The sequence below is a fragment of the Ambystoma mexicanum genome, chromosome 13 (genome assembly GCF_040938575.1).
Source record: "Ambystoma mexicanum isolate Mex_15411 chromosome 13, UKY_AmexF1_1, whole genome shotgun sequence".
In the NCBI taxonomy this organism is placed as follows: domain Eukaryota; kingdom Metazoa; phylum Chordata; class Amphibia; order Caudata; family Ambystomatidae; genus Ambystoma; species Ambystoma mexicanum.
The window spans coordinates 185,458,416-185,530,504 of NC_090938.1; positions in this window are offsets into that span (position 1 = coordinate 185,458,416).

Below are 72,089 nucleotides of genomic sequence, written 5' to 3' on the forward strand. Positions count from 1 at the left end.
TTTAGCCAAAGTGTCCCAGGCAATCCCAGGATCGAAAGCCGAGGGCTAAAACTACCTCGTACAGTCGGTGGCAAGGGAAGCCAGGCGGAACACGGTACCTTAAGCGGAAAGGATCCTCCAGCGGTGGCAGTTGTTCCAGGCAGTGGCAGCAAGGCTCGACGTCGGTCAGGGGAGAAGAAGATCTCGCTGAAGAGCAGAAGACGAAGGTCGTTGCACTGCCCGGGAAGAAACCAGCCGCGGAGTCCTCCGGTTAAAGGGTTGTACCGACTTTCGCGGTTGGGGTAAAAGTGGTGGGGTTCCGGTTGCCGGGGTGCTTGGCACTGGCAAGGCGGCCACGGGATACCTCGAAGAACGGAAAGAAGGTGAAAACTGGTTGTCCCCACCAGTCAAGGGAAGGAGCCACTCCGTTAAGAGTTCTCCTCGTCGTTGGAAAAAGTGGTGAGACGGTTCAGCAGGGCTCCACCGGGTGGTGTCGTCGAAGCAGGTCGGCTCAGCTCTTCCCTCGTCGGATTCTTGGTCCTGTGGCGACTTCTAAAGTTCCAGTCCCCAAAGCCCTGCTTTTATGCAGCAAACCCCCATTCACCCAGCCTAGCTGTCACTCAAACATGCTAAGTGGTGAGCCGGCCGGCTCACCACTTGGGCCAATCAGGACGGAGTGCGACTTGAGTTACCTAGGTAAGAGTTACAGAGGCGAAAGCCAACGCCATTTTAGAATCAAGTTTTGGCAAAAAGTCCCAACCGGAGTTATAATAATAAATATATAAACCGGCGGTATGTTTAAGGCTACCGTAAATAAATAATTAAACGTGTTAGCCTAAAACAATGGGAAATCCCATAGGGAAATATTCGCGGTCGAATATAAAAAGTAGTTTCCACTGCCACCAGCCAAAACTCGATCAGGGGGGACGGAGACGTGCCCCCTCGACGAACAGACCCTGGGGCAATCGAATTGCCCCAGCCAGTACGTCCACAATATGATGGTTTGTACTGGTTCTGTTCAGGATTCAAGACTAGCAAAGTCTTTGGTGACTTTACATGCCCTGGGAGACAGTAGTCAGTCCCAGGGTATGGAGTCTATGTTGGGGAGTCCCTAGGACACCCCTGGGTCACGGCACAGAGGGTGCTGTGTAACCCACATCACAAAAATACATGAGGCCCTATGGAGTAAAAGACCCCATAGCCCATTCAACACAAGGTTTAACCAAGAAAACACACTTCAACATGCCCAAGAGTGAGGATAAAAGGAGTCTCACTCTTGGCAGGAGAAAAAAAGAAACCCCAGAAATCCAGCAAAGCTGCTGGGGGACTCACTAGGTAGGGAAATTCAGCCTAAACAGAGAATTCTCCCTAACAAAGAGGAAGGTTGGGGAAGAGGTTATTGCAGTAGTCAAGTCTAGAGAGAACCAGGGCTCTGGAGACATTGAGATTCTGAGGGAAGGCAAGGAAAGTTAGAATGCCCCTGAGGAGATTAAGCTGAAAACTGGACTTCTTGGCAAGGTCTGTGATGTGTGGAGAGAAGGAGAGAGAGGAGTCAAAGATGATCTCAAGGTTTTTGCCTCATAAGAGGGTGAGGGGAGGGGACCCAAGGAGTCTGACCAGAGAGTGAGGGGGAAACTAGGAACAGGCTTCCCAATGAGAATGATCTCTGTCTTGCTCGCATTGAGGCAGAGATCATTGGCAGAGTACCATGCCTGAATAGCAGTCAGGTAGTCAGGTATAAGCAAGGAAGAGGAGAAGGAGAAGTAGGGGACGGTAGCTGGAAAGGGAGCTGAGTGTTGTCTGTGTAATACTGGAAATGAGTAGGTGGAGATCAGTTGGGCCAGAGGAGACAAATAGATATTGAAAAGCCATGGCAATAAGACAGATCCCTGAGGGACGGCACAAGTAGAGAGTGAGGTGGAGGAGAGAAAAGGACCCATTTGAACGTGAGAGGGACTGTTAGAGAGGAAAGAGGTAAGCCACACCCGTGCCCTGTCCATGATGTCTAGGGTATCACTGAGACAGGGTATGAGGATGGAGTAGTTGACAGTGTCAAAAGCAGAGGAAAGATCGAGGAGGATCAGAACAGAAGGAGTTTTAGAGGCCAGATTAGAGACTAGGTCTTCTCGGGTATTCAGGAGAGCAGTTTACGTGCCTCTTACTTCCCATTCAACCGGACTGGTGGTCATGGAGTTGTCTCAGGCCTGATGTTTTCCCAATCCTCATATTCTCTCGACACGTCTCTTATGGTTAGGGATGGTGGTGACAAATTCATACAGTATCTCGGGTAGAAATAAGATGCAAAAACTTGGAAGGCTTCTTCTAGAAAAAGTTACAAGATAGGAGTAACATACATCAAATGAAGGGTCTATTCTAAAAGGATCTAGTGTTCTGAGTGAAATATACATTCCTTAAATTCAATTAAACAGAAAAAGGTGTTCCATTATTTTGTTGGTAACATTGGCAACACACTTTATATGAAATTGGTCTTTGTGATTATGTAAACTTTAACTTGTATACTAGTAGAGAAGCAGGTACTGGAACACTTATTTAATTACAGCTATGTCCAAATGTGTGTCTGGCACATTTAATAATCATTTAGTGAGTGTTATAACAGCTCCTATCAGACTGGCCACTTATAGTATTACTGGTAACACTAAATGAACAATGTATGTTACCAGTAGAACATGATACATATTTACAAAATGAAAGACTACATGTCCAATCTGTCTATGAAGTAGCTAACATTTAAAACAAATGAACGTTTTAATAATTGATGAAGTTAGCATGCTATCTAATATAATGTCTGCATTTATATTCCTTATTATGCAAGACATTTTAAAATGTAATGATAATAGGACAGGATTGTAAACATATTAGTATATTTGGTGATATGTTACAGTTAACACCAGTTAATGTAGAATCTGTTTTATTTCTAAAAAAAAGAAAAACAAAAAAACTATGTAACTGTCTGTCTATGTCTATGGGCCTCATTACGAGTATGGAGGTAGCCATGGTGCTATTAGCGCCATGGCTGCCTCCATACTGGGCTCCAATAGCGGGGTCTGTGAATGAGGAAGGACCCGGTAATTCCTCATGCACAGAACCATTCCCCATTCCCATTTGAGCCCCCATAGGGCTCAATGGGAATGGGGAGGGATCTAGCAACGGGCCCGTTATTAGCTCCTTGGTCCCCTCGCGGGACCCGGAAAGGACGTCTGGTTTTACCAGATGTCTGTTCCGGGTCCCGCAAGGGAACCCCGTAATAGGGCATCCTGTAATGAAGGGTGCCGGTCCATTACGGGAGCGCCTATGTTATAATGAGGCCCAATGTCTGTCATCCATTTCTGTCATTGGAGGAGGTGATTCCTACAAAAAATCCACACACGACGTGGAGCGTCGCGGAGTGTGGTAGGAGTGTTTTACGTGTTGGAACTGCTGCTGCTGCTACTGTGAGAGTGTGTAATCCATTGCTGTCATTGGAGGAGGTGATTCCTACAAAAAATCCATACACCACGTGGAGCATCGCGGAGTGTGGTAGGAGTGTTTTACGTGTTCTACGTGTTCCGTGTGTGGAGCTGACAGACTCTCTAAATTTCAACACGTCGGCTGTCATGGAACTGCGAACCCAGCCCTTGACACGCTCGCACCTGAGGCGCTGTGAGTCGGCGCCAGCTAGGATTTCAAAAACACTGACGGTTGGAGAGCTGACCCCTGGCGCCTGCAATTTCGCACAAAGTAAGTGAAAGTGAAAGTGAGAATGTGCAAAAGAATTTGCCTTTGTTTAGCCAAGCAGCCTGTATGAGCGAAGGTCGGGACGGTAAAGCAACTTCCCACCTCCCGCTTGAAAATCCTCCCTCAGTATTTGCAATACCCCTCGAGGAAGCTGCTGATCTTGGGAGACCTGGGGAGTCCGACTTGCCATCTCTGGAAAGCCTTGCGGCAACAAAGAGCTATGTCCTGTTGTATGATGATCTCTTAAATGTAGGTTTATTGGGTGCACGATCGGAAAGAATGGGAGGAGGGACCGGGGGTGCCTTCCCAATGAGTGAGAACACTGATGTCGGTGATGTCGAGAGACAAGTTAGTCCGACTTCGCGAGCCGTGGAAGGTTCGGAACTGACATTGACCTCACTTCTGAATTTGAATTGTCGGGGTGATTATCCCGGGGCCGGCAGAGCCGTCCGCGGACCTCCGGGCTGGGAGGCCCCAACTCCTCCCGTGTTCCCCAAAGGAGTATGAGACACACACAAGGAGCAAGGTGGTTCTGCTGTTTATTATAACAACGGCAGGGATGAGTATCAGATCATACGTGTCCGACCAGACCCTCTCACTCTTAGCGGGCTCGCAGGCCCTTTTTATTACAGTATGACACGCTATCTGCGTCACCTACGAAAGTTAGCAAAAAACCTATTGTCACTCAGGATTGGATCCTCGGTTGGTAGGGTTAGTATAGGGTACATATGGAGAAGGATATTAGTGGATAAGGATGGATCAGGTGGTACACTTGGGTTGTCCCTAATAATTGTTACTTACAATTCATTACAAGGGAACTCTTGATGATTGGCTAGTACTAATGGCGTCAGTGATGAGCCTCCCTGTGTTCTGATTGGCTCTCCCACGAGCCCCCAAGCCTGGGACCATCGTTGTTCCCAGCTCGTGGTGTACCTGTCGTTAGCAACAATGTGCAACTATGTGTTTGTGCGGACAATGAACATGTCTGCTCTTGGTTCTGTGAGAGGTTCGTTCCCATCGTCGTAGGTATCTATCTTGCCGCTTTGTTGTTGCAACCTGTGTCCCAGACGTGGGACCCAGGCGACTTGCCGTCTTGTGGATCTGGCACCTTGTCAGATCGGCTTGGTCACGTGTCAAGAGACCGTAGCTGGAGCAGAAATATGAGCATTAAATTTGTATTTTGTCTCTGTGGGCTTAGTGTTCAACAGGTGTAACCTTGGCGCTGGGCTCACGGCATGTCAGTTTGCAACATCGTGGCCTTGGCTGTGAGCTCTTGTTGGGGGCTTGTTCTGCATGTTCAGCACTTGTACTCGTGTTCAGAGAGGTTTTCCATGGCGAGGCTCCTGCCTGGGACTCTTGCTTGCGGCCTACTAGGCCCTAGTTCATAAGTGGCGGTGCATCATCCAGGGTATGGGGGTCTCGTGTTGACAGGGCGTCACAAGCGGTATTAGATCTATATGATGACGTCGTCATACTTATGGGTGGCGGGAGAAGCGTCAGCAAGCATATGCACGAGCTCTTCAGGCATCTTGCATTTCTGCATTACTATAAAAGGAAACCTATGTGAAAAATAACAACGATGCACGTCAGTGAGCGTGTCAGTTATCTACGTCATAGCGCTGAGTATGTTCTTCGTGTAGGTTGGTGTGTGAGTGACCAGTGTGCATGGTGGCACGTGTGTTCTTGTCAGTTAGCTATGTCGTTATGGCACCTCTAATTGTGTGGACACTTGTGGCTGTTTGTCTTAGTCGAGCTCATCCATGCCGCAGGTGTCGGCTTGAGTAGGACAAGCTGGTGGGCATATTCTTATGTTCCTGAACCAGGGTATTTTGTCGTCTGGTAGATGGACGAACTCGCCCCGTGGGGGGTGCCTGGGCCGTGATCCTCTAGGCCATGGTCTTGATGAGATTGGGGGGAGCTTAGTTTCCCATTCTCCCACTTCAGAATGCAAGAGTGAGCGACCAGCAATGGGACAGCAATGATGATGTTGTTCTCGAAGTATCTAATAAGAGTGCCTTGCAGGATGTGAGACCGCAAAGTTCTGCTCTTACATGTAAGAGTCCTACTGAGCTGCCAACTGCATGTATCATGATAGTGGCAGAAGCTGCACTGATTCTTTTTGGCAACGCAACTAATTCAATGAAACTTATAAACATGGAATAAGAAAATGCATCGCCTAATGAAAGGCGGAATTCCATTGCAGTTGCTGATCAGCTAATAAAAGATTTAATAAAAATTAATGCTAAAGTCAATATCATCAATTAAGAGTCTGCAGCCAAAAGGCAGAACAAGGACACGGCAATTGAAAATAGAGGGAGAATCCCTGTAGCATCAACAGTATGCGGACTAGAACAGGGATTTGGCTCTGAAAATCAATATGAAGTCAGTGAAAGAGCCTGCACTATAATGGAAAGAAACCACATGGCGAAAAGAAGAAGAATCGATTCTAGCCCGATACCTACAGTATGCTGCTCACAAAAAAGAAACATCTGGAGAGAGGAAATAAAGAATTAAAAAAGTGAGACCGGCGCAAAAGGAAAAGAAATTGGTCCATTGAAAAATGCTACGGATTCAAACACTGAAAGCACATCCTCGGACGAAATGTCCGCCAGTCCAACCCCTTTTCAGCGAAAGTATACAACATCAAGACGGCCTAATCTCCCGAAACGGACAGCCAGCAGTAAGGAATATGACCAAGGCAAATTTATCCAACAGGTGACGGAATCTATAGTCAATGATCTAAGGCCCAATCTAATGTCTGCAACTACAATTGCAATAGTTTCACTGACTAAAATTTATGAACAATTTAGTGAGAGCTATAGGGATCAGAATACGCTGATCGCACTTGTAAATGCAAAAATGCTGAAAGCTGAGATGGACATACATGAAATGAAGACTCAAATGCAAAAGGACAAGCTTAAAGATGAGGTGACAACAAACATATTAAAAGATGCCCTCTAAAAAAAGCACTGTGGAAGACAAAAGATTATTAGCGGAGGTTGCAAGAGAGGCCTTGGTGATCCTAAAGAGAAAGCTGCCTGGGAGTGAGAGACGCCAATAGTAAACAGAGATCCCGAACTCCAAGAGCCCCAAGACTACTCAAAAATTGGCTGTAATAAGACTAAAGATGGCCTGAGAACTGATTTGGAGGATATATCAGATAAAGTGAACAGAGAGTCCAGGACCGCATTGCAGCTGTTTCAGCCAGAGACAGTACAAGATGGTATATCTAGGAAGGTTGCAAGGGAATCGAAGAAAAGCGACAAGAAAGTTTTCCCCACAACATCGAGAGACGCAGATGGTTGCTTGAATGATCCTTTCAACTCACTGAAGGATACAGTCGCAGATGAGAAATTTAAAAAGGGGTTGGCAGAAATTGGGCCTATGAGAGCAGCTAGCTCTAGAGAGGCTATAGGGCCTGTAATTTCAAATGAAAATGTCATTGTGGAGAAGGAGGATCCAATTATAACAACTAAAGAAAGCTATGCAATTTTTGAGAAAGAGAAAAGATCAAGTGAAACTGAAAAGAATATGGAACTTGGGGGGAAAAAATATCTAAAAGATTTGGCAAAAGTAAAAAATACAAATGCCAAAAATGTGTGCATGTTTCTAAGAAATCTTAAAGCATTAAATGTCACAATCCACAATCCAAACTGCCGATAGCCCGAAAAATAAAAACAAAAACAAAGAAGGAAAAAAGCCAAAAGGAAGAGATCCAAGAATGTGACAATTTCATGGCCATTGAAGAGAAAAGAAAGATTGGTGTATGCAAAATGATGACGAGTGCATCAAGGGGAGAGTTTAAAGTGTTGACGGACAACGCTTTAAAACAGGTAGAAAGAGAGAAGAACCAGAATGAGTCGAGGATGTATGAGCAATCCAATAAAAGAATGAAATCTGATAACTGTAAAAATGACGATTCATGGAAAATTGATAAACGGTTGAGGGATTCAAATGAAGACATTGCCAGGAAGAAATATGCAAGAATGATACAGCATGACTCTTAACCGATATAATGTACTATAGCTACTTAACCACTTGCCGGTCATGGAATCAATTTCTACCACCGATATAAAGACAGTAGAATTAATTTCTGAAATGATAATGGACAGAGTACTGCTGCATTTGCACTCGAGAATCGTCGGCGATCTCATAATGGCTAATGCCCAAGATCTATGGGAACTGGGCTTCAAAGTTATGGTGATTGACGTAAATGGAGTAGCAATAAGCAAGACAGAGAGCCCACTTGAAATAAGAGAACATGTTCAATCAGGCCATAAAATTCTCGATATAAGATCAGAGGAGGTTAAAGAGAACACGGCCAGAAGAACAAATGAAAGAGACGACCAAGAATGAGTTCACAATGAAATAACAGAGATTGCCAAACTTGGAAAGCCATTTAGAATTACAATTCATAGCAAAAACTGCGAAAGAGATATAAATCCTAATAACCCGAAATGTATGGCTAAGAGCAGCAGTGAGGACAAATGGAGCTGGCTAGCCGGAGCCCTAACTGCTAAGAACAATCAGTAACATGCAGAGGTGAAATTGGATGAGTTAAAAGAAATGGGCTCATGGAACACCGGCGGATTTACTCATCTAATACAGAAATCATGTAAACTGCTGAAGCCCTTGGATATCATATGTCTCCATGAAACCTGGCTCGTGAACACCCCATCTGTTGAAGGCTACGAGCTGGTGTTTAACGCTGCGATTATACAATAGGAAGGCGGCCCATGTCAGGCCTAACCACCATGGCGAATCTAAAAAGCGGCTACAGGATCTTGAGTTCATATAACTTGTCTGCCTATATCCAAATGACTATTGTTGAGAAAAGCGATGATGGAAAAGATTCTAACTCCAAAATCCATATATTAAACATATATTGGCAACATCAAGCCACTGGTACATTTGTGATTATTGACCAGTTCTGTGATTTAATAGATGACATAGTGGTCTCAGAAGACAATCCTTGCATAATCCTGTGTAGAGATTTTAATCTGGACATCATACCATTGGGAAAAACTCAACAAAAAAAAGAAAATCTCAAAGATGCAATAAGAAGAACAGTGCTTGAAGAACTGGATGTTAGAAGCATGGAGATTGTGAATGGAAATTTGCTGGGAGGCATTCCTCTGAATGCTACATGGGAGAGAGAGAAACAAAGATCGATTCTGGACTACTTTGTGACCTCAAAAAAGATGACAAGTAAGATCATTGAGGTGAAGGTCATTAAAACTGAACAAAGTGATCACAATCTGTTAACAATTTGCTTCAAACATGGTATAGCAAAATTAGGAGCCACCTGGGATCAAAAGGTGGAAGTAGAGCCTGGTGGGAACTGGCTAAGATTGAATGGTGAGAAAATAAAAAATCTGACAATGTCATTAGATAAACAAGAAGTGACACAATTCAAGAAAAGTACAGAATATGACAAGCTATTGCAAGTATATCAAACTCACAATCAAAGAACAACAGTGGGGGGTCTGGGAAACTCTCTACCAGCACGAACACAGCCCATTGACTTGTTCTTGGGTGGATGGCCCCTGGGAGAGTCTCAACCAAGTCTTTAGCTCACTGTTCTTTTCACAGAGAAGACATTTCCCCACATATCAGTCTTTGTCCTGCCCAGGGACAGTCCAGCACTGAAATACTAGGCAATTCTCCTCTGAACAAGAGTACGACAGCAACCCCATACACGTGTTTCAGCCTAGTTGGGTATCATCAGTGAGGTGAAGCTCTGTCTCTCTAAGAGCAGTGAGTAAGGGGTCCACGTCTGGAGTCCCCTGGTAACAGGTTCAGACCCAAAGTTACTTGGTATGCACAACAGGGGGCGGGGGGGTCTGGGAAACTCTCTACCAGCACGAACACAGCCCATTGACTTGTTCTTGGGTGGATGGCCCCTGGGAGAGTCTCAACCAAGTCTTTAGCTCACTGTTCTTTTCACAGAGAAGACATTTCCCCACATATCAGTCTTTGTCCTGCCCAGGGGCAGTCCAGCACTGAAATGCTACTAGGCAATTCTCCTCTGAACAACAGTACCACAGCAACGCCATACACGTGTTTCAGCCTAGTTGGTCATCATCAGTGAGGTGAAGCTGTGTCTCTCTAAGAGCAGTGAGCAAGGGGTCCACGTCTGGAGTCCCCTGGTAACTTAGGGTGAGACCCAAAGTTACTTGGTATGCACAACGGGGGGGGGGCTGGGAAACTACCAGCACAAACACAGCCCATTGACTTGTTCTTGGGTGGATGGCCCCTGGGAGAGACTCAACCAAGTCTTTAGCTCACTGTTCTTTTCACAGAGAAGACATTTCCCCACATATCAGTTTTTGCCCTGCCCTGGGGGAAGTCCAGCACCGAAATGCTAGGCAATTCTCCTCTGAACAAGAGTACCACAGCAACCCCATACACGTGTTTCAGCCTAGTTGGGCATCATCAGTGAGGTGAAGCTGGGACCCGGAAAGCACACCTGGTTTCCCGCGATGGGAAGCTCGTAATCGGCGCTCCCGGAATGAAGGGGACCGGTCCCGTACCGTCCCCCTTCATTACGGGAGCGTCAGCCTTATAATGAGGCCCATTGTTTCTAAATGCTAACAACTAGCTGCTCAGGCAGAGAAAATACACAAGAAATACTGAAAATACTCTTTAATACACGTTATACGATTTTATCGGAATAAAATCATTCCTGCTCTTACTTATGGAGCAGAGGCCATGTTTGGCGGCGATAATGAACTTTAGTCGCGATGCGAACATGTAATCTGGCGGAGGATCCTTCAACTTCCCAAAGGTTTTCCAACAGCGTGTATGAGGTATGAGATCAGCTGCACCTCAATAAACGCAATTGTGATATGGAAAACCTTAACCTTATATAGGAAGGTGGTCGGAGCTGATGATATACCACAGTTTATGATTTTTAATAACCTGGAAAAAACTAATATGGATGGTTTGTTAAGTATTGGAGTCATTGGGCCTCATTCCGAGTACGGCGCTAACCAATGGCGCTATTAACGCCTTGGTTGACGCCGTACCCGGAACGGCAGCGCCTTGGTGGTTGGCGGAATTACCGCCCCATTCCAAGGTTGGCGGGGCGGTAATTCCCCATTCACCAAGGCTCTTCCCCATTCCCAAATGAGCCCCCATAGGGCTCAATGGGAGTGGGGAAGATGCAAATAACGGTGACCGTTCATTACGGTCACCGTTATTGGCTTGGAGGCACCTTTGCGCCCTCGACTTTAACACCTGCTCAAAGCAGGCGTTAAGGGCGAGGGCGCCGAGGTAACTCGGAGTATGGCGGTAAGGGATTACCGCCACCGGTCTCGTTACCGGTGGCCGCTATCCCTTACCGCCATACTCGGAATGAGGCCCATTGTACTGCAGCTGAATACAGATCGAGAAACTCTAATGCAAAATCCAAATGCAGTAAAGAAAAAAAGTATTTGAACAAGACTGGATCGAAACTTATGATAAAAGAATCCAACACAGAAGAATGAAGAACGCACCGGCTGTAGTAAAAAAGTTAAATGCACTGCCCAAGTATTTGACGATTTTTCCATGCAAGAAGAGAACAACTTTCTTAAAGTTCAGATTGAATATGGGAAAGAAAAGAAACTAGTTATCAAAAGAAGGACACTGACGACAAAGATCAATCATACCGACTTTGTAATGATCCAGAAGAATCTTTAAAGCATTTGGTGTTGTTCTGCCCCAAGATGACAGAAGCAAGAACAAGATACATGGACCACGAGATGGCCAAATACCCCGCACGATCAGCAGAGGAATGGTGGTCAACTATGTATGAGGGAGAAAATAATAAGTTGATATTTGCACTCTCGTTTTTTTTGGATAACCTGCAAAAGACACTCCAGAGTAGCCCGGAAGAGGCTGTGGAGCGATAATAAGGACCGCTAAAAATGTTTGATGGAGATGTGTGAAACAGATCCAAAGACATTATTAGGGAAGTAAACCTAATCGAATACGAAGGTCTAGGGGGGAACAAATGATGATTAGGCATATTATGTGCCAGATGACTTTTATGGTTTTTCCCTTTTTTTATATAAGAAAACAAAAAGGAATGATGAAATGTATAACGATGGAGTTTTGTTTATGTTTTTAAAAGTTTGTAATAAACTAAACAAAAAAAAAAGTAACTGCAAGCAGTATGCAAAGTAGAACATTCTGCTTAACTAAAAGGATGAAAGAAATGCTTGTAAAAAATAAATGACAGGCATACGGTTTCAGGAACAGCTGGCATTGGGAAAGCAAATAATAGAGTTCTTGATATGATTTTTATCACAATATTGGAGGTTGCACCCGTGGCTGTCTGAGGGATGCTACAGAGGGCTGTTGAAGACCATTAATCTCTACAGCTGATGTTTGTTTAGCTTTTCTCTCAGCCTATTCATGTTATATTGCCAAAGATAACAAGACATCTGTTTTTCCCTACTATCGTTTTGGACTGTGAGGTGAGAACCCTTGAGTGAGGAAGGGTGTGACTGCTGGGGGCTCTACAGAGTTACTGGTGGTAGGTGCAAAGCCACCAGGTCAAATAAACATGTTTCTAACCCTGCTTTAGAGGAGAATTCATATCCAGAAGCACAAAGGAAGGGAGGAGAATTTCTACCCAGAATTACTGAGGTAGGGAGATGAAATCCTACCCTGAAGAACACTCATGGCAAGAGAGGTGGCATTATAGGGCTTGCCTCAGTAGCAGTTTCAAAGCTTCAGAATCCCTTGAGAATTCCCAGTGTTAGTATTGTCTGACAGGCCAATCATAGGCGACTTGACAGACAAAGGGAAGCAAAGATCAAGGCAAAAGTGAAGCTAAAGACAAAAATAATATGTGCTTAGGCATTTAAAGCTACCCCATGACTGTAAGCAATATGAAGGACACTGGGCATCTGTAACGCTCACCTGATTCCCGCAGAGGCGCCGGTCTTGACTGGGTGAATGCCGTATCTTCAAAGGTGATGTGTAACACACGGTTGGCTCTTTGGGCTGGACCTCTATGCACTGTATGTCTGACTCGAAGAGTAAGATGTCTGCAGATAGAAAATATGGGATTAATGAACTGGGGTTATTGGGTGCCTCTCTCCTCTTCCCTTTCTCTTCTCCTGTAGAACCCCAAAGGTTAACGCCCTCACCTTAGGTAAGTGAACGCCGAGCTCTCCATCTGCCTCGGGGCAGTGTGCCATAACCAGTTTCTTCACTGGATAAGGGTGCAGGCCTCTTGACCTCAGAGGACTGCTGTCCGTCATTAACTGCACGAACAGTAAGTTCTGGGCACTTCAAATGTCTTAAAAGTCTTTTGTAATGCTATCTCTTGTTTTGCAGGGTTCCGGCGATGGCGGATGGCGGGCTGATGAGAGTTGAGGATCGAACCCGCGTGAGGAATAGAAGCGCCTGGAAGCACGTAAGTAAGCGCTTGTAGCCTGCTTCACGATGCGCACTAACTGTCCCTTTTATCTTGCAGGTACAAGTTCGGAGCTTTAGAGAAGCTGAAGGGTGCTGGAATACCCACTGGATTTGGCGTGGGAAGGAGTAATGGCACGTGAGTAATAAAGTTGCCCAATGTCTTTAAACGCACCTTCTTTTGTCTTTCAGATGCGGGATGCAGCGCCGAAGGCCTCCGGAGCGTGCGAAGAGCTGGTAAGCTTTTGTCTTTCAGATGCCGGAATGCAGTGTGAAGACCTCCGGAGCATGCGAAGAGTAGGTAAGCCTTTGTCTTTCAGATGCCGGAATGCAGCGCGAGGCGTTGGTGACAGCCGATGGACCAGGTAAGAGATGCGCTGCCACTGAAGACCGTAGTGCTAACCTGTTCTTTCTTTGTCTTTACAGGTGCTGCTGAAGACTGGATTCCAGGATGGTAAGCCTTTGTTCCCTTAGGCCCAGGATCAGAAGCAGAAGACACGATGAGCGTTCTGCTGCAGAGATTGCAGAATAACGCAAAGCAAGATTCATCCATCGGGTGTGGTTTAAATAGCCTCCTGTAGTGCTTAGGTGTCTCCTTCCACAGCCACGCCTAGGTAAGAAAAGAGTTCCTGCTTTCCAGAAGAGTTCCAGTGTTCTGAACCTAGGGAGTGGCTCCTGCCCCACCCAACAGGAAAAGTAGTCCCAAACAGAAGAGGATCAGGGGTTCAACTGGCAGGTAAGTAAGCAGCATGGTCTGCTGCAGGTAAGTCCACCCAAGCATTATGAGCCCGGCGCTTCCAGCGCTGGGACTGGGCATCTTTATGAGCCTGGTGCCACTGGTGCCAGGACAGGGTCCAAAAGGTCCCAATTGGGACTGGCTGGCACTCGGAACCGGGGTTATGGATCTGATTCCAAGGGAGTCGGGCAAGTCCTGATCTTTTGGAAGCAGAGATCATGACAGCACCCCCCCTCAAGGCCCCTCCCAAACCGGGCTTCTCCGGGGGTTTGGGCTTGTTAGGAAATGTTCGATGAAATCTTTTGATTAGACGAGGCGCGGGACATATTCTGCAGGTTCCCAGGATCTTTCTTGGGGACCGTAACCTTTCCAGTCAATCAGGTAAAATAGTTTAGATTTGGAGATCTTGGAATCCAGGATGCTTTTGACTTCAAACTCGAGTTCTCCATCAACTAGAATAGGTTTTGGAGATGTAGTTAGTCGGGTTTGAGGTTGCACGGGTTTTAATAGAGAGACATGGAAGACCGGATCTATCTTCATGTGAGGGGGCAAGTCCAACTTGACCGCTACTGGATTTACTATGGTAGTGATGGAATAGGGACCAAGGTATCTTGGGTTGAATGTGCGTGGTCCTTTTAGAGGTAGATATTTGGTGGATAACCAGACTTGATCTCCTACTTGATATTGGGGGGCTTCCTTCCGATGTTGGTCTGCTCCTTTCTTGTATTGTTCTTTAGCCCTTTGAAGGTGAGAAACGGCTTCCTTAAAGGCTTGGGTGATTGTAGAATGCAGGTGGTCTACTGCTGGTGTTCCAAGATCTTGGAGTGGATCCAACTCCGAGGTTCGAGGGTGACTACCGTATAAAAGAAAAAACGGGGTCTTCCCAGTTCCCGAGTGGACAGAGTTATTGTAGGCATATTCGGCTATCCAAAGGATATCTTTCCAAGTTTTTTCAGTTTGTTGTAGCATGCAGCGCAAATACTGTTCCAGAGTTTGATTGGTCCTCTCGGTTTGTCCGTCGGTTTGAGGGTCGTGGCTGGTCGAAAGTCTCACATCAATTTGAGCCGACCGACAGTAACTTCGCCAAAAATGAGAAATAAATTGACTACCTCGATCCGAAATTAGAACTGAAGGAAAACCGTGCAGTCGGACGATGTTTTCGAGAAATTCTCGGGCCAGAGTTGCTGCTGTTGGTAAGCCTTTGAGTGGAATGAAATGCGCCATCTTGGAGAATAGGTCCACGATTACTAGGATCGTATTGTATCCGGAGCATGGAGGTAGATCGGTGATGAAGTCCATAGAAAGCGTATGCCAAGGGCGAGGCGGGATGTCAATAGGGCGTAAGAGGCCGGCTGGTTTTTCCTTTTGACTCTTGTTTTGGGCGCATACTCCACAGGACATTATAAAGTCTCTGATATCTTTTTTCCAAGACGGCCACCAGAAGTAGCGCTTGATCTTTTCCGAGGTCTTGGTCATACCGGGATGTCCTTCCATTAAAGAATCGTGATAACAAGAGATTACCTTTTTCTGTAAATCTGTGCTGGGCAGGTATAACCGTTCTTGGAAATATAATAGGTTGTCCTTCACTGTAAAGTCCTTTCCCTGCAGATGCCAATTCTGTATGCCTGCTGGAGTTACCAGTAGCCTGGCTTTATCCTTAACTTCCTCTATGGATTGTGTGGCGATTACACCTAGAATTCTTTGTTCGGGAATGATAGGTACAGGTTTAGGATTGATCAAATGTTCTTCCACTCCCATCCGAGAAAGGGCATCAGCTTTACCGTTTTTTGTACCAGGTCGATGGGTAATTATGAAGTCAAACTCAGCAAAGAATTTTGCCCAACGGAGTTGCCTAGAGGATTGAGCTTTTGCGGTTTTCAAATATTGCAGGTTTCGGTGATCTGTAATCACAGTAACGGTGTGTCGGGCCCCCAGAAGATAATGCCTCCAAGCCTTAAAGGCGGACTTGATAGCTAGAAGTTCCTTATCAGTAATAGTGTAATTGATTTCAGGAGGCGAGAATTTGCGGGACCAAAATGCCACGGGATGCAACTGATTGGTTACTGGGTCCTTTTGTGATAGAACTGCCCCCATGGCAAGGCTCGAAGCATCAGTTTCAACGATGTAGGGGAGTTCTGGGCGAGGATGTTTTAAGATCGGTGCAGAGATAAATCTAGTCTTCAAATTCTGGAAAGCTTGTTCCACCTCGGTAGACCATTCAAAACGTTTGTTTTTCTTTAACAAGGCGGTGATGGGCTGGACTATTCGAGAGAATTCGGGGATGAACCTGCGGTAAAAGTTAGCGAAGCCTAACATGCTTTGAACACCTTTTACGGAGGATGGCGATGGCCATTTGAGAATTGCATCGACCTTCTTTGAATCCATACGCACTCCGCTAGGTGATAATATGAATCCCAAGAATTCAACTTCAGTCACGTTGAAAACACATTTTTCCAACTTAGCGAAAAGTTTGTGTTGACGCAATCTCTCGAGGAACATTTTCACGTGTTTCCGATGTTCAATTTCCGATGAAGAATAAACGAGGATGTCGTCAATTTAAACAACAACACACACATCTATGAGCTCTCTGAGGACATCGTTCATAAAATATTGAAAGGCGGCCGGGGCATTGCAAAGTCCGAAGGGCATGACCTGATATTCAAATAGCCCATACTTGGTGCGGAAGGCCGTCTTCCATTCATCGCCCTCTTTTACTCGTACCAAGTGGTAGGCTCCTCTAAGATCCAGCTTTGTATATATGCATGCTTTTCTGACTTGGTCCAGGAGTTCAGGGATCAAAGGTAACGGATATCTATTCTTAACAGTGATCTGGTTCAGGGCGCGATAATCTATACAAGTTCTAAGGTCCCCTTCTTTTTTTGGAACGAAGAACAAAGCTGAGGAAGCAGGGGACTTGGAAGGACACGAATAAACCCATTCGCTAGGTATTGATCCAGGTATTGTCGGAGGTGAAGATTCTCAGGCTCGGTGAGGGCATAAATTCTACTACAAGGAGGAGTAGATCCAGGTATCAGGTCTATCTGGCAGTCACAAGACCTATGAGGAGGTAGAGAGTTAGCCTGATCCTTCCGGAAAACATCTTGGAATTCTAGGTATTTAGGAGGTAACTGGGGAGCCTCCGAGGAAATTGCTGCCAGTGCAACACCAGGTCGAGGGTGACAAGTAGAGACACATTCTGGAAACTGAACCGTTCTTGCTCGCCAATCGATCTGAGGATTGTGCTTCTCTAACCAAGGAATTCCTAAAATAATCTGGAACTGAGGGGCCTTGATCACATCGAACACAATCTTCCCATGGTGTCCATCTTGACTTACTAGCGTCACTTCTTGGGTGGTATGCGTTACTGGTCCGGAGGCTATCTCCGTACCATCCACCGTAGTAATGACGTCCTTTACAGCCTTTGGACAAAGAGTCAGATTCATCCTCAAAACCATTTCATGATCCACATAATTGCCGATGCCACCGCTGTCGACGTAAGCTTCAATCGCATGTAATCGATCCGGATGTTCAGGGCTAATGAGGACCATAGGTATCACGAAATGCGAGGTCACGGAACTGGTTTTAACGCTCGGCAAGAGGACCTCTATTCTTGTCGGGCGAGGTCGTTTCCCTGCTCAGAGTTTGTGACCCTGGTAACTGCAGCTCCTACTGCCTTCTTGGCTGGTTTCACCGGACAATCTTGAAGAAAGTGCTCTGAGTTTCCGCAATAGAGGCATAATTGCAGCTGTTTTCTCCTTTCCCGCTCCTTTTGTGTTAGTGGTCCTTTCAGGCCCCCTATTTGCATGGGTTCCCCGGAGTCTACTCCTTTTTAGGAGTTGGTGGTTTGGAAAATACTCGAGCATCAAATTTGGAACGATCGGCATTCCTGTTCTGCAGTCTGTGGTCAATTTAAACGACTAAGTCAATATAGTCCGAACAGTCTTGCGGGGGATTCACTACTTGGGCTAACACATCTTTGAGCTCTCCACGTAGACCTCTATAAAACAGCGTAATCCTTTTGGCCATCGAGTTTCCACTATCAGTCTGTTGAAAGACGCAATATAAGCCAAAAGGTCTTGATTACCCTGTCGCAATGAAAGGAGCTCATTGTCCAAGGCCTGCCCCTGTGAATGTCTTGCAAACAGTTTTTCCATACTGAGCTGAAAAGCTTGAAAATCATGGAGAACCGGATCATCTTGATTAACTAGAGGGATCGACCAGTCTGCCGCATTGCCACTAAGGTACGAAAGCACGAAAGCTACCTTAGCTTGATCAGTTGGAAAGGCTGCTGGCCGGCATAAGAAGTGCAACCGGCACTGATTAATAAATACTGCAAACCTCTTTGGGTCACCAGAAAATCGTTCGGGCGGAGCCAGAGGTACATTCCCAGGTAGGTTGATCTGCACTGGGTTCGTAGAGGATGTTGAAGAAAGATTTGCCCCTGATGCGGGTAACGGAGTTTGTCCGGCTTGTGACTGTAGCAATTGTCTAGCGAGATCGTCTGTTCGCTCCTTGGAAATAATCAGTTCCCTTCTTAGAGCATTAGTTTCCTGACGGGCTGCATGCACTTCTGCTCTTAGTTCCCCAAGTAACTGGGCTAGCTGGTCGGTATCCGAGGTTTCCATAGCGCCTGGGTGGGAGTTTTGCGGTTGGCTTTGCGTTCTGTAACGCTCATCTGATTCCCGCAGAGGCGCCGGTCTTGACTGGGTGAATGCTGTATCTTCAAAGGTGATGTGTAACACACGGTTGGCTCTTTGGGCTGGACCTCTGTGCACTGTATGTCTGACTCGAAGAGTAAGATGTCTGCAGATAGAAAATATGGGATTAATGAACTGGGGTTATTGGGTGCCTCTCTCCTCTTCCCTTTCTCTTCTCCTGTAGAACCCCAAAGGTTAACGCCCTCACCTTAGGTAAGTGAACGCCAAGCTCTCCATCTGCCTCGGGGCAGGGTGCCGTAACCAGTTTCTTCACTGGATAAGGGTGCAGGCCTCTTGACCTCAGAGGACTGCTGTCCGTCTTTATCTGCACGAACGGTAAGTTCTGGGCACTTCAAATGTCTTAAAAGTCTTTTGTAATGCTATCTCTTGTTTTGCAGGGTTCCGGCGATGGCGGATGGCGGGCTGATGAGAGTTGAGGATTGAACCCGCGTGAGGAATAGAAGCGCCTGGAAGCACGTAAGTAAGCGCTTGTAGCCTGCTTCACGATGCGAACTAACTGTCCCTTTTATCTTGCAGGTACAAGTTCGGAGCTTTAGAGAAGCTGAAGGGTGCTGGAATACCCACTGGATTCGGCGTGGGAAGGAGTAATGGCACGTGAGTAATAAAGTTGCCCAATGTCTTTAAACGCACCTTCTTTTGTCTTTCAGATGCGGGATGCAGCGCCGAAGGCCTCCGGAGCGTGCGAAGAGCTGGTAAGCTTTTGTCTTTCAGATGCCGGAATGCAGTGTGAAGACCTCCGGAGCATGCGAAGAGTAGGTAAGCCTTTGTCTTTCTGATGCCGGAATGCAGCGCGAGGCGTTGGTGACAGCCGATGGACCAGGTAAGAGATGCGCTGCCACTGAAGACCGTAGTGCTAACCTGTTCTTTCTTTGTCTTTACAGGTGCTGCTGAAGACTGGATTCCAGGATGGTAAGCCTTTGTTCCCTTAGGCCCAGGATCAGAAGCAGAAGACACGATGAGCGTTCTGCTGCAGAGATTGCAGAATAACGCAAAGCAAGATTCATCCATCGGGTGTGGTTTAAATAGCCTCCTGTAGTGCTTAGGTGTCTCCTTCCACAGCCACGCCTAGGTAAGAAAAGAGTTCCTGCTTTCCAGAAGAGTTCCAGTGTTCTGAACCTAGGGAGTGGCTCCTGCCCCACCCAACAGGAAAAGTAGTCCCAAACAGAAGAGGATCAGGGGTTCAACTGGCAGGTAAGTAAGCAGCATGGTCTGCTGCAGGTAAGTCCACCCAAGCATTATGAGCCCGGCGCTTCCAGCGCTGGGACTGGGCATCTTTATGAGCCTGGTTCCACTGGCGCCACGACAGGGTCCAAAAGGTCCCAATTGGGACTGGCTGGCACTCGGACCCGGGGTTATGGATCTGCTTCCAAGGGAGTCGGGCAAGTCCTGATCTTTTGGAAGCAGAGATCATGACAGCATCATTACTAGTTTGGAGGCAGCCATGCCCTTAATAAGGGCATGGCTGCCTCCAAACTCGGGTCCGGGTCCGACTGATATGTTATGTATATTTATCCACAATGAAAGAGATAGTGAGATAAAGAATCTGGGTAAAATTATCCAAACCGGGACTTATTGGCTGGCAGAGGGACTCCCAGGAACCCCTTGTTTTTGCATAATTAAAGCAACTTTGGGTCTCACCCTAAGTTACTAGAGTAATCCAGATGTGGATCCCTTGCTCAATGCTCTTAGAGAGGCACAGCTCCACCCTACTGATGAGGCCCAACAAGGCCGAAACACATGTCTCGGGTTGCTGTCGGTACGCTTTTTCAGAGGAGAATTGCCTGGCATTTTGTGCTGGACTGACCCAGGGCAGGACAAAGACTAATATGTTGTGGATATTTCTCCTATGTGAAAGAGATAGTGAGCTAAAGAATCTGGGTAAGACTTTAAAAACCGGGACTTATTGGCCAGCAGAGGGACTCCCAGGACCCCCCTCGTTTTGGCATAATGAGTCAGACACAGATAACAGGTTCAGGTTTTCTTAAGAAACTTTAGGTGGGATTCCCCTACCTAAAGAAAATGAAGGATAGTCTGCGACATGAAGTCCAAATCAAAGGTCAGTCTGTGTCCAAAACCTATACTTGCCCTCAGAATAAATGCATACAATGTGTATGGAGGTCAGTATAAAAAATTATAGTTTTCAAAAATAAAGTTCTCTGCTTCTTCCAACTCATGGCTTGTAATCAGCTCCCTTTCCCCAAGTTCAACACAGTTCACAAAGTATCAGGGTTCCTTCCCTTCCCCTGAGTTCAAATATTCCAGCTTTCAAACAAAAGATACAAATCTTCCAGCCCTTCAAAACAACACAATTTCTTGGGACACTTCCCAACTCTCTTGTCATCAATACATTTCACTGGTTTACCAAAATAGTTCTGTCTCTTGACTTAAAAGTCACTTCAGCAACTGTGGCAAAACACAAGCTTCCTTGTTATCCCATTCATTGGCTTCTTCCAAAAGGGCCAGTCGGTCCAGTCGCAGTTGTGGGACCACACAGTCCATCCATTACAGGTCATGCAACCAATACCCTTTTTCATCTGCTTTTCATCAACAAATGTCTACTGATTTCTCTTGACTGTGAAGATTGTTTTTTTTCATCAGGATTATATTCTTCCAACCCTTTTCCATGGATAGTTTGGCCATTATCACTTTGTTACACCTTCTGTATTCTTCTGACTCTTGCTTCTTCCTCTTAACCTACAGTTTCTTACACACTTTGCTTGTGTCAATACTTGTTTCTCCTATCACACCCCTTTTGGGTTTCTATTGGATTTGCCAACACTTGAATCTCAATTAATTCACTCTGTGGTATTTGCCACTTGTACCACCATGCATCAATACTGTTTCTCTTCTCATACACTTCTTGGCATTCTACTTGCTTTGCCAACAGTGGTATTTCAACCAATTCACTCCGTGGTATTTGCCACTTGTACCACCTTGTGTTCACTCCATTCAAGCATGCCCATAACTTGCTGCAATTCTGTGCTGCATTCAGAAATGCTTCATTACATTTAGAAAAGTTCATCACTTGCTTTGGCTCAGTTTGTTTGGTATTCAACATCAACTGTTTCGACATTCAAAAGTGTTTGAAACTACTTTCAGTTTGTTCGAGATTTATAGGCACTTGTTTCAACATTCAGAAGTGCTTAAGACAATTTCCAGTTCGTTCGATATGCAAAGAATGCTTGTTTCATGTTCCAGGTGCTCCCCATTTTGAGTGTTCCCTGTTTACACTCTGTATATAACAATCAGGACCGTTTCGGGGTTGCCTACTGTGGGTTACCCTGTTTACACTCACCAGCTTCAGTCAGCAGCTACCGTCACTTTAGTTCTGCTTCTGTTCCTGCGTTCGGCTTCCAATAACCCTGATCTTCCTTCCTGAAGGTCAGAGAGAGCACTGCTCACTCCTCTGGAGGTTCGCGGTGACCTGAATGTTACGGCGCCCCACAGCTCCTGCTTGTGCCTGACACACATAATGTGCAGGACTTCCAGATCTTCTCTTGGCCTGCCTCAGCCCCGGTGTCCCTTGTCCTTGCTCGATACGGCTTCCAGAACCAGTATCTCTGGTCCTCCTCTCTCCAGCTCCAGCCAGCTCCAAGTTCCAGCCTGCTCTGTGTGAGAAGCCTGAAGGTGTCTCACCCGCTATTCCCTGGGGATCTGTCATCCAGGTGGCCAGGGCACGGCCATCGCTTTTGTATCCAGTTCCTGGGGGTGGACCAGTGCAAGGGTATCACCTGTGTGAGGGGTCTTTGGGGAGTGGAACACCAGATGGCGAGACGTGGTATCTCCTTCCCTGTAACACCTTTACCCCATCCTACCAGGAAGGATACTTAGGAACTCACCCCCCCCTTTCACAAAGCCAACACTTTCTGACGGTCAACTCGCTATGAGAGAAAATGGACTAACACCCGAGCTGTATACCTGACATGTCCCAATACAATGGTCAGGCAGGCCCAGGCAATTACTGACCATCACGCACACCTGACTTCCATTACACTTCCCCATACGGATAAAAGGCAGAGCACAAGAGCACACTCTGAGTGAGGCAAAGCACACAAGGAAACATCAGTTCAAAGATGGCAGTTTTACATGAGGCGACAGATGGCGAAACAGAAGGGGATCGCAAGAAAGGTAGTGCCCTTGACCTTTTTTCGACAAAGGACAGTTACTTTCCCGAAACCTCGAGAATAGAAAGCATAAGACCAGGAAAACAGGCTGAATAATCCTGCATTGTGTTTTGGAGGTACCCGGGCCCCTCCCGCATCGATAATCAAGGTGGGAAGAATTGCCTGCTGCCGAAGTAATGTCCTTGGCTCCTACAACAAAGCAGCGCCAGTGAAATCAACACAGTCGATGAGTTGGAGAGACCGATACCAGACTGTTCTGTGTTGAAGCCAAGGTTGCAAACGGCAACATTGGATGGTGAGCGTTGTAGCGAACAGTGTATGAAATGCATGTGATAACCAACGTGAGTAAAATTGAACAACAGATGAGTAACTGAACTTTGAAACCAAGATAGGATACCTTTGACAGAGTGGTCTGGCACCGCATGCATGCTCATTCAAAGTTCTCTGTAAGGTATCCAACTGAGAGTTGACAAAGGTAAAAGAGTAGCAAAGAACTGTGCATCGAATTAGTCCTGTGAAGGGTCAAGTAAAATCCTGTGCACAATCAAAAGTCTTCGATGTTGATACTGCCAAGAAAGTTGATGACAAAGCTGATCAAATTGGTCTGAGCCTGAACGAGGGAGATCAATTGAAAGCTTTGGGTTAAAGCAAGTTTGTGTTAGAGAGAATTGAATTGGTCTGAGTCCGACAGAGGAAGACTGATTGAACACTGTGTTAAAACGGATCTGAGCCCGGCTGAGGGGATCCGGGGTGAACCGTGAATCTCCCGAGAAATTGGATATATGAGAATCCTATGAGCATTGTGTAAAAAAGGGGATCTGAGCCCGGCTGAGGGGGATCCGAGTTGAATATTGAATAACCTGAGAAATTCAGTACGTGCGAAATCCTGAGAGGAAAATAACATATTCTTTGCTTGTCGCATCAGGCCCTCTGGAAGATGAGACTTTTAAAGGTAAGGAGGCTTGGGCACGGAAGGCCCTGATGCTAATGTTTGAACTGCACCCTTGTGCTAGAGAAGCCAGAGACTGTGCTAAGCTTGAGTGTTCTGCCTTGTGCTGTGCTAAAAACTTGGGGAAGGGATGCCAACAGCCTGAATATCCTGACATATAATTTCTTGAACACTTCTTTCTTTTACATAATATTGTTTCCCTCACTATTTGTATTTAGAGCTAAGGATTGGCAATCATTTTTTTTTTAGTATAGGCCCTTTTGTTTTGACAAGACACCACTAGGACTGTGTTCCTATTATTTGATAGTCATAGCTTGCTCCCATCTTTAGATTTAGGATTAAATAGGCATTTTTCAAACCCTTTTTAAAGTTCAATAAACACCCTTGAACTGTGGTCACTTGTGTCTGTCTTACTGTTGATACCATGGCTTCCTTACATGTGTCTCCTTCTCTTTCATATACGGCCTGCATTTATACATCCGTTGGGCTTGCTAAGTGACGACAGGTGAAGATCATTTAGTCCAATTGCCTGATCACAGTTAAAGGGACATGCATGGCTGCTCCATTTGAACTCCTTCATAGCCCTCTTCATCGTCTCAGTACCAGAGTGGTTTTTGGGGAGATTTGCATTAAAGGAAGTGTTCATAATTCTGTGTTGTCTCCTCCTCATTTTGGTATTTGGCTGATAGTTATCTGTATTTACAGGATGAGGCTGATATGTGTCTGCATTAAGAATATGACGTTGATATATGCTTATCTCACCCAAATGAGGATGCGTCCTCCTAGTTGGTTTCTTCCTCGTCCCATTGTAAAAATTGTATTTCTGGTGGACATTTTGTAGGGGAGAAAAGGGAAAAGGCTGACAATAACCTATAAAGGCTTCTGGGACAGAAGGTTCATTTTGAAATGGTAATGGGTGATACCAATTCTCACCTAACAACGTCATCTCCCCACTCCCCAGGTTCCCTCCACCCCTTGCATATCCACCCTCAGGGTCAGGATCCAAAAGCGATGACCTTTTCCTGGACACCTGAGATGAGGATTTTGGGGGCAAAGAAGTGAGGAAGCCCTCAGGTTCCTCACATACCTTGGTCATCACCAATAGCGCTGGTGGTTAAATCAGATCAGTCGTGGAGATTCTGCATTGACTTTTGAATGCTCAACACAATATCCCAGTTCAATAGCTATCCCATGCCCAGGATACATGAGTTGATCGATTGACCGGAAGTGGAGTATATTTCTTCACGATTTATCTCACTAAGGGCTATTGGTAGGTGCTGTTAAATCCAGTGGACCGAGAGAAGACAGATTTTTCCACCCCTAGAGGTCTATTTCATTTCACAGTCCTCCCTTTTGGACTTCATTGAGCCCTGGCCACTTTCCAGAGGCTCATGGATGAAGTATTTTTTCACTTCTCTGAGTTTTGTGGTGCCTACTTGGTGTGAGAAACCAAACAGTGTTTCAACCGCTAGTCCTCTGGGACTTGTCATCTAGGTGGCCAGGACACAGCCATCTCATTTGATCCAGTTCCTGGGGGTGGACCAGTGTGGGAGGATCACTGGGTGAGGTGTCTTCGTGGAGTGAGGGTGAGGCAACCAATGGTGAGACACGGTATTCCCGCCTTTCTTGTACACCTAACCCATCCTATTTTTTAGGATTCTCTGATGTCCCAACCCACCCCCCTCTTTCTACACAAACACTGGACCGAGGAAGAAGGCGACTGTGACTAAAGAGTCTAACCCTTACATATTGCATTGGACACATGAAGTTCCAGAATCACTTCTCTTTTATTATGCATTATCATGCAATAGTGGATCTCTTTCTTGGGACATGTTTCTAGATGCCTCTTGTTACAAACCTTTCCTTTTGGCGTGAGAGAGAGGACTCTTTTATATATTCTTGCAACTTTTGTTAGTCTGGGTCCCTATAGACAGTGACAATAATGAATTAATTATATGTCCTGCCTTCCGTTTATATTTTTTGGACATGAATCTAAGCCTCACACATCTAAATTGGTCTTCATTTCCGTGTCTCTTATTTTTTTAAATAATGGCCATATCGCATAGAGGCCTCATTGTCTGTATGCGCGCGCTTACCAACAGGAAGGACATATCAGAGTTCACATTTTTTCTGTCCCCAGATAACATCAAGATTATCGTCCACTCACCATTATATCACCTACCACTTCCTGACACCTCCACAGATATAGCTGATATGAGCTTTACAATTCTCAATTAACATATATATTGGAATATGAATATTTCTTGAAAAATGTGAACTGATGACAGTAAATATGCAAACAGAACATGTGGTTCCTATTCGTAATCGAATGGTATTATGCCGTTTTAAATCAAGTCGCAGTTGTGTGCCTAAAAGCACCTTTAAAAATGACACTCAAGACATTGTAGACAATTCAAATGAAGTTATTTAAACATACTGTTGATGTCCAAATGTTGGCCATTACAGTTTGGAACATTTTAAAAACAATATGACAATATGTTAGGCCAATGGATAAATACTGCCTCTTAAGAATGTCACTTCGCTGAAGAAAAATACTCAGTAAACAATAATAATATAACCTTTTTTTTTACTACGAAATCTAATGCCTTTGAATGTACAAATGGAGAAAGAACCATGAATTAATTGAGGTTGAAAACAATACAACAAATAATACACAACCAAATGAAATTACACAATTCAAACCTAAAGCAATGGACATGCACTCAAACATGTGCTGTACAAGAAATACACTTTACATCTTTTAAAACGTTTACTTTGTAGAATTGCCAAAGGAAAACCAGAGACAGAATTCTAATTTTGCAACAAATTGATCCTTGTTACATGCGAGAATATACAGGATTAGGAGTCATCAGATTCCTTCTTCTTTTGGAAATCATAGCAACAGTGCTTTTCATAACATTTGGATGCTTGCAGCACATGGTACAGCCTTTATGTGTTTATTGGAATTTATGTTCAGTGCTGGCCCTACCCCGAGGGTTTCAGAGAGCCTTTAGAACATTAGTTTGAAAATGTGTAAAGCTTAACAACCAACAGAATTACGTTTACAATGAAAAGAAAGTATGGAAGTGCAACGTGTAGTAAATATTATAATCCTTTGTGACTAAATTCAAAGATGATACTTTGGAGTAAAACAGCAACAAATAAATGAAAACAATATTGAACAATATATAATATATTAAATCTTGACATACAATACCCATGTAATATGATAAACAACTTCAAATATACTTAGAATCAAATAATATCAGAAGATCTGCCTAAACGTCCTGCGCTAGTTGCTAGTTTTAGTTATTAGGGTGTCCCAAACATTTTTTCCAAGAGGTTAAGACACTTCTCTAGTCATCTCATATATACTGTTAAGGGTAGCTGTTTCTTGGATATTAATTGCGCCTCCATCATGCATGTATATCTTATGATTTGTAATGTACAAGTACTGCATTATTACAATAAATCATTTTCCTGACGAGGTATAATTAGATTAAGTGATTTGTTAACAGACTGCTGGCATAAACCTTTCATTTATTCCATGTTTTTTACAGTATTCAATTTGAATTATGCATTGAATCTTAATACATATAACACTTTGATTCACTAACTTTGATTCCCATGGACTTCCAATGGAAAGACAGTGGGCCTCATTACAAGTGAGGCGGTAAGGGGTTAACGGCGCAGGTAAAGGTGCCGGCGCCGTTAACCCCATACCGCCTCATTACAAGGTCCCCTCGCGGGACCCGCTCTGGACGTCTGGTCAGTACAGACGTCCTTTGCGGGTCCCGCGAGGGGACCAGCATGCTAACAACGGCCAGGCAATTCTCCTCTGAACAAGAGTACCGACAGCAACCCCAGACACGTGTTTCGGCCGCGTTGGGGAGTCCCTCTGATGGCCAATAAGTCCCGGTTTTTGAGAGTCTTACCCAGATTCTTTAGCTCACTATCTCTTTCACTAACTCATGTGTTATGCTCACCTGGTATCCACGGGGGCGCCGCACGCTACTGGATGGAGGTCTAAGCGCTATCCCGGACCCGTCTCTGCTTGGTTATGTGCCAGACATTGGGTAGCGCCTATAACAGGAGAATGGAGGGTTACTATACTGGTTATGTGATGGGTGGACTCCCACCTCCCTTTGGTCCAAATCCCCTCCCTTGGGGTTATTGCCCACCTTAGGTTTTTGTGAGTTGAACTCTCCGTCTTGCGTCTCTGTGCAGGGGCGCGTGATTGGTGCAGGCGTTCCGTGGACCTAGTTGCTTCACTGGTCCGTGTGTCCTTATGTCGGGTCCAGACCGGCTGTGACTCAGACTCTGCTTGCTGTCTTCCAGGTAATGTCTTTTCCGTCTTTATTCCATCTCTTTCTTTCCCTTCGTTTTCTCTGTCTTCTCGGCATCTTGCTCCACTACGCTGTTCTCTAACAATGTCCCTTTTTGTTTTCACAGGGATGGTTGCGATCTCGGAGTTGCCGCGCCGATGGCGAAGACCACGGTGAGTTATTGATGCACAGAGTGCTGTGCTGTTTATAAGTGTTAATTGTTAACCTGTGTTCTCTTCTCTTTGTACAGGTTGCGGTGATGTTCTGGAGTGATGAGCGATCAAAGCGCTGCTTGCCCTGGTAAGTGCTTTGTTAATGCTGACCTTGTTCCTTCTCCCTTGCAGGTTGCGGTGAAACATGGAGATGGGCGAGGTAAGAGAAGCGCAGGGTGCTGCCAGGAATCACTGCTTGCCCAGGTGAGAATTGTTATTAATACTATCCTTGTTTCTTTACCTTAGCAGGTTGCGGCGAACTCCGGAGATGGGCAAGGTAAGTGAAGCGCAGGATGGATTCAAGACCGGTTACTTCACAGGTAAGTGTTCTTGCTCGCTAATGCTATTCTTGTTCTTCAAGGTTATTGATGGAATCCGGGTCTAGGGCTTCAGGATCGGGCCGCCGGAGAAGCAGATGAGCAGGAGCCGGACACGGTGAGCGTTACGCTGCAGGAGTGCAGAATAACGCGAAGCGTGTTCTGCTGTTTGGGTGTGGTTTAAATAGCCCACGTGAAGTAGTTCCAGGCCAAGTAGTTCCAGGCCCAGCCACACCCAAAACACTAGACCGCATGGCTTGGTTCTAAAGAACTGAGCTGTGTAATAGGCCTCCATATTCGATTAAGGTCCAAAACTGGTATTGTTTTATTCCTGATAATGAGCCTGGCGCCAAAGGCACCAGGACTGACTACATGTATGTTTCTGATGGAGTTTTAAGGCCCTTGGGGCCAGTGTGAAGGGCTTTAGCCCCACTGCTGCCAGGGGGCTGTTATACCAAGCGGGGTTTCCCTGCCTCAAACAAAACTAAGGATGGTGTCAGAATGTCTATCAAAAACAAATAGTCCACTGTCCTAAATCCCAAACCTATTTCCGTCCCTTACACTTCAAAAGAAAACTATAAGGTAGGCGAAACCCTGACTCTGAATGGGTGGCTCCCTCTTTTGGGATGATTTTTAGGAAGTTATTGCATATCTGTGGTCTAGTTTGCATTTAGAAAACCTGCCTAATACATAACTGTCGCCTAGTAGAATTCAAAAAGTCTGCCTAATAGTGTAGCTGTGGACTATTTGCATCTGGGATTCAGCCCTGTTATTATTTTTTGAACTGTGTTGGGATTCAACCCTGTTATTACTTACATCAGGATTAAATTACTTGGAACCAGAGTGCGCGCCTGACCTTCCTTTTCTACTTAATGTTACAGGAGACCCGGGCTCCAGAGGCAGCAGCACCGGGGCTATTATGCCCCCACTTTGGAGAGCCATATTCATGGTTTTCCCCCCTCCCCCAAATGTGGGTAAGATTTGTGTTTGGAGGGGAGTTGGTTCCTGGTCTCCTGAATGAAACACTTGTGCCATCACTACAATAACCAGAATCCTTTGAGACTAAAATTGAAAAAAGTAATTAGCAACACCTGAAAAGGAACACAGCTAATACAGCCTCCCTGATGAGAGTTTGAGACTTGAAAGTACTTGGAGCAGTAGAACTAACTATTGTGCTTTGGAACTGTAGCAGTTGGGATTTAACCCTGGTAATTTTTGAACATTGTTGGGACTATTTGCATCTGGGATTCAGCCCTGTTATTATTTTTTGAACTGTGTTGGGATTCAACCCTGTTATTACTTACATCAGGATTAAATGACTTGGAACCAGAGTGTGCGCCTGACCTTCTTTTTCTACTTAATGTATCTGTGGTGTAGTTGCATTTAGAAAGTCTGCCTAATCGCATATCTGTGGTCTAGTTTGCATTTAGAAAACCTGCCTAATACATAACTGTCGCCTAGTAGAATTCAAAAAGTCTGCCTAATAACATATCTGTGGTGTAGTTGCATTTAGAAAGTCCACCTAATCGCATATCTTTGGTTTAGCTCCAATTAAAAAGTCCGCCTAATAGCATATCTGTGGTGTAGTTGCATTTAGAAAGTCCATCTAATAACATATCTGTGGTTTAATTGCATTTAGGAAGTCTGCCTAATAACATATCTGTGGTATAGTTGCACTCAGAACATCTGCCTAATAGCATATCCGTGGTTTAGTTGCATTTAGAAAGTCCACCTAATAGCATATCCGTGGTTTAATTGCATTTAGAAAGTCTGCCTAATAGCATATCTGTGATGTAGTTGAATTTTGAAAGCCTGCCTAATACATAACTGTTGCCTAGTAGAATTCAGAAAGTCTGCCTAATAGGATATCTGTGGTCTAGTTGCATTTATAATGTCTGCATAATAGCTTATCAGTGGTTTAGTTGCATTTAGAAAGTCTGCCCAATAGCATATCTGTGGTCTAGTTGCATTTAGAATGTCTGCCTAATAGCTTATCAATGGTTTAGTTGCATTCATAAAGTCTGCCTAATAGCATATCTGTGATGTAGTTGCTTTTTGAAAGCCGGTCTATTAGCATATCTGTGTTCTAGTTGCATTCTGAAAGTCTAAATAGAAACTGTGATATAGTTGAACTTGGAGACTGTGAATAATCTCACCCTATAGTATAGTTGAATTGAGAAACTGTGAATAATCTGACCCTATAGCATAGTTGAATTTTAAAACTGGGATTAATCTCACCCTATGGTATAGTCAAACTTAGAAAGTATGAATAATATCACCCTGCGGTATAGTCGAATTTAGAATATGTGAATAATATCACCCTGTGGTTTAGTTAAAATTAGAAACGGTGAATAATCTCACCCGGTTGTATAGTTGAATTTAGAAACCTGTGAATAATCTCGCCCAGTGCTAAAGTTGAATTTAGAAAGTGCAAATTATCAGTAAAGATAGTACAGTTAATCATAGAGAGTGTGTACAATTAACACCCGGTGGTATAGTTGAAGTGGGAAGGTGTGAACAAAATCATCCAACGCCACAACATCAACACAGCATCATCAGCACAACAGCATCCAACACAGTTCAAACTAATCCAAACCATGAGTCCACCCAACCCACCAAGGTCTGCCGAAAATGACCCCCTTGCGCCCGCCTCGCCTTCCTGCCCGCCCTACCTCCCATCCCCTTTCCCTCCTTCCCCAAACCATCCTGCCCTCCACCACATCCCCTACCCAAACATCAAGCGAGAGGGGCATGATGGCGAGCCAACCATCTTAAAACCACTGCTCCTCCCATCCCCTCCTCCCACCCGCCTACTATCATGATACCCGCTCCCCCGACTAACGGCCCGCCTAGCCTCCCAAACACACCCAGCCCCGCTACCATCCACCCCCCACTCCCCTCATCAACTCCCACCATCATCCCCCTCCCACCGCACCCCTTCCCCTCCCTAAAAATGGCACGCCTCGCCCTGGCAAGAACAGTAGCCGCTTCCCTTTCCCCCTCCGACCCTCCTACCCTCTCTCACACACCAACTGCAACAAAAACACTGAAGAGAAAATGTACTTGGTCTCCCTCAATCTCTCAGTACTCATCCCCACTTCTGTCTCGACCCACCTCCTCATCCTCCCAATCTCGATCATCACCACCCTCCCCCCTGCCTCACCCTACCTGAAGCCCCTCTCCCTTAAATTCTCACCGACCTCAACTGAAACTCCTAACCCCCCACACTCCACCTTCAAATCCTCTGACCCAAATCCAATCAACCCGTCACACCAGTCCAACCCCTCCCCCCAAACCCACCAAATCAACTGCCCGCCTACTCTTCCCACTGACCACCAACCACCCAACTTCTCGCTCCCCATTTTTCACCCTCTCCCCTCCGACCCCCTCCCCTCTGCAACTTCCTCATCATCCTCCTGTTCAAAAGTAAATTGCATCCTTTTTAATGCCTGATCTGTAGCAAAAAACAGACACAGCATCTTTGACCTCCTCGACTCAGACAAACCGGACCTGGTGTTTATTGAGGAAATCTGGTTCTCTGACGACTTCGCCCCTATCGCCAATGAAGCCTTCCCCCAGACTATCCCTCATCTCACGGAACCGTCCCTCTAGAGGAGAAGGAATAGCAATTGCCTTCAAGTCTCACTTCCATGTCTCAACCATCGACAACCAGCCATCCATTACTTCCTGCGAATCACTCCCCGTAAAACTATCCCTCCCCCCTTCGTTCTCCCACAGCTTCCTAATCATCTCCAGACCCCCTGGCTACGACAGACAATTCTGAAACAACCTCTGCTACTCTATTGCCACCCTCCAACTAAACCATCCCACCCTCACCCTTCTAGGAGACTTCAACATATGGCTTGACATCCCCACCAACCCTACGACCCACTCTCTGGTTGACAGCCTAGACACGATTAACCTCCATACCCACATAAAAGGGCCGACTCACTATAAAGGACACACAATTGATAACATCTTCAGCTCCAACAACCTGATACATCTAAACCCTTCCACTCCTATCATCTGGTTTGATCACTTAATTGTTTCTTTCGCCATTCGCTCACCCAACCCGCTCCCCTTACCCGAACCAGAACCTCCGAATCTACGCAAATGCTGGAAGAAACTAAAAATCCTTCCCGACCTAGCTGATGCACTCCTTCAAGCTCCTCCCCCTACCCGCCTACCCAATGAACTCCTAACCTCTGACGCCTTTGACTCATGGCTCAACACCTCACTAATTCTGCACGCCCCCTCTTGCAAACCATCAGCTCGCCATGGCCTTTTTCCAAGATGGTTCACACCAGAACTGAAGACCACTAAACAGCTATATAAATCCCTAGAACGCAAATGGCAAAAAGACAAAATAGCACTGAGCAGATCCACCTTGGTGCAGCACCATCGCCACTACAAGGCCGAAATCCGGAAAGCTAAAAAAGCCCATTACAACTCCCAAATCCTAAACTCTAAAAACCCCAGCAAAGAACTTCACAAAATCATCGCCAAATTCACCAAACCATCATGTACTACCACCCTTCCCACCCCCTCACAATCACTGTGCGACTCACTCTCTCTGCACTTTTACACCACAGCTCTCGAAAGAACAAACTCTCTAACCAACAAACTAGCTCTCTTACACCCACCAGGCAATTCACCCACCCTACCTGCCATCCAACCGACTTTCGACTCCTTCATTCCAATATCAACTGACCAATTTCTCAAGCTTCTCTCTGCCCACAAACCATCCGGCTCCCCGCTGGACTCCTGCCCAGCCACAACCCTCAAAGAAATCCTTGCATCTACCTGCGCAGGAGAACACGCAAGTACCATCATAAACGACTCCCTCTCCTCAGGAATTTTTCCCGACGCATTCAAAACTGTTCATGTCAAGCCTCTTCTAAAAAGAACTTCCCTCGACCCTCTCGAGCCCAAAAACTACTGCCCCATCTCAAACACCAGGTTCCTTGCCAAACTCATTGACCGAACCGCCTACTCCCAACTAAATGCCTTTGTCGAAGCCAACAATCTCCTAGACCCCGCTCAATCAGGTTTCAGAGCCCGACACAGAACCAAAACCACCCTAACCTCAATCTGGCATGGCCTTAAAAACACTGCTGATTCTGTGGGATGCACCGCACTAATCCTTCTTAACCTATCTGCCGCCTTCGACACAATCAACCACTCAATCCTCCTTTTCCGTCTCCACTCCCTGGGAATCCGTTGAAACGCTCTCAAATGGATAGCATCCTTCCTCGACAATAGGAACCAAATAACCCTACTCTCCACCTATGCTTCCCACGCCCGACCAGTCAACAACGGAGTTCCACAAGGAGCATGCCTATCAGCCCTCCTGTTTAACCTCTATATGTCCATCCTCCCACGAATAATCCGCTCGCACAATATCCTGTGCTACAACTACGCAGATGACACACAACTAATCCTAAAACTCCTGAATTCAAAACCCAACTGCCAACCGCCAATCCGACCTTGCTTCCTGCCTCCTCGACATAAATCACTGGATGACCAAAAACCACCTCTTGCTAAACCCCTCCAAAACTGAAATCATGGTATGTGGCAACACCGAACTTCTTCCGCACCCGCTACCCTTGCCATCTGCCATGGGCAATTCCCTGACACCCTCAAATTCAGTAAAAAATCTTGGATGCACCCTAGACTCAGACCTAACCCTCTGTAACGCTCACCTGATTCCCGTAGGGGCGCCGGTCTTGACTGGGCGTATACCGTATCTGCAAAGGTGATGTGTAACACACGGCTGGCTCTTTGGGCTGGACCTCTGTGCACTGTATGTCTGACTTGAAGGGTAAGATGTCTTAGGTAAGTGAACGCCGTGCTCTCCATCTGCCTCGGGGCAGGGTGCTGTAACCAGTTTCTTCACTGGATAAGGGGAGCAGGCCTCGTGACTTCAGAGGACTGCTGTCCGTCGTTTACTGCACGAACGGTAAGTTTCGAGTAATTCTAATGTCTTTAAAGTCTTTAGTAATGATGTTTCTTGTTTTGCTGGGTTCCGGCGATGGCAAATGACGGGCTGAAGTGAGTTGAAGATGGAGCCCGTGTGATGAATAGAAGCGCCTGGAAGCACGTAAGTAAGCGCTTGTTGCCTGCTTCACGATGCGCTCTAACTGTCTTTTTATTTTGCAGGTACAAGTTCGGAGCGGCTGCAGGGTGCCGGAATACCCACTGGGTTAGATGTGGAAAGGAGTAATGGCACGTGAGTATTAAAGTTCCCCAATGTCTTTAAACGCACCTTGTTTTGTCTTTCAGATGAGGGATGCAGCGCAGAAGGCCTCCGGAGCGTGCAAAGAGTTGGTAAGCTTTTGTCTTTCAGATGCCGGAATGCAGTGTGAAGACCTCCGGAGCGCACAAAGAGTAGGTAAGCCTTTGTCTTTCAGATGCCGGAATGCAGCTCGAGGCGTTGGTGACAGCCGATGGACCAGGTAAGTGAAGAGCTGTCACTGAAGACCGTAATGCTAACCTGTTCTTTCTTGTCTTTATAGGTGTTGCTGAAGACTGGATTCAGGATGGTAAGCCTTTTTCCTTAGGCCCAGGATCAGATGCAGAAGACACGATGAGCGTTCTGCTGCAGAGGATGCAGAATAACGCAAAGCAAGATTCATCCATCGGGTGTGGTTTAAATAGCCTCCTGTAGTGCTTAGGTGTCTCCTTCCACAGCCACGCCTAGGTAAGAAAAGAGTTCCTGCTTTCCAGAAGAGTTCCAGTGTTCTGAATCTAGGGAGTGGCTCCTGCCCCACCCAACAGGAAAAGTAGTTCCAAACAGAAGAGGATCAGAGGCTCAACTGGCAGGCATAGAGTGCATGGAACGGATAGATGGCATGAAATGACAAAGTGCATGGAATGAAATGAACAAATGTAATAGATGAATCAAGTGCATGACATGGAAAGAGCGCATGGGATGGATGGAGTGCATAGGATGGATGGAATGCATAGGACGGATGGAATGCATGGGACGGATGGAATGCATGGGACGGTTGGAGTGCATGGGACGGATGGAGTACGTGCAACGGATGTCATGGGTAGAACGGATGACGTGGGTAAAAGGGATGACGTGGGTAAAACGGATTAAGTGGGTGGAATGGATGAAGTTGGTGGAAAGGATGAAGTTGGTGGGGCGGATGAGGAGTGTGGAGCGGATGAGGAGTGTGGAGCGGATGAGGAGTGTGGAGCGGATGAGGAGTGTGGAGCGGATCAAGCCGATAGAACAGATGAAGTGGGTGGAACGGATGAAGTGGGTGGAACGGATGGAATACATGGATCCAACGAAGTGCATGGATCAGAAGGAATGCATGGAACTGATTGAACTGATTGAACAGATGGAGTGCATAGAACTGAGGGAGTACATGTACGTGCATAGAACTGAGGGGTACAAACAGCCAAAGAAAGATAACAAAGAGAATTCTAATACCTCCCCCCCAGAAGAGGTCCCCAAACATAACCAGGGTAAGCCACATGGGAAACCAAATAGGGCTAGTGAATCCTCTGGTGCTCAACCAGAGGGAGGTCAGCAGAGGCCCCCATTCCAGAGAGCATTTGGTAAATGCTATGTCTGTGGGTCAACCGACCATATCAAAGGAGATCCCAGGTGCAAGGGTAAACCTGCAGGGATCAGCACTGCCTCCTTAGCCTTCTCCCCAGAGGAAGAAGTACAAATGGCTAGTGCTCACTTTGAAGTATTTGCTGAAGCACCCTTGGGTCTTCAGGCCACTGTATCCTTAGATACCATGGGTCTGGGTAAGAATCAGAATATGGATGTGTACAGTTTCATCCCAGAAAACTCTAGAGGGTATTATATGGACAGTGTTCTTGTCAATGGCCAGGATACTCCTTGGATACTCCTTCCAGGAGAGGCACTGGGGCCAGCAGAACAGTAGTGGATGAAAGCTTTTTCAACCCTGAGGATGTTGCTAAGACACCCAAAGTTCCCACTAAATTTTCTGGAGGCCCTGTCCAGTTGGTTACAATTCTGCCAGCTCTCATTCGGTATAATAATATGACAGTGAGGATCCCTGTCAGTGTCCAGAATGAGGTGCCTGGGAGAGTCCTGTTGGGGAATTATCTAAAAGCTCTAGGAGTAGTATCCAGTACCCCCAGGCCTCCCAGTGAGAGAAAACAGAACCAAACCAAATTGGCTAGAGAGGCAATCTTAAGAGACCCCTCGGAGCCTGTGGGAACCCCTCCAGAGAACCCCACTGCAAGCCCTGGTGTTAGTAAGTTGACCTCTAACACAGGTAAATCTGAGGCTAGTACAGTAGGGAAATGGGAGAACCAACCAAGCTCCATCATTGTCCATCCAATTGTAAAGTCTTTGACTCCCCCTGCTTCTGAGGAAGAGGTTGATAGACAAAGTGGACCCCTCTCTAGGCCTGTGAGAACTGGTAATTCTCAAAGCTGGTGGAAAACCAGGAAAAATAAGTTTAAGGCTAAACACCTTAAGACTGGTGGGACTTCTACTGAAGACCCCACTGAAAATCCGAGCATTAGAAGAGAAACTTCTAAAATAGGTAAGGTCAGATCTCAGAGGAAGTGGCAGCATGTACCTTGCTTGACCAAAGCCCCTCCAACCAAGATACCCGAGACCCAACCTGCTCTTGTGAGAGAGGTGGTGAGGAACCATGGAGGCCCCTCTAGATCTAAGGGATTCCTTTCTTAGGGCCCCTTGAAAAAGCCAATTGTAGGTTCAGAGGTTGTTACAACTTCTGAGGGACTGTTAGATCAGATCCCCTATACATTAACAAAGAGTGATGTACCTCAAAAGCTTTGTAGGTCATATAGTCTTCAAATAAAGAATGTCACCACCAAAATGCTGAAGGTCTCTCTAGGATGTTTTTAACCGACTAGAGGTAGAGATTCATCCAAGAGTGGATTAAATCCTCCTGTCCCTTAGTCTGGGGGGGCGGGGGGTGAGTGTTAGGGAGAATTCTCATAAATGGCTGATTTCCCTTACCAAAAGAGTCCCCGAGCAGCTTTGCTGGATTTCTAGGATTTATTTGTTTTCACTTGGTAAGAATGTGAGCCTTTTTTCTACTCTTACATGTGTTTTGATGTCTGTATGTTTTACTGTTTGTGTGATCTTGGGCACTGGAGCCTCACCTACTCCATGTGCAGCACTTTTTGTGTGTGTTAAACAGCACCTTCATTGCAGTGACACACGGTTGTCTTTGAGACTTCCCACTGGCTCCATTTTTCTGGGGCTGACTCCTGTCCCCCAGAAACATGTAAAGTTGCCATTAACTTTATATAGTCACTTTTAAACCACAGACCCAGTACACCCCATCTTACATGGAGTATTGGAAAGGGTTAACTCTTATCCCTTTTTGTCTGTGCCTCTTGGAGCCTTGTTTCGCTCCCTTAACATTAAGACTTTGCTGGTGGCAGTGGTAACTACCCTAACTTTCCTACAGCAATTATCTTATATAAACGTGGTATTGTTTTAGGCTATTATAGTAGCCCCGAACATGAACCCGCTTGACCAAATACATTTTTTTTGGCTCCGGCTGGGTTTATACACCATTTTGTTTTGTTAAAGTCTTTCTCGTGTTTTACTCTGCGCGCCAAACCGGGGATGATTCCTTTGTTCGCTGTCTTTTCGCGGGCTTCTGCACAGAAGCCCTCCTTAAGGCGCCTGATTGTCTAGAGGGGCAGGATGTGAGGGAGGGATCTTTGGACCCCTGCCATGGGTTGCCTTAGCAACCCAAGTCGCACTCTTGTCTGATTGGCTAAGGGGACTGGCCTTGCCAGGCCAGCCACCCTGCTGTGTGATTGACAGCCAAGCTGTATGAATGGGGGCAAACTGCATAAAAAGCAGGTCTCTGGGACTGGAAGAGCAAAGTCGTCCACTGGAACGAAAGAACTATGAGGAACTGGAAGAAGCGGACCCCTACCATGACTGAAACAGCCGGTGAAGCCCTGCTGCAGGTGCGAATCTCCAAATCCGACGACAGAGAAGATCCTCCAGGAAACGTCTTCCCTTGAGCTGATGGGACCAACCAGTACGCCCAAACTGCAAGCCAGGACCCCTCCTCTGGTCGAATTTGCTGTACAGAGCTACAGTGGGCCGGATAGCCAGGAAGGTCGGACCCTGCTTGGGTGTTAAGTAGCGCGCCTTTTATTCATTGTTTTGCTCTGCTTCTGGTTTCTTCCCTGGGTGGCGCAGGCCCGTCCAGTCTTCCTACTTCGTGTCAGTCCAACAGTCGCTTCAGGAACCGTGAGCCTGCTAGAACCACCAGGAACGTCCGCCTCAGCTACAGCTCCCTCTCTGTTTTAAGGTACTGTGCAAATCCGGTTGTCCGTTTCGGTCAGCCACCGTGAAAGTGTGTGAAATCTTTCTCCAATCCGAGGGCTTGTCCTTCTCTTCTCTTTGAACTAACTTTCCTACCAATCAACCTCGTCCGGAATCTGTGCCACAAACTTTACCGTGAACTACCCTGAACTGTGTGATCGTGAGCAAAAGACTTTTGTCCTATTGACTTTGGCCCTAAGCCTTTTCTATGTAATCTCCTCACTGTAGTCTCTCTTGTTCCATTGCCCTGATTTACCTGTTGGTTTTGCCTAATTTCTAATAACTTTGTCTTTCCCTCCCTTTTAAATTGCTGGAGTGCCATTTTGCTCCCACTTCATTTATGAGCCTAACTTGTCTAGAATGAAAGGGAAGTGGTGTGGTGTATGTATGATTGTGATTTTTGACTTGCCTAGAAAGGTGAACTGTCATACAACTGATAAGTAAATAAATATATATTCTTTTACTTAGAAACCTTGAGTCAGTGTTTGCCTGAATCATAGTAATTGCTGTCCTTTGTGTAACTATTTGTACTGCTCACTTACTCTTGAGATAAGTCTGGCTGCTCCGTTACTGCTACCACTATAACTGTGTAGTACAGGCTTGTACCAAAGGTGAAATTGTACTGTCACTTGCAGTCTTAATTGTGTGTAGTGGTCCCAAAGGGTACTGCATATAATTCTGCCTAACACTGCTGTACAGCGGTGAGGATAAAAAGTATAGTAGTTACACTTGGAGTGCTGCTATTACCTTGGATCAACTAACCACAAGGCTAAAATCACTAAAAAGCAATATTAATCATGTCTGATATGGAAAGCCACAGTCAGGAGACCCTCCTGAGTTTCACTGCTGATTATTTAAGAAACATGTGTAAAGAAAGGCAACTATCTGCCAAAGGCAAAAAGATAGAATTAGTTGAAAAGTTGTTCGAGAACCCAAGTCTAGGGAGTGGGTCTGAAATGCCTGACTCCTTAGCAAATGTGGAAAGTATTAAGGATGATGCTATGTCTGTTAATGATGAGTTGGAAGAAGTAGATGTGTCTCCTAATGTAGGTCTCTCTGCTCCCTTGCCTGCTCAGCAACCTCAACCCTTGTCCACTGGGACCCCTACAGGTCCTACACTCAGTCCTGAGTTCATTGCTCTAGAGAAAATGAGGCTTGAACTGGAATTCAAACGGTTAAATGCTCAAACTGAACTAAAACATCAAGAACTGAAACTCAGAGAAATGGAGTTGAATCATGAACTTGAAATGAAAAGATTGTCTCTTGAAAATGCTTCTCTGCCAGAGTCTTCTAGGTCATCCAGTCCTAAGAGACCCCGTATGCCTAAAGAAATTGTGGGTATGTATGAGGTTAAGCTTGATATTTTAGATTGGTTGGCAATGTTTGAAAATAACCATAGTATTCAAGGTCTCACAGGGAATCAATTGCTTCCCTGGCTCTTCTCTAGGCTACCCACTGTTGCATCTGATGTTGTAATGGAGTTGGGGGAGGTGGATAGTATGGATTATGAGTGTGTGAAGCTAGCTTTAATTGCTAGATTTGGGAAGACCCCTTCCCAGTACCTTAAGAGCCACGGTGAAAGTGTTTGAAATATTTCTCCAATCCGAGGGCTTGTCCGTCTCTTCTCTTTGAACTAACTTTTCTACCAACCAACCTCGTCCGGAAACTGTGCCACGAACTTTACCGCGAACTACCCTGAACTGTGTGATCTTGAGCAAAAGACTTTTGTCATATTGACTTTGGCCCTAAGCCTTTTCTATGTGATCTCCTCACTGTAGTCTCTCTTGTTCCATTGCCCTGATTACTTACCTGTTGGTTTTGCCTAATTTCTAATAACTTTGTCTTTCCTTCCCTTTTAAATTGCTGGAGTGCCATTTTGCTCCCACTTCATGTGTTAGCTTAACTTGTCTGGAATTTAAGGGAAGTGGTGTGGTGTATTTATGATTGTGATTTTTGACTTGCTTAGAAAGGTGAACTGTTATACAACTGATAAGTAAATAAATATACATTCTTTTACTTAGAAACCTTGAGTCAGTGTTTGCCTGAATCATAGTAATTGCTGTCCTTTGTGTAACTATTTGTACTGCTCCCTTAATATTGAGATAAGTCTGGCTGCTCCGCTACTGCTGCCGCTATAACTGTGAAGTACATGCTTGTACCAAAGCTGAAATTGTACTGTCACTTGTAGTCTTAATTGTGTGTAGTGTTCCCAAAGTGTGCTGCATATAATTTTGCCTAACACTAGCCAACACACAAGTATGGAACAACTATCATTGTTCTATAAAAACAGCCAAGGCCCAGTATTATGCTAACCGTATTCTAAATTCTCTTTGCTCTTCTAAAGAGCTTTTTTTGGTAGCTAAAGAACTATCTACTCCTGCTCATCCTCCCTCTATGACTATCCGCACCCAAGCTCACTGTGAGCATAGTGCTTTATTTTCCAAGAAAAGATTTGCACTATATGTGAGAAGATATGTACAGAAAGATCTACTCCTCTTAGTATTGTGAACTCCCCGATCTGTCAGGACGGAACACTGTCCTAGTACTTTTAACTTTGTGACAGTTACTGAAACTTTGGTCACTGATGCCCTATCTAAATTGAAATCTGCCTCCCCGCTGACCCTATTCCTCTTCATATTCTTCAGGATCTCTCTAGGAATGTGGTTCCTCTTTTTACAGAGGCACTTGAATACTCGTGCAGCACCGGATTCATCTCTAAGCCCCTCAAACATGCAGTGGTCTCTACGTTGCTTAAGAAACCCCATCTTGACCCGGTAGTGGTGGAAAACTATCGTCCAATCTCTATCCTTCCTACTGTGACAAAGTTGTTAGAATCCATTATCACCCCTCAGCTTTCAGCCTACTCTTCAGGCTGGCTTTCGCCCAGGGATGGGCACGGAATCTGTGATGATCGCACTTCATGACGATATTGCGATGTTACAGAACCGCAGAGAGACGAGTATTCTTATTTTACTCAACCTCTCCGCGGCCTTTGACACCATTGACCACCAGAGACTCTTACAGTGCCTTTCAGATGCTGAAGTTTTGGGGGTCCCTATGGAATGTTTTTCGTCTTTCCTTTCTGATCGCACTCAGGTGGTGTCTCTTCCCCCCTTTACCTCCTCCCCTATGGTGTTTCATTGCGGAGTTCCGCAAGGCTCTCCCCTTTCCCCATTTCTTTTTAATCTATATACATGGTTGCTGGTCAAACCTATCTCTAGCTTTGGTGTGAATTTTATTTACTTATGCTGACGATGCCCAGATTCTCTTCTGTCTTAATGCCCCCAAGGAAAGTCCCCCTTAGCTGCTGAGAGATTGTCTCTCAGCGGTGGGGATGTGGATGACCGAAAACTGGCTTTAGTTAAACTGGGAGAAGACTGAGGTACTGGTGGTTGGCCAAGCCGCTGCTAGCCCCTGATGGACCTTAGACTACTGGCCAGCATGTCTTGGGCCCTGCCCGAAACCCTCTGGTGTAGTCAAGAGCCTTGGTATTATGGTCATGGCCTCTGGCTCCATAGATGTGCAAATCTCCTCGGTTTGCCAGACCGGCTTTGCCAAATTGAAAATCTTGAATAAGGTTCTTCCTTTTCTTCCTAATGAGGCTAGGACCAAAATATTGACTTGCTCCATTATGGGGGCAATAGACTACTGCAACAGCATTTATCTTGGGCAGCCAGAGGCGCTACTTCAGCGCCTCCAGATACTTCAGAATGCGGCAGCTAGGCTCGCCCTTAAGGCTCCCAGACTGTCCCATTCCTATGATCTCCTTCAGCACCTTAATTGGGTGCCCGTTAAAAGCTGGGTGAACTTTAAGACCATATGCACATTTCACCCTACTATTCACTCGGCTGGCGCTGAATTTCTTCAAGCTAAGCTCTCTCTTTACCAACCTAAGAGATCACTCTTCTCTTCCAACCAGTTTCTGTTGTCTGTCCCCCACTTCTGATGTGCCCATGAGGGAGGCAGAGCTTTCTCTGTGCTGCCTCTGTCTTTGTGGAATGCCCTTCCTCTTCATATAAGGAACATCACGTTCTATCCATCTTTCGCAAACAGCTCAAAACAATGTTGTTTTAAATGTGGGATGCTACCCTCTCCTCTCTGGTTTTTAGCACCTTGATGCCACCAGGTCTTTGTTGTGCTTTATAAATACTCATACAATACAATACAATAGACACAGCACCCACAGGCCAAACATCACACTGTGACACATAAATATTCCATCACATACCAAAACACAAACATACCAAACGCACACAGTGACATGACATGATGCATCCCTAATCACAATGACAGTCCCAACACCTGCACACACACCCAACTGATGTGAAACACAAGGAACACACATCACAATCAAAGTCACACGCTGCCACCTACACCGTACCCAGTCAATACATTCCAAAACACAGGTATCCCGAATTGCTGCAAAGGGGGTGGTGTCCAGCAACATGGAAGCTGCTAATGATGTCCGGCGCAAGATGAACTTTAGCGAAGGTGAGGTGGACCTGATGGTGAAGTTAATCCGCAGCCACTGGACCTGCATGCTCCAGATGCCTGGACATCGCACCATGAAGAGCCAGCAACACGCACACTGGCTCAGGCTCATGATCAAGTCAATGCCCTGGGCATCGAACAACGCACCTGGGGTGAAATAAAAAAGAAGTGGTTGGATTGGAAGCGGAGGGTTAAAATGAAGTACACAAAGTTCAATGTGGCCCAAGCTTCCGGAGGATAACCACCAGGCCCCAGGTTGCGACTGGTACCAAGGGAAGAGTACACCCTGAGCCTGATCCCAGAGGAGGTGTGCACTGGCCTACAAGGCACAGTGACATGCACTGACTTCTGTAGTAAGCACATCAAATTTGCGCACACACCCACATCTGTGGCTCAGACACCCACGTAGCACCTAAAAAATCAATACAACTGTCTCAAAGGGAACAGAACATGGATCTCACAGGCCATCACCCATACCCATTGTTAGTACACCACATTTTCCGACTGCTTGGAGGACACGCCATAGCACACATACCACATACGGACTTTAACGTAGATGTCCACAGAACACACACATCGGCAAGCCACATGGTAGACGACACCACCACTGGCACATGTATCCCAGATGACACAGAAAACACACACCTCAGTGACATGGAAGCCTCAAATACAAACAAAGTAAGCATTCCACCACAGCACATGTGCCTTCTGTGTACTATGTAAGGAACTCATGGTGGCAACAGTAAAGACAGACATAGGTGATCACAGTTCAAGGGTGTTTATTGAACTTTATAACGGGTGAGATAAACGCCTAATCTAAACCTAAATCTAAGATGGGAGCAAGCTACGCCCATCAAATAATAATAAGGCAGTCCTAATGGCGTCTTGTCAAATAAAAAGGCCCTATACTAAAAAAACCTATTACCAATCCTTACCACTAAGTTACAGAAAGTGTGTGGGATAATGTTCACCAGAAAAGAAAGAAGTGTTCACAAAATGGTAAGTCAGGATGTTATGCCTGGGTCTCCCTTCCGCACGCTTTTAAGCACTGGACAAGGCTGGACTTTCTGAGCACAGCACACTCTTAGGCCTCTCCAGCACGAGGCTCACAATTCCAGGTCAATGATACCAGAACCTTCAGGGGTCACGTCACTTCTCTGAAAAGTCTCTTGCCTTAGAAGGTCTGACCGATCAAAACAACAAACAAACAAAAATTTCTGTCTGTAATCTTTTACCTTGGGCGATTTCTCTTCTCCAATTGGCTCTCCCTCTGCCGGGCTCGGATCCTTCTTGCAACTTGGGCCTCCCTCCTTCGGGTTCACTACGGCCTCTCAAATGCAGCTTGCAACTTCCCTCTGTGGACAACCCTCGGCCGCGTTCACTCTTGTCTACACAGTGCTCACGGGTGTATTACCCTTCACCCCAACTCACAGGCATCCCTCAAACAGGGTTCAGGTTTGCCAAATATACAGTTCACTTTACGTTCTCACGATGCAGGATTCACTTCCCTTAGCTTTCTGACGGGACCCTTGTAGGACCACTGCAACACTTCACGCCACCCTTTCCTAGGGCCTTCTGGTACTTGCAGTTTCAATCACAAAAGGGACCTGCGAGATCCTTTGAATGAGCACTGCTGCAGTCCCTGACTACTCTGCAGCTGACCCTTCTCTGGGCTTCCCCCAAAAGTTCAAACACACACAAGTTCTTTGGTCTCAAGTCTTGCGTTCATCTAAAGTTGCCACTTGCAACCTTGGGCTCAATATGATTCAGTTTGCTGTCAGCTTCCTCTGACTCACAGATTGTGTTGGGTCTGCTGGTTTGGCTTGCTTCTGGAGTCAAGGACGGTACTATGGTAGCCAGCGTGCCTCCCGCTGGTACTATCAATGCGGGAGGACCCCTTGCACCATTGACATTTGTCACTCCACACGTCAGCTGTATTTCCCGGTCTTGTGATTCCCTTTTCGGAGGCTTTGCGGGTCTGAGGTGAAAAGGGTAGGGGCAGTTCCCCCTTCACCGTCCCTCCAGGTCTCGCTGCCTTTCTTCTCCGTTTAAACTGCTGGTTCAGTGTAGCTGTTTTCTCATGCATTCGGCCTTGCTCGTAGTGTGCTTTCATCATCGGCCTTTTATCTCTGTGGGGAAGGTAAAGGGCTGTCAGGTGTGTGTGATTATTGTCAATTGCCTGTCTCTGCCTGACCCTTACGCTGGGACATGTCAGATAAATGACTCTGGTGTTAGTCAATTGCCTGTTACGATGTAGGAAAGTGTTTGTGTCGGAAAAGGCTGGGGGTAGAGATTCTAAATTTCCCATAGCGTTAGATGGGGAAAAGGTGTTACAAGGAAGGGGGTACCGTGTCTCAGCCTTTGGTGTCCCACTTCCACTCCCACTTCCACTCCCTGGTTACTGGATCCAATATCCAGGTGATCCTCCCCCCCACTGGTCCAACCCCAGGAACTGGATCCAATAGCGATGGCTGTGTCCTGGCCACCGGGATGACAAATCTCTAGGGACTAGCAGGTGAGACACCTTCAGTCACATGTCAAGTGTGAGAAACCTGAAGGTGTCTCACCTGCTAGTCCCCGGGGATCTGTCATACAGATGCAGTATTCCCTTCCTTGTAACACCTTTTCCCCATCCTACCAGGTAGGATACCTAGGAACTGAACCCTCCCACACTTTCCCGACACTAACACTTTCTCACAGACAGTTCACCCTGAACGACAACAGACTAACACCAGAGCTGTATACCTGACATGTCCCACCACTATGGTCAAGCAAGACCACACCTGACTTCCATCACACTTCCCCACATGGATAAAAGGCAGAACACAAAAGCACACTTTGAGTGAGGCAAAACACACGAGGAAACAGCAGTTCCAAGATGGCAGTTTAATACACAGAGAAAGATGGCAAGACCAGAGAGGGTTACACAGAGGGAAGTACCCTTGACCTGTAAAGACCATTACTTTCGTGAGCCTTGGAAAGTAAGAAACCGAAGACCAGGAACTCAGGCGGATCAAACCTGTACAGTGTGTCAGAAGTACCCGGGGCTCTCCTGCATCGATAACTAAGGCGGGGAGGAGCGATTGCAAGGGACCCTTTAAACAATTTTGTAGTATTTCTTTGATCTAAAGAGGGCTGTTCAAAGTGGTCCAGATAAATATTCCCTCTAGTCTCCCTGAGGTTTGTGGGCAACACGAGTGGCTACATGAGTTCCTGCAGCAGCAGTGGCTCATTGTTGACAACATGGGCAAGGTTGGGTGCAATATCACACAGGAGCTTGCAGGAGTTTCCAGCCACCTGGATGCCATCAACAAGACAGGGAAAGACATTAAGAAGAAAATGTTCAGGCTGGGATCGTAATTGGACACTGTGACTGAGGCACACTAGGGAGTATCAGGGAGATTTGACCAGCTGCTGGCAATGCACAGGATGAGAAGACCCATGATGGTAGATAGGGCCATGCAAGCCACTGGCACCCCACCTCATGTACCACAATCTGCACACAGGCCAAACACTTGCCAGAGTGTCACGCAGCCAAGAGGCAGCCAAGCCATTGTGGAGGAGGACAGCTTGGCATGCCCGGCATCTCAGGCTAAGTCACAGACTAAAAGGTGATGTGGGCGGCCCAGAAAGCACCCCCTGACTCCAGACAACCATCGCGGACTCACCTCATTCCTCTCTTCCATGGCACATGCAGTAACATGCGATTAATGGCATATCACACAGGTGCCCATGTATGTACACTGCATCACATTCCTGACTGACAGGGTCAAACGGTCCCAAGCATGTGCACAGGCTGCCAAATGAAGGACACTGTCCTGTCTGTTCACTGTGTGCAACATCAACCGCTGTCTCCCCCTAGAGGAGGCACATACAGCTGGGACACGGACATGCCAACTCGTGTTTGTGTGCCCTTGGCCATCCGAAAGTTTGTGTGTTTGTATACCACCATCACTTGTGTAAAGCGTGAAAGCACCCAGCCAAACGTGGATTGCCTGTCAGCACATGGCATAACTTCCTGCTCAGTCTGGCACCATGACAGCAGTGAGCGCGCTTAGCAACCATAGGCCTCCCTCGTCATACACAAGCCGATCGTGCATTTACACATTGTCGACACCTGAAGTGTAAGGGAGCAGGAAGCGCTGTAGAGGCAGGGCTGACAGAGACCCTCAGGAGGGACCCGCCAGTCTGTGCGGAAGGCTCACAAGGAGCAGAAGGCAGCCGGCCACTGTGAATGCATGCCCGTCTACCACCAGAGGTGTCTGTGAGCAGGGTGCACCAGGAGCGAACAGGATACTGCCAGGCACACCGTCACCGGGCACTCTGTCATGAGCAACGTCCACATTGCCCAAGGACAAGGAAGGTTCTCCGACGCACAAACTCCCCCGACTACGGAGGGGGGTGATAGGGACCTCCAGCCACATGGCACCATTGGAGTACCCCACTGGGGAGGGAGCCTCAGCCATGACTGCAACTACCATGCAGTTAGCAATGTGAGACAGGCATGGTATCAAGAGAGACATCGACTCAATTGTAATAGTTTCAAAACCTTTATTTACTAAAATGCTGAGGTTGGTGTAATACCTAACTGGCCCTAACTCTAAATGTATGGTCCCCTCAAGTGATGTTTCTAAGGGCCATGTCTAAACCTATGCTTAACCTCACTCTTTGATAAAATGTGGTAGAAATTCTCTTTAAAGAAAAATAGTGATTCAAGAAGGAATTTATACCATGTTAAGCATTCCAATCAGGCGATACACCCTGGTCTCAGCCTAGTATGCAGCGCACAGCTGAAATGCTTATTTTATTATATATATAGGTTCAATTTCCTGAGTGATACACCGCTCATATCACTCCCCTTCTCAAATACCTCATGTCACGATGGACCAGGAATCAGGCTGGTTGGTAAAGGTAATATTTAATTATTTATTTAAAATTCCAATCAAACATATACTTTTAATATATATGGAGCAGCAATCCCCAATGTGGTGACAATAACAAATAAGGAGGTATGTAATGCACTTAAATTTACTCTTTAGCAACACAATAAAACACCAGAGAAAAGAACACTTTTGACTTGTTTGGAAAGATGTCTTTTAAGTTAGGATTTCCCCCTGCAATATTCCTCAACCCACAAATAAACAATTCTAAACAGGTATAAGGAAGCAGCAGGTAATCAGGAATAAGGAATGGAAAACAGAATTCAAATCTAACCTTCCCTCCTCAAACAAGAGAGAAAAACGGATTTGGAATCTTACACTTTAAAATTATATTCGGAAATGTCTGGGTAAAACAATGAATGTGTGCAAAAATCCTTAAATCAGTACAAATCTGTATGGGAGCAACATTGGAAAGATACTAACAATCATGAGCTATAGTTTACGCAAAAGTAAACACTTTGAATCTGAATGGAAGGTTGAAAATAATTTCAAATAAAAATCACACATGAAAAACTTTACAAAATTGTGGATTCCCGCCTGAAATTAACCAAACGATTTTTAAGAAAAACAGTTGAAATACTAATTTGGAGTGCGGTTTTTGGGTTGGGATGTAGCTATAGGTCTTGGGTATAATCCAGAGCTGAAATGGAGTCTCTACATATTAAACTGAGGAAGATATGCAAGGTTGAATCAAAGGCGTTTTTAGAAAAAATCGGGTAGTGAAAACAGAAAAGAAACTCAGTTTGGACAAGAAAATATTGACTATAGTTTACTCTATAGAATACCAAGGAGGGACACATTAAGCTCTGGAGATGATTCATGACTTCAACACCAGATCCCCAGCATCCTCTCCGGCGGAACCAGTCGGATCACTCGAAGTAGGATTGATAGTTTAAGATTTACACAAGGTAAAAATGACTAAAGATATGGCGCTTAGCAAATGAATCAAAGACAGGATTGCAATAAGGATTCTGACAATGTTAAAAGTTATTAAGGTAAGGATAGGATGGTTGATAGATTGGGATGAGACATGGCAAGGCAAGGTATGCTATGGTTTTTTATGATTCCTATTAATACTTACAGTCCACTTTAATTTAGGATTTTGGACCGTCAAGGGTTCTGGTCATCACACGGATCGGGTCTAACCAAGGACAGCTGGGCAACTTGGGCGGAACAGGGTCATCTAGGCCATTCTGGTCACCGAACTGCACTGGATTGCACTGGACTGCACTGGACTGGCCCTTCTGGTTACTGGAGATAAGTGGGATGGCGAGTTTGCAGGCATGCATCTAGCAGTAGCAAGCCAGGTTAGATCTGGATGCTTCCCTTGGGTTTTTGGGATTTTTAGAATTTGAGGCCTAGCTGAAAAGGGGTTCAGCAATGCATAAGCCTTGGCTTTGCAATGAAAATCTGGGATCAGGATCAAGTAGGATGAAAAAATCAGGAATAAGACGCCACGCAGGAAATCAGGAAGAAAGTCAGGAATCAGTGTCTGTGTGTTATCAGGTCCCCTTAGTTATCATGCCAAATGACATCACTAAAGTATATGGCAGGGGCAGGGTTACTACTCACACCCATAATGCTAGGATCGGGCAAGAGCATAGTTTCCGCCTTGCTATTCGCTGATTGGATCACAGAAAAGGATGTCATGTTTATTGGATGATTTTTATAATGACTAGAAACCTCCCCTAGCCACTGGAACCAAAACCTAACTTTGCCATTAATACATATCTATACAGTTATAACCTCTGAGAAAATCAGATGCACAGGTTGCATATTTTATGGGTCACATTTCAATACAAACCCCAAGTCTGTGCGACTTGGTTTTGCCTTTCTGCTACATTTTGCCAATTTTAACCATGAAAGATTTGGCCCAAAATTTCCCAACTTTGTACATAGATGCGCATTTACCCCTGGGATGTGTCTATAAAATGTTATGTGCGCAATATAAATACTTTCCCCGCAATCTGTTATTCTTTACAACTTCTATTCCGTATGCAATAATGAGTTATGTCAAGTCCTCACAGAAAGAGCATACAATTAGATTTAAAACTACAAACATTTCACATTGTTCCTCATTCTTGCTGCAAAGTTAAATGTATTTAAAGTTCAGTTACAAAATAGGCTTTTAAAACCAACAGGAAGTCTATTGTCACTTCATCAGTTTTTTTTCTTTTCCCCAACTGCAAGCAAATGTCAATTCCTTTGAAGCAGGATGAGGGGCCTCTCTTTTGATTGAAGTTTACTGCCCCTCACACTTGACAGGTGAGAGTCTCCGCCTGCTATTGTCCCAGCCTGGAGCAAAGACGAATGTCTGATGACGACTTGGGAAGTCCCTTTGTCCTGGGTATTCAAAGCCTCCAAGCTAGCAATTAGCCTTTCTTGTTCCAGAAGTTTATGAGGTGTCACCCTTTCTCAGGGCTAGCAACTGGCAGAGCAAGTTTTTTTATATAGTTTGCCAACTCAGCCTGGGTTTTAGCTTTGATTTTCTCCTTTTAAATCTTAACTTTAAACCTATAGAATTAAAACAGTTTATAGGTGTATTTTTAACAGTAACAAATCATTTTACATTTCTAAGTAATCAGGCCTTTAAACAACAATGTACTTATAAATAGGCAATTTTCCCCTTTCAGTCAGGAAAAAGATACATTTAACTATTTCTTTAAATTCGGTTTTCATCTCGAGCAAATATACACTTTGTGCAGGTATAATTCTTTTCTTGAGTGCTGGAATTGTATTGCAGCATGGATACAGTTAACAGGCATCTATTTAGAGTCTTTCTCTGGACAGCTGATTATTGATACTGTTGCAAAGAAAATAGATGTATTTCCTGTGTAAAATGAAAACAATGCCCCTGGTTGATTTTTCAAGGATACATTTGACAGGAGCTGTTATTCAAATGAGGCCCGGTTCCTTTGAGACACAATGAATGATCCTGGGCATTGCAGGGCCTTTTTAATCACAGTGGTTCATGAGAAATTGATGAACTTAGTACCAAGCAGCACTTTTAAGGTTGAGAAAGTGGGTTTTCAGCAAACTAATGCTGCCTCTTTCACTTCACCCCATGTTAAATGTTACAGAGCACACTAGCACATTCCTGCAGTGAGTACTCTGTCCCACCCCACCTGAAATGTGTGTGGCAGGGGGTGCAGCCATTTTCTGGTTATTACAAAAACGCAGTTTAGAGATCTTGGCGCGCACAGGAGTCAGCCCGGCCATTTTGTGCTGTTTCTTGCGCCAATGCAGCAAAGTGATATGGCATAGCACAGCTGAGTGGGTCAAATATCCCACAGACCACCCCCCCCAACTTCGTCTGGACTTCCAGTCAAGGTGAGTCTAGCAAGTGGGATTTTTTTTTTCTTGAAAAAGTAGGTTCAGTCATGTATGAGTCCTTCTTCCATCAGCGAATGATGCGACACGCTCTCCTCGCTGCCTCTGGTTGGAATGTGGAGCGATACCCCCAGCCTTCTCTCAGGTTTTCCTTTCTGGTGTGGAGCGACACTCCGGATTTCCTTGGGTTTCTCCTTCCGGGTCCCAGAGGAGATCCTCTTTGGTTGTTAGGTATAATCAGTGCAAATCTATAAAATAGAACACAAACCGGTTATGACAATTTTCCCACTAACTGTCCTCCAATCGGCATGACAGCAGTGGGATATATACGCATGCATTCATTGACAATTTGAAATATTCCTATGCTTCAGATGTATCCCCCACTGGGTTTTCTATGGAACCCTCTATTTGCTGCAAAGTGTGCCTGGGGTGGCAACTCATTAGCTTATTGATGTGGACCCACCTCTTTTCTGTCAAGTCACCTTTGGGTATGCAGATTCTGTAGGTGAGGCCTGGGATGGTGACCTCGCCTCCATTTCTGAACTTCCATTTCCTACCGTAGCACTGGGGCTGACCGGAAGGCCTTCTTTAGGATTGCCAGGACCCTGAAATTTACTCTCCATTTGGGACCGGGCTAGGCAATAACTGGGATCCAAATTAATCTTGAGTCGGTTGAGGATGTGACTGCCCATGTAAAAGGCAGAAGGAACACCTTGCACAACCAAACAATTGTGTTCTATGTTTTTATCACCTCTAGAAATTTTGATCATACAACTTCTAAGCAGAAAATCTTTGCAATGGGGCATTTCCAGGCCCCTTTCCCATTTGTCAATCAATTTAAATGTGGGAATGGCTGGATCTTTTGTGAGTTTTCTGAACATGGCTTCGCTGATGAAGCTCTTACCGTTGTTCACGCACACTCGGGCGAGAACAGATTCCTTGATTTTCTGAATGTCAGCTAAACTTTGAGCTGGTTTCTCATCACTCTTGACTATGGGATTGGGATTTTCAAATTGTGAATCAGTATAGAATTTCAGAGTATTTCCTTCCAGTGTGGAATGCCAATTGAAACTGGAAGGAAGGTTGATTTTCAGAAATGGAGAGGAATTCCCATCACCAGTTTGTTTTCCTACAGCAATTACTGTCACGTCAGGGATTTGGTTGTTTTGAAAATGGAGCTCAATATGATCCTGTTTTTGTTCAACCATGTGGCATGTGCCATTTAAACTAACATGGTTGACACTATGTTTTTATTTTATTGGCCGGTTACTCTGGGTGCATAGGATCTTGTTTACGCAGTCTATTAGGGGGCACAACCTTCGAAGGATGTCATTCCCCAGTAGACATGGTGTGTCGCCCTATTTTAATTTCCAGCTCTGCAATCCCCTCGACAGGAATTTCATTCCCATCGAAGTTCTGAAGTTGCCCAGGAAGAGGGGTGAGAGGGATCTGGTATCTCTCCCCCCTTCCTGAATTCAGCTGATCAAAGGCCTTCTTTGACAGAAGAGTTGATTGGGATCCAGTGTCCACCAGTGCCGACACTGTACACTGTCCTTGTATTTGGACCGGGGCATAAAATCTTCCCTCCTTCTCCTCAAGAGGGCAGAGATAATGTGCATTTTCGGCCAGTTGGTTGGTCAATTTCTTGATTCTTGATTCTGATACTGGGGTAGTTTGGGCATGATTCTGTGTGGGAGCTTGGGGATCTGCAAGAAAAATATGACAGTTGGATATTGGGGCAGTTTTGGGCTCCCCTGGTTCTGATTCTGACCCGCCCCCCCTTTTTGGAGGCAGTCACCAGAATAGGTTGGGGAGGTTTGGGATTTCTCTTGTGCTGGTTCTGGGCTGCCCCCCCTTCTAGGAAGTGGTCCCCAGAATGGAGGGGGGTAGTTTGGGAATCCTCTTGTGCTGGTTCTGGACTGCCCCCCTTCTAGGAGACAGTCCCCAGAGCTGAGTTGGGTAGTTTGGGAATCTGAAAAGAAAGTTTCGCACTCGGGTATTTGAGGAGCCTCGGGCTCCTCCTTTTCTGATTTTGGGCTGCCCCCCCCTTTTGGAGACAGTCACCAGAATGGCTTTGGGGAGTGTGGTTTTCTTGATTATCATTCTGGGTTTCAATGATGGGCGATTCTAACTCAGTCCCCACATTCACCCAGTCTTCATTAGGATCTCTTGGAACCCATTTTTCTTTGGGAGGAGTTCCCCCGTCCCTGAAGGAGAAGACCTTTTTTCCAGAATCCTCTGAGGATCCTTCCCCTTCAGATTGGAGGACACTAACCTCCTCCACAAAATGGGCCTTTTTGGGTTCTTTCTTTCTCCTAACCACCCTCTGTTCCCTGGGTTGCAGATTTTCGGGGGCAGGAGATTTTGGTTCCGGTTCCTGGGTGTCGAGGGGCTTTTCACGGGTGGGGAAGGAGGCTCCTCTAATGCTTTACACCTCTCTCCCCCCCATGCCTCCTCCTCTGGAACTGGCGAGTTGTCAGGGGTTCTCTCCCCATCATTGTTCTGGAGTACCAGACCCTTGGTTTGTGGGGTTCTGAGCCGCCATGTTCGTCTGAGGGTTCTGCTGAACCCTCAACGTGCGACCCAGATCCTGGGACAGGTTCTGGATCTGGCGCTCCAGTTGAAACACCTGTTCCGGCTGGTACGGGGGTCTCTGGTCCATCCTAGGTGAATCACGGGAAGGGTAACTATCCCTTCTCCCATAGTACCGTGGGTTTGGAAAATTGGGGTAACCCTCCACCCTTGGCCTCCCCTCTCCCGGATTGGGCTGCCTGGGCTCTGGAAAGTAGGGAAAGAAAGGAGGGTTGTTCTGTAGGTTGAAGTTTTGATGGTACTGGAGAAAGAAACTCAACCCGGCATTTGGGGGATTACTGCCCTCCTGGGGAAAGTTAAGAGGGAAGTTTCCTGGGGTGGTACCTACCTGGTTAGATCCCCCCCTTTGGCTGGGGGAATCCACAAATACCCCAGGATGGGTTTGTTACCCTTGTATCGGGGGCTAATGTAATCAGGGGAGCTAGGGGTTGCATTTGTGGGATTAACTCCCTGACTACCACCTGTCTGGGATTTGCCCGAGGGCTTCTGGTTCTTTGGCTGGATGGATTTTGTACAGGTATATTTTTGGGCCCCCCGATCTCCAGATCTAAAATGGGGGCAACCTTCACCTCCGCCACCTTAGCAGCAGCAGGGGTGTTGGTTGGTTTGGGGTTTTTGTTTGTGTTTTTGTTATCTACAGGTTTTTGTACCTCATAAATACGGGTTGCCTGTTCTATGACCTAGTCCAGTGATCTCTTCTCATGAAAGTCCCTCACCAGCTGGGTCATTATATATTTGGGGAGTATGGAAGAAAGTGGTAATGAACTCACGACTATCTGTGCGCACCCTCCTGATGGTCTGCACAAAGGCACCCGAGTCCACTCGTCCTCAGACTCAGAGGCACTGCTACTGGAGGTGGCTTCTTGATCCTCTAGGCACTCACAGATTCTGTGAGCTTGAGAAGGGCTTGCAGAATGTTGGGGCCTAGTTTCATTCTTCCTGTGGTGCTCAGAAGAATCTTCTGACTCTACCCTGCTCCCAGGATTGGCGGAGTACCCCCCCCCCCACTGCCCTAACTGGGTAGAGGTCTTCAGGATACTCTTTTTGGGCTTCATTTCCTGGAGTTCCCCACCAAATTTCACCAACTGATCTTTTGGAAGGCCGTATTTTTGTGGATCCAGTTCCCTGATTCTCACCTCACAGGAGTCTTCCTGGTCAGAGATATTAGCCCTAACATTTGGAGATCTGTACAGGGACGCTCGTCCATCAATTTCTGGGGGGGCACTGATCTGTCAGTCCCATTATACTACCTCTATTTAATTCTACCATCCCCATGGGCCCTGGTTCAGATGATCCAGTAGACATGAAGCTAGCAGAGTTCATGGTATTGAAGGGGTTTGAGTCCCTGAGTACAGGGGTCCTTATATGATGATCAGGGGTTGCTCTGTCCCTTTCTGTCAGCTTTCTTACCTCTAGCTCTGTTTTAAATTGGCATACTTCCTGGCCAAAGACGTCTCTCTCCTGATTTAGGGTGCACCTCTTTTCAGCCAGGTCATCCCTTTGTTTTTTGATGGCATTGGATTTCTGGCGTTCTTCATCAAATTCTGTTTTAGAGTGTAGGTCTCTCATAATTAATTTATTATTTTCCTCTTTCAAGGTTTCTATCTAGTTTTGTAAGGTAACTATCTGTTCTGCGCAGGATCTATTATAATTTAATTGTTGCGCCAGTTTCTGTTAACTCTGTTGCAGAGAGTCAACCCTTTCCTGATACTCCTCTTTCAGTGCCTTTAGTTGGGTGTCTTGCTCTGCATTCTCTTTCTGTAGGAGAGCCAGATCTTCTTTTAATTTTGTGGCATTATCTCTTGACTCTGCCTCTAATCCTTGGCTCTTCATTACCCTTTGTTCTGCAGAGTCTAGATCATTCTGGATTCTCTCTAGTGATTTAATTTGATTATGTGCAAGAACTATGTTTTCAGCATGCTTTTCCTGCATCACTCCTATGTGGAGGTATAGGTAGGCTGCAATCCTGGCAATTTTACTTTGCTCCTCTTTAACTTTTAGGGCCATGTACAATTCACTAAGAGCTTGGTGTAATGGGCCCTTGTCCTGCCATGTATCCAGGTTCATGGCAGTGACCTGTTCTGTGATTTCCTGCAGCCAGACATGTTCATTCTGTTCTGGCAATTCACCCCTGACAAAAAGATTGTGCACGAGATGCTCCCTAGCCATACTGATTTCTACAGGAACAGCCATTTTGGAAATATCAATGTCTTTATTAATTATTTTGGGGTTGATTTACTTTTACTTTTACAGACTGGCCTGGTCTTGCAGTATTTGTTTTGGGAGGCGCTTGTACAGTGTAGCACAGTACACCAACCAAGCAAAGGGTCTCTACCCTGCAGGTTAGTCTGCTGTGATAGTGTAACGCTCACCTGATTCCCACGGAGGCGCTGGTCTTGGCAGGGTGGTAACTGTATCTTGAAAAGTGAAGTGCAGGACTCGATTGGCTTCCGGGGCTGGGCCTCTTCGCACTGTGTGTCTAACTCGAAGAGTAAGATGTCTGCAGGTGAAAGAATATGGGGTTAATGACCTGGGATTGTCGGGTGTCTCTCTCTCTCCCCCTCTCACTTTTCCATGGAGCCCCAAGGTCAACGTGCTCACCTTAGATAGGTGAATGCTGGACTCTCCATCTGCGTCTGGTGCAGGGTGCCGTTACCAGTTCCTTCACTGGGTTGGAACGTAGGCCTCTTGACTTCAGAGGATTGCTAACCGTCGTTAACTGCACGAACGGTGAGTTTCCACGCACCTTTAATGTCCTTACAGTCTTTAGATGCATGGGCGCGTTAGTATGGAATAGGGCTCTGTATAATGTTCTTTTCAAATGGTGCCTTTTGTCTTGCAGGGCTCTTGAGGCGGAAGATGGAAACCGGAATTCGAGGGGTGTCGGTAAGTAAATTCCCCACAGGAATAATTATGCTTTTGTCTTCACAGGCTTTTATAAAGGCGGAGGAGCAGCGCGAAGAGTTGGTAACTGCCGATGGATCAGGTGAGGAAAGCGCTGCGAGTGAAGGTTGCTGTGCTAACCTGTTGTTTCTTTGTCTTTGCATGTGCTTCTGAAGGCTGGATACAAGAAAGGTAAGCTTTTGTTCTTACAGGTTCAGGATCGGAAGAATGAAGACTGGAACCCACACGGTGAGCGTTCTGCTGCAGATGCAGAATAACGCGAAGCACGTTGCATCAATCGGGTGTGGTTTAAATAGCCTTGGAGTGATGAGGCGTCTTCCTCCACTGCCTTGCCCAGGAAAGAAAAGAGTTCCTGTTCTAGAAGAGTTCCAGTGTTGTATCCAGGGAGTGGAGCCTGCCCCACCCAGGTAAGAAACTAGTCCCGGCTCGTAGAGGATTCCCATATGGCTGGTAAGTAAGCAGCATGGTCTGCTGCAGGTAAGTCCACCCAAGCATCTTTATACATGTTATGAGCCCGGCGCTTCCAGTGCCGGGACCAGTGATTTTGATGAGCCTGGTGCCCCCGCGCCAGGACAAGGTCCAAAAGGTCCCAATGGGGACCGGCTGGTGCCTAGGATGAAGGTTAGAGGCCTGCTTCCAAGGACGTTGGGCTGGTCCTAGCCCCTTGGAAGCAGTGATCATGACAGCACCCCCCCTCAAGGCCCCTCCCAAGCGCATCTTCTCCGGAGGTTTTGGCTTGTCGGGGTCATTTAGATGGAATTTCTTGACCAGACGAGGTGCATGGACATGTTCTGAGGGTTCCCAAGACCTTTCCTGGGGGCCGTATCCTTTCCAATCAACCAGGTAGTATAACTTAGATTTGGAGATTTTGGAGTCTAGGATGTTCTTTACTTCGAACTCAAGTTCTCCATCCACTAGAACAGGTTCTGGGAGTTTGGTCAATCAGGTTTCTGGTTGTACTGGTTTTAGTAGGGAGACATGGAATACTGGATGTATTTTCATATGAGAAGGCAATTCCAATTTGACAGCCACCGGATTAATTATGGCAGAGATGAGATAGGGTCCTAGGTATCTCGGGATGAAAGTGCGTGGTCCTTTTAGAGGCACGTGCTTAGTGGATAACCAGACCTGATCTCCCACAGAGTAGTGAGGGGCCTCTTTATGGTGTAGATCCGCTCTTTTTTGTATAGTGCTTTAGCTCTTTGCAGATGGGCAGTGGCTTCTTTAAAAGCATGAGTGATCACCGAGTGCAAGTGATCCACAGCAGGTGTTTTGAGTTTTTGGGGAGGATCCAGGTTAGAGGTCCTAGGATGGGTTCCGTATAACAGGAAGAAGGGAGTCTTCCCGGTTCCAGAATGGATCGAATTGTTATAAGCATATTCAGCGATCCAAAGGATGTCCTTCCAAGGGTTTCCAGTTTGTTGGAGCATGCAACGTAAATATTGCTCCAGAGTTTGATTTGTCCTCTCGGTTTGTCCGTCAGTTTGGGGATGTTGACTAGTTGAAAGTCTCACATCAATCTGGGCTAAGCGACATCAACTTTGCCAAAAGTGGGAGATGAATTGACTTCCTCTATCGGAGACCAAAACCGAGGGAAAACCGTGTAACTGAACAATGTTTTCTAGGAATTCTCAGGCTAACACTGAAGCTGAAGGTAGGCCCTTTAGGGGAATGAAGTGAGCCATCTTGGAGAATAGATCCACGTCTACTAAAATGGTATTATACCCTGAGCACGGAGGTAAGTCAGTGATGAAATCCATGGACAGGGTATGCCATGGACAGGGAGGGATGTCAAGCGGGTGTAAGAGGCCGGCCGGTTTCTCCTTCTGGCTTTTATTCTGAGCACACACACCACAGGAGATTACAAAGTCTCTAATGTCCTTCTTCCATGATGGCCACCAGAAATGTCTTTTGACCTTTTCCATGGTTTTGGTAATGCCAGGGTGGCCATCCATTAATGAGTCATGATAACAGGAGATTACCTGTTTTTGTATTTTCTCACAGGGCAAGTACAATCGTCCTAGGAAATATGGTAGGTCTTGATCCACTGAGAAGTCCTTCCCCTTGAGTTGCCAGTCCTGTAATTCTGCCGGAGTTAGGAGTGATTTGACCGTTGTTTCGATGTCTTCAAGGAATTTAGCACTGACCGAACCCAAAACTCTTTGTTCAGCGATTATGGATATTGGTTCAGGATTGGTCGAGTGTTCATCTATTCCCATCCGGGAGAGGGCATCTGCTTTTCCGTTTTTACTGCCTGGTCGATAAGTAATTATAAAGTCAAACTCAGCCAAAAACAGAGCCCAGCGGAGCTGCCTGGAAGACTGAGCTTTGGCCGTCTTCAGATATTGTAAGTTGCGGTGATCTGTCATTACTGTGACTCTGTGTCTGGCTCCCAAAAGGTAATGCCGCCAGGCCTTAAAGGCCGATCTGATAGCTAGAAGTTCCTTGTCTGTAATAGTATAGTTGATCTCGGGAGCTGAGAATTTGCGGGACCAAAAGGCTACAGGATGTAATTGGTGTGTAACTGGATCCCTTTGTGATAAAACTGCCCCCATAGCAAGACTAGAAGCATCTGTTTCAACGATGTAGGGGAGTTCTGGGCGGGGATGTTTCAGAACAGGTGCAGAGATGAATTTAGCTTTTAAGTCTTGGAAAGCTTGTTCCGCCTCTGTAGACCACTCAAAACGTTTGTTTTTCTTTAACAGAGCGGTGATGGGCTGGACTATTCGAGAGAATTCGGGAATGAACCTGCGGCAAAAGTTAGCAAAGCCTAACATGCTTTGAACTCCTTTTACAGAGGTTGGTGAAGGCCACTTGATGATTGCATCGACCTTTTTTGAATCCATATGGACTCCGTTAGGCGACAGTATGAATCCCAGGAATTCAACTTCAGTTACGTTGAAAACGCATTTTTCAAGCTTAGCAAAAAGGTTATGTTGACGCAATCTCTCGAGGACCTCTTTAACGTGTTTCCGATGTTCCTCTTCAGATGGTGAATAGACGAGGATGTCGTCAATATAGACAACTACACACACATCTATGAGTTCTCTGAGGACGTCGTTCATAAAATACTGGAAGGCGGCCGGAGCGTTGCATAGTCCAAAGGGCATAACTTGATATTCAAACAGCCCATACTTGGTGCGGAACGCCGTCTTCCATTCATCGCCCTCTTTTACTCGTACCAAATGGTAGGCTCCTCTGAGATCCAACTTTGTATATATACATGCGTTTTTGACTTGGTCCAGGAGTTCAGGGATCAAAGGCAACGGGTATCTGTTTTTAACGGTGATTTGGTTCAGGGCGCTGTAATCTATACAAGTTCTAAGGTCTCCTTCCTTTTTCGGAACGAAGAACAAAGCCGAAGAAGCTGGGGATCTTGAAGGACGGATAAACCCGTTAGCTAGGTATTGGTCCAGATATTGTCTGAGGTGGAGATTCTCTGGCTCAGTGAGGGCATAAATCCTACTGCAAGGAGGAGTAGATCCAGGTATCAGGTCTATTTGACAGTCGTAAGACCTATGAGGAGCCAGGGAGTTAGCTTGGTCCTTCTGAAAGACGTCTTGGAATTCTTGGTATTCAGGAGGTAGTTGGGGAACCTCAGAAGAGATTGCTGCCAGTGAAACGTCGGGCCGAGGATAACAAGTGGGGATACATTCAGGAAACTGAACCGTCTTTGCTCGCCAATCTATCTGAGGATTGTGCTTCTCTAACCAAGGAATTCCTAGAATGATCTGGAACTGAGGGGCCTTGATCACATCGAACACGATTTTCTCCCGGTGTCCATCTTGGCTCACTAACGTCACTTCCTGGGTGGTGTGAGTTACTGGTCCGGAGGCTATCTCCGTGCCATCCACTGTAGTAATGACGTCTTTTACTGCCTTAGGACAAAGAGGTAGATTCATCCTTGATACCATTTCACGGTCCACATAATTGCCGATTGCTCCGCTGTCGATGTAAGCTTCAATTGCATGCAAACGATCCGGACGTTCAGGGCTAATGAGGACCATAGACACCACGAAATGCGAGGTCACGGAACAGATTTTAACGCTCGGCAAGAGGACCTCTACACTTGTCGGGCTAGGTCGTTTCCCTGCTCAGAATTTGTGGTACAGGTAACTGCGGCTCCTACAGCCTTCTTAGCTGGTTTGACTGGACAGTCTCGAAGAAAGTGCCCCTAGTTTCCGCAATAGAGGCATAATTGCAGCTGTCTTCTCCTTTCTCGCTCTTTTTGCGTTAATGGTCCTTTCATGCCCCCTATTTGCATGGGTTCCACGGTGTCAACTCCCCTAGCTAAGGTCTGCGGTTTGGAAAACACTCGGGTATCAAATTTGGAACGATCAGCCTTCCTGTTCTGTAATCTGTGGTCCAATTGAACAACTAGGTCAATATAGTCTGAGCAGTCTTGTGGAGGATTCACAACTTGAGCTAACACATCCTTGAGCTCTCCACGCAGGCCTCTGTAGAAAAGCGTAATTCTCTTATCCTCAGGCCATTGAGTTTCCACTATAAGTCTGTTGAATGATGTGATGTAAGTCAAAAGGTCTTGATTACCCTGTCGTAACGAAAGGAGTTCATTGTCCAAGGCCTGCCCTTGTGAATGTCTTGCGAACAGTTTCTCCATGCTGGACTGGAAAGCCTGGAAATTATGAAGAACCGGATCATCCTGAGTAACTAAAGGGATCGACCAATCTGCGGCACTGCCACTGAGATAAGAAAGCACGAAGGCCACCTTGGCCTGATCTGTTGGGAAGGCTGCTGGCCTACATAAGAAGTGTAAGCGGCACTGGTTAATGAACACTGCAAATCTCTTTGGGTCACCAGAAAAGCGTTCGGGCGGAGCCAAGGGCACATTACCGGGTAGATTGATTTGCACTGGGTTTGTGGAGGATGCTGAAGGATAGTTTCCTCCTGAAGCGGGCAGAGGTGTTTGTCCTTCCTGCGTTTGTAGCAATTGCCTACCAAGGTCATCTGTTCGCTCCTTGGATATAATCAGCTCTCTTCTTAGAGCGTTCGTTTCCTGACGAGCTGCATGTACTTCCGCTTTTAGTTCCCCAAGTAACTGGGCCAATTGATCGGTATCTGAGGTTTCCATTGCGCCTGGGTAGGAGTTTTGCGGTGGGCTTCGCGTTCTGTAACGCTCACCTGATTCTCACGGAGGCGCTGGTCTTGGCAGGGTGGTAACTGTATCTTGAAAAGTGAAGTGCAGGACTCGATTGGCTTCCGGGGCTGGGCCTCTTCGCACTGTGTGTCTAACTTGAAGAGTAAGATGTCTGCAGGTGAAAGAATATGGGGTTAATGACCTGGGATTGTCGGGTGTCTCTCTCTCTCCCCCTCTCACTTTTCCATGGAGCCCCAAGGTCAACGTGCTCACCTTAGATAGGTGAATGCTGGACTCTCCATCTGCGTCTGGTGCAGGGTGCCGTTACCAGTTCCTTCACTGGGTTGAAACGTAGGCCTCTTGACTTCAGAGGATTGCTAACCGTCGTTAACTGCACGAACGGTGAGTTTCCACGCACCTTTAATGTCCTTACAGTCTTTAGGTGCGTGGGCACGTTAGTATGGAATAGGGCTCTGTATAATGTTCTTTTCAAATGGTGCCTTTTGTCTTGCAGGGCTCTTGAGGCGGAAGATGGAAACCGGAATTCGAGGGGTGCCGGTAAGTAAATTCCCCACAGGAATAATTATGCTTTTGTCTTCACAGGCTTTTATAAAGGCGGAGGAGCAGCGCGAAGAGTTTGTAACTGCCATGGATCAGGTGAGGAAAGCACTGCGAGTGAAGGTTGCTGTGCTAACCTGTTGTTTCTTTGTCTTTGCAGGTGCTTCTGAAGGCTGGATACAAGAAAGGTAAGCTTTTGTTCTCACAGGTTCAGGATCGGAAGAATGAAGACTGGAACCGACACGGTGAGCGTTCTGCTGCAGATGCAGAATAACGCGAAGCACATTGCATCAATCGGGTGTGGTTTAAATAGCCTTGGAGTGATGAGGCGTCTTCCTCCACTGCCTCGCCCAGGAAAGAAAAGAGTTCCTGTTCTAGAAGAGTTCCAGTGTTGTATCCAGGGAGTGGAGCCTGCCCCACCCAGCTAAGAAACTAGTCCCGGCTCGTAGAGGATTCCCATATGGCTGGTAAGTAAGCAGCATGGTCTGCTGCAGGTAAGTCCACCCAAGCATCTTTATACATGTTATGAGCCCGGCGCTTCCAGTGCCGGGACCAGTGATTTTGATGAGCCTGGTGCCACCGGCGCCAGGACAAGGTCCAAAAGGTCCCAATGGGGACCGGCTGGTGCCTAGGATGAAGGTTAGAGGCCTGCTTCCAAGGACGTTGGGCTGTTCCTAGCCCCTTGGAAGCAGTGATCATGACAGATAGACTGTCACGGGTGGTAACTCAAACTCAAATCACGGCACAAGCCCCCAAATCTGTTAAGTATTTCAATCAGGCGATACACCCTGGTCTCACCCTAGTATGCAGCGCACAGCTGAAATGCTTATTTTATTATATGTATAGGTTCAATATTCTGAGTCATATGCCGCTCATATTACACCCCTTCTCAAATACCCGAGGTCACGATGGACCAGGAATTAGGCTGGTTGGTAAAGGTAATATGTATTTATTTATTTAAAATTCAAATCATACATATACTTTTATTATATATGGAACAGCAATCACCAATGTGGTGTCAATAACAAATAAGGAGGTATGTAATGCACTTAAATTCACTCTTTAGCAACACAAAATATAAAACACCAGAGAAAAGATAACGTTTGACTTGTTTGGAAAGATGGCTATTAAGTTAAGATTTCCCCCTGCAATATTCCTCAACCAACAAATAAAAAATTCTAAACAGATATAAGGAAGCAGCAGGTAAACAGGAATAAGGAATGGAAAACAGAATTCAAATCTAACCTTCCCTCACCAAACAAGAGAGAAAAATGTATTTGAAATCTTACACTTTAAAATGACATTCGGAAAAAACAATGAAATGTGTGCAAAAATCCTTAAATCAGTACAAATCTCTATAGGAGCAACATTGGAAAGATACTATCAATCACAAGCTATAGTTTGAGCAAAAGTGAACACTTTGAATCTGAATGGAAGGTTGAAATTAATTTAAAATAGAAATCACACATGTAAAACTTTGCAGAATTGTGGATTTCTGCCTAAAATTAACCAAACTGTTTTTAAGAAAAACGGGTGAAATACACTGATTTTGAGGGTTATTTAGCTATAGGTCTTAGGTATAATTCAGAGCTGAAATTAAGTCTCTAGTTATTAAACTGAGGAAGATATGCAAAGTTGAATGAGAGGCGTTTTTAGGAAAAATTGGGTAGTGAATGTCACGGCTTCAGTTTACAGGCTCAGGAGTGGCACGAACCAACCTACCCCTCCATGGTCCAGGTACCTGCAAGTTAGAACTTACACAAGCCTCCGAGACCCTGGCGGGGAAAGATGGTTAGGATCACGTTGGTTGGATGGGTTCCGTAGCAAGGGTAACCGGTGAGAGGACTAGGATAGGGGAGGTGGACAGGGAAGGGAACATAGGGTAACACAATGAAACATAAGTACAATCACTAGCATGCACAATTCCCCCCCACACCCTACAACAAGGGCTGAGAGCCAGAAAGAGACTTATCTCTGGGGTGAGTGCTAGCCTCCTGCCTGCGCACTCTCAGGTCCGGAGCTCGGAGCGGTATTATTGCTGAAAAGAGAGTAGGAATTACCATTTGCGTGTTTCTTCACACATCAATCATTTGCATGCTTTCATTCACACAAGAGGTTAGTTGCACCCTTATGCGTGCTCAAAGGTGTGCCATGCACCCATCTGTTAAGCGTGTGCGTTTGTTCTGGGTTATCCCCAACACGTGCGGATTGGTAGCCGCACGTGGCTCCGCAAAGGTTGCATGTCGAAAGGTAGTGGTTCCTGTAAATGACCCGTGTTGTTAATCACACGTGTCGTGTTGCGACTATTCAGGAAGCTGCGTATTGTTAAGTGTGGTCAATTGCTGCATTACGGCACATGGCTAATTAGTATGTTAAACACATGCACTGCTCTTGCGCGGTGGCCCTCTAGGATCTGCGCGTGGTTCAGAGCTGTCGTAGGAGAGACTATGGCGCTGGTGATCAGGGCGTAAAAGGGGGATGTGAGAACCCTGGGCAGTGCCCCCTGCATGTGCCCCTTGCCGCAGCGGCTGGAGAGTTCGTCCGCTTCCTTTCGTGGCCTTGCAACGGTGCGCGCCTTCCCCCCGTGCTGCTTGGGCTCCCTGAGACTGGCGGTACTTATCTGTAACAGGCGAGGGGCCTGGGTGGAGGCTCTCTGGGGCGTGGCCCCTCGTGCGCTTCCCCTTGCTCAGAGCTCCGGAGAACACGTCTTCTCTGATCGAGCATCTGAGCACAAGCCCCGTGCGTTGGATGTTCTTGCGCGCGTGCGCGCACGTGCCCCGCCCAACGTGGGCTTCATTAAGTAGTCCTTGGCCCATGGATGCCTGGGAAATGTAGTCTGCAGGCTATTTCTCCTGCAAAAGGGACATAAGAGCCTTTTATAAGGCAGGATTCTTCTTCCAGCGGCATGTTTCTTGACTTTGCTGGCTACCAGTAGCCTATGACCCCCACCAGTAACTGGCATACCAGGTTTGATGTCTTGTCCCATGACAGTACTCCCCCCCCCGCACAGAAGGAGCTGGGTTTGGGATTTTCCGGATAGTTACGATGGAATGCTTTAACTAGTCTTGGTGCATGGACATTCCGAGCAGGCTCCCATGAACGGTCCTCAGGGCCGTATTCTACCCAATCTACAAAATAATAAAGCCCATCTTTACGGTGTTGGGAATTCAAAATAGCTTGCACCTCATACTCTGGGTGTCCCTGCACCAAAATGGGTGGTGGCTTTTCAGTAAGCATAGTGGGTTGGGCATACTTAAGTAGGGAAACATGAATGGTAGGGTGGATTTTCATCTGGTTGGGCAGACTGAGCCTCACTGCCACAGAATTAACCACAGCGGATATGGTAAATGGACCAAGGAATCGGGGTTGTAATTTACGGAGACCAGTCATTTTAATGTTACGTGTTGATAACCAAACCCGATCTCCTTGTTTATACTGTGGGCTGTCACGCCGCTTTTTGTCAGCGTAAGTCTTATAGGTTTGCTTGGCGACCTTTAAATTGTGTTGTATTTGCGACCAGACCTGACGCGCATGCGAATGCAACCCCACTAACGTAGGTAGGCCTATTTGGGGTGAGTTAGCAACGGTGGGCAGAACCCTTGGATGGTAGCCATATACACCAAAATATGGGGTATACTTTGTGGAGCTATGTACAGTGTTGTAGGCAATTTCGGCTAACCAAACGTATTCCACCCAAGATGCTTCGGAGTTGGTCGTATAACAGCGTAGATATTGTTCTAACCCTTGGTTTACCTTCTCCGTTTGCCCGTCGGTTTCTGGGTGGTATCCAGAAGATAAACTCACCTCCATGCCAATCAACTGACAGGAAGCTTGCCAAAAGCGAGAGGTAAATTGTGGACCACGGTCTGTGATAACTCGTATTGGTGATCCATGTAATCGCACAATGTTTTGTAAAAATAACTCTGCCAGTTCTCCAGCGGTGGGAACACCCTTACAGGGGATGAAATGGCCCATTTTGGTTAATGAATCAACTATAACCAGAATTGAAGTATAGTTCCGAATTGGTGGCAAATCTACAATTAGATCCATAGTAACCGTATGCCAAGGGGTTGGCAGAGTGGGCAATGGTTGCAGCAGCCCAGTAGGCTTTTGGTGACTGGCCTTTTGTCTACTGCAAGTCCCACACTTGGTTACGTAGATCCGTACGTCACGGTGTAAAGTGGGCCACCAATAATGCGTGCCACATTCTGTTGAGTCTTGGCTATTCCTGGGTGACTGGCTGTAGGGGCATCATGGCACCATTGCATGACTTCCTCTCTAAGGGCCTTAGTGGGTAAATAGAAAGCAGTAACATGATACGGGAGACCATTTACTAAGGTGTGCTGCGAGCCCTTGAAGCTCCAGTTGTGTAATTCTTGAATGGACATAACTTGAAGTACGTCTTCAAAGATGTTGGGTTGGCCTACTATTCCGATAATACGAGTAGGGAGCACTATCGGGCATGTCTCTCTTGCTTCCTTGGTCTCGGTTTCTGGGTATCTTGACAAAATGTCAGCCTTTCTTTTATCTGAGCCGGGGTGATAGGTAATAAGAAAGTCAAAATCGGCAAAAAATAGTGCCCAACGCAACTGTCGAGGGCTGAGAGGTTTGGCGGTTTTTATAAACTGCAGATTTTGATGATCTGTTATTACTGTTATGGGGTGGTGAGCCCCCAAAAGGTAATGTCGCCACTCCTCGAAGGCCGCTTTTACAGCCAACAATTCTTGGTCGGTTATGGTATAATGGGTCTCAGCTGGAAGCAGCTTTCGGGAATAAAATGCAACTGGGTGTAACAGCCCAGTGTGTGAATCTCGTTGGGAAAGCACTGCTCCCAGGGCATAACTGTAGGCATCGGTTTCTATTATGAAGGGTAAGGCTAAATCTGGATGCCTTAAAACCGGGGCCGAAGTGAAGGCTTGCTTTAATTGTTGGAACCCTCGTTCCGCGGCCGTATCCCATCGATATGCCCTTCCTTTCTTCAGTAATGTTGTAATAGGAGTAACCAATTTGAAAAAGTTTTTAATAAAGCGCAGATAAAGGTTTGCAAACCCCAGGAATCCTTGTAACTCTTTCACAGTGGTAGGGGCTGGCCAATCTAAAACCGCCTGTACTTTACGCTGGTCCATCTGTACACCAGAAGGTGTCAGAAAGTAACCTAGGAATTCCACCGTAGTACGATGAAATTTGAATTTTTCTATTTTTGCATACAATCGGTGTTCCCGCAGCCGTTGAAGCACTGCCTTGACGTGCTTTACATGCTCCTACATGCTTTTGGAATAAATTAGTAGATCGTCTATATAGACTACTGCAAACACATCCAAGTATCCTCACAACACTTCATCAAGGAAATGCTGAAAGGCAGCAGGAGCATTGCAAAGAACAAATGGCATCACCTGGTACTCATAAAAGGCCAAATTTGGTTCAGAACGCAGTCTTCCACTCATCACCTGCCCGCACTCGCACCAGTTGATATGCCCCTCGAAGGTCTAGCTTAGTATAGACTGTGGCATTACGCACCTGGTCTAACAGGACTGGTATCAGCGGCAAGGGATACCGATTTTTAACAGTGATGCGGTTTACACCGCAGTAATCTATACAAGTTCTCAAGTCCCCGGTCTTCTTGGGTATGAAGAAGAGCGGGGACGAGACAGGTGAATTAGATGGCCTAATAAATCCACTTTCTAGATTAGTATCAATGTAATTCTTTAAGTGGATAGTTTCGGCTTCTGTAAGGGCATAAACACGACTACACGGCAAAACGGCTCCTGGTTCTAAATCGATCCGGCAGTCGAACGGTCTGTGAGGCGGCAGAGTTTCGGCAGCTTGTTTGCTAAACACATCTCGGTATTCATGGTACTCTGGGGGTAGGGCACTTTAGTCCGTCTCCCCAGTAGTTGCAGCACATAGACTAGGCACAGGGTTCCGATTAGACAATTGGTCTTTTACTGGAACTATACAGTATGCTAAGCAGTTCGGAGAGGTCAAGGATACCTGCCCTTTTGACCAGACCACTTGTGGGTTATGTTTATAAAACCAGGGTAAACCCAGAATGATCCCAAATTGCGGTGCCACTATCAAGTTGAATTGTATGTTCTCCACATGATGTTGTTGACAACGCAGCGACAGCACTTGTGTACATTGCGTAATAAGTCCTGAACTCAACGCTGTGCCATCAACAGCCTTTACTGACTCTGGAGTGGTTTTCTGACATAAAGGTACTCCCAATTTGTGGGCATACGTGATGTCGATAAAATTACCTGTGGCCCCAGAATCTAGAAGGAGGGTAACAGAAACCTCTTGGCCTTGAAAACTTAGTGTACCTGCCATGGTCACATGTGGAGCAAAATTTGCAAACCTCACTGCTGGGGTAACTTCCGCCACCTGGCTCGACTGTACTAACCCTACTACTGCTGAGCCAAAGCGTTTACCTGTGACTTGGGTTTTATAGGACATCACTTCACGAAATGTCCTGTGGTGCCACAATACAAGCAGAGCCCCTCCTTACGTCGGCGCTCCTTTTCATCTTTGGTGAGCGGACCTCTGATTGAACCTATTTGCATAGGTTCATCCCCGGGCGCCCTATCTGCAGAACCGGTAGGGCGTAAGATACGAGACTAGTCCAGCCGAGCTATCGACCGTGAATCCCCGCGTTTTTTGTCCCCACGGCGTTCTGCTTGCCGGTGATCTAGACGCAAGGCCAGATCTATCATGGCTGGACAATCACATGGCTGAGGATCGACTTGAGCTATAAGATCTTTTAGCTCATCTCTTAAACCTTGATAAAAGAGAGACATTTGTTTCTCTCGAGGCCATTCTGCCTCTGCTACTAGCCGGTTGAACTGAGTGACGTGGATCACCAGTTCTTTGTTGCCCTGGCGTAGACCTAGTAATTCCCGGTCTTTACACATAGCCGCCGCTCTGCGATTGAAAATCTTTCCAAACTCCGTCTGGAATTCTTCCCAATCATACAACACTGCGTCATCTCTCAGTATTAATGGGTTCGCCCAAGCCGCTGCATCCCCCGTTAAATATGATATAACGAAGGCTGTTCTAGCCTGGGTTGATCTGAATCCTGCCGGTTTGGTCAAAAAATGGAGCTTACACTGTGTTATGAAGGTTTGGTATTTTTGGGGATCCGCACCATACCATTCAGACGGAGCCAGGGGGACCATATGCTCTGGAGTTACATGAACTTGGACTGGAGTGGGTGCTGAAGCTCCACCGGGAAGGGGGAACGCTTGGGCGGATAAACTACGTACTTGGGTGGCCAACACTGCATAGTCTTGCCTAGTGGCAGCGAGCTCAGCCTGCAGGTACTGCAGGACCTTCGTGAGCTCCTCCATAGCTGGCCGGGTCGTACCACTCAGGGGCCTGTGACACTTAGGCTTGTGCTTCTGTCACGGCTGCAGTTTCCAGGCTCAGGAGTGGCACAAACCAACCTACCCCTCCACGGTCCAGGTGCCTGCAAGTTAGAACTTACAAAAGCCTCCGAGACACTGGCGGGGAAAGAGGGTTAGGATCTTGTTGGTTGGATGGGTTCCGTAGTAAAGGTAATCGTTGAGAGGACTAGGATAGGGGAGGTGGACAAGGAAGGGAACATAGGGTAACACAATGAAACATAAGTACAATCACTAGCATGCACAATTCCCCCCCACACCCCACAACAAGGGCTGAGAGCCAGAAAGAGACTTATCTCTGGGGTGAGTGCTGGCCTCCTGCCTGCGCACTCTCAGGTCCGGAGCTCGGAGCAGTATTATTGCTGAAAAGAGAGTAGGAATTACCATTTGTGTGTTTTTTCACACATCAATCATTTGCATGCTTTCATTCACACAAGAGGTTCGTTGCGCCCTTATGCGTGCTCAAAGGTGTGCCATGCACCCATCTGTTAAGCATGTGCATTTGTTTTGGGTTATCCCCAACACGTGCGGATTGGTAGCCGCGCGTGGCTCCGCAAAGGTTGCTTGCCGAAAGGTAGTGGTTCCTGTAAATGACCCGTATTGTTAATCACACGTGTCGCGTTGCGACTATTCAGGAAGCCGCGTATTGTTAAATGCGATCACTTCCTGCATTATGGCACATGGCTAATTAGTATGTTAAACACATGCACTGCTCTCGCGCTGCAGCCCTCTAGGATCTGCGCGTGGTTCATAGTTGTCGTAGGAGAGACTATGGCGCTGGTGATCAGGGCGTAAAAAACTTAGCTTTCGCTGGAGCAGGGGGTCGTGAGAACCCTGGGCAGTGCCCCCTGCGTGTGCCCCTTGCCGCAGCGGCTGGAGAGTTCGTCCGCTTCCTTTTGTGGCCTTGCAACAGTGCGCGCCTTCCCACCATGCTGCTTGGGCTCCCTGAGACTGGCGGTACTTATCTGTAACAGGCGAGGGGCCTGGGTGGAGGTTCTCTGGGGCGTGGCCCCTCCTGCGCTTCCCCTTGCTCGGAGATCCGGAGAACACGTCTTCTCTGATCGAGCATCTGAGCACAAGCCCCGTGCCTTGGAAGTTCTTGCGCGCACGTGCCCTGTCCAACGTGGGCTTCATTAAGTAGTCCTTGGCACAGGGATGCCTGGGAAATGTAGTCTGCAGGCTATTTCTCCTGAAAAAGGGACAAAAGAGCCTTTTATAAGGCAGGATTCTTCTTCCAGTGGCATGTTTCTTTACTTTGCTGGCTACCAGTAGCTTATGACCCCCACCAGTAACTGGCATACCAGGTTTGATGTCTTGTCCCATGACAGTGAATACAGAAATGAAACTCAGTTTGTACAAGAAAATATTGACTATACTTTACTCTATGTTAGAACATTCCGGCCAGAATACCAAGGAGGGACACAGTAAGCTCTAGAGTTGATTCATGACTTTAACACCAGATCCCCAGCGTCCTCTCCGGCGGAACCAGTCGGATCACACGAAGTAGGATTGATAGTTTAAGATTTACACAAGATAAAAATGACTAAAGATATGGCGCTTAGCAACATGAATCAAAGACAGGATTGCAATAAGGATTCTGACAATGTTACAAGTTATTAAGGTAAGGATAGGATGGTTTAGAGATTGGCATGAGACAAGACGAGGCAAGGTATGGTATGGTTTTCTGTGATTCCTATTAATACTTACAGTCCACTTTAATTTAGGATTTTGGACCGTCAAGGGTTCTGGTCATCACACGGATCGGGTCTAACCAAGGACAGCTGGGCAACTCGGGCAGAACAGGATCATCTAGGCCGTTCTGGTCCCCAGACTGCACTGGACTGCACTGCACTGGCCCTTCTGGTTACTGGAGACTGGAGATCAGTGGGATGGCGAGTTTCCAGGCATGTGTCTAGCAGTAGCAAGCCAGGTTAGATCAGGATGCTTCCCTTGGGTTTTTG